The sequence below is a fragment of the Silene latifolia genome, chromosome 9 (assembly GCF_048544455.1).
Source record: "Silene latifolia isolate original U9 population chromosome 9, ASM4854445v1, whole genome shotgun sequence".
In the NCBI taxonomy this organism is placed as follows: Eukaryota; Viridiplantae; Streptophyta; class Magnoliopsida; order Caryophyllales; family Caryophyllaceae; genus Silene; species Silene latifolia.
This window is the reverse complement of record NC_133534.1, coordinates 48,495,377-48,556,959: the sequence shown is the minus strand read 5'-3', so window position 1 is coordinate 48,556,959 and position 61,583 is coordinate 48,495,377. Positions and strand designations below refer to the sequence as shown.

The 61,583-nt window shown below is 38.1% G+C and overlaps 1 long non-coding RNA gene and 1 other non-coding gene across 2 annotated transcripts; one reads left to right on the top strand and one right to left on the bottom strand.

Moving 5' to 3' along the window:
* Positions 1–12,027: 12,027 nt before the first annotated feature.
* LOC141602669 (uncharacterized) lies at positions 12,028–13,661 on the top strand. The gene is made up of 2 exons (XR_012524593.1): positions 12,028–12,337; positions 13,394–13,661. It is a non-coding gene; the product is annotated as an uncharacterized LOC141602669 (long non-coding RNA).
* Positions 13,662–49,950: 36,289 nt separating this feature from the next.
* LOC141603868 (small nucleolar RNA R71) lies at positions 49,951–50,057 on the bottom strand. Its single transcript, XR_012525710.1, has one exon. It is a non-coding gene; the product is annotated as a small nucleolar RNA R71 (small nucleolar RNA).
* Between the last annotated feature and the right edge of the window lie 11,526 nt (positions 50,058–61,583).

Below are 61,583 nucleotides of genomic sequence, written 5' to 3'. Positions count from 1 at the left end.
CTAGAAATCAAAATTCCTTTCATACCGCCAATTGCCCAAGGAACTCACACAGTAGTTTCATCTTTTAATAAACCTCCCAAACTCACTCACTGCCTATAAATACACCTCGCGACATGTCTCCACAAAGTTCACTATATATTACTCTTCTCAACCCCTTTAAACGAACTTTCACTACCTAAATCCATAACCCACACGACTCCTAACCATTTCCCTCCTTAACTCTTTACACATCTCAAGTCGCCACTATCCACATTCTTACTTTCAATCTTTTCATTCTCACGTTCATTATACTCACATCATCCCTTGTCTATATTCACTTATTTCTACATTACTCAACACACAATCATATCACTCATCCCGTCTCGCAAAACGTGCGCCTTGCCTCAATAAACTATACCAATCTTCCTTTTCTTTTTCCACCATCTATCATAATCACTCATAATTCATGTCCTCCCCACCGAACTCATACTCATCATAGTGCCACTCTTTACAACATAAGATTGGGTAACTTACGCTTCAGGACCAACACATACGTAAAACAATGCATAAAGAAGTAATACAACACCTTTGAATTAAACGTAATATGCAACGAATGTCAAAAGACAAACATACGACCAAATACGCATATGACCAGACATGCGACCCCACTCGATCGAGTACCCGAACCTACTCGATCGAGTTGAGGCTACTCGATCGAGTGCCCAACATGCTCGATCGAGTGCCCCGACTCGAACCCAAATAGACCTTCGATCTCGACTTACTCGACCGAGTAGCCCGGCTACTCGATCGAGTGACCCCATACTCGATCGAGTGCCCGAGGTACTCGATCGAGTGCCCGAAAACACGATTCTGGTCAAAATAACGACAAGTACCCACTCGATCGAATCAAACCCACTCGATCGAGTCATGCAGACTTCGTGAATACTACCCGCATGTTATCTCACATACCCTAACGTACTATGCATTCATTATTATTTCAACATTATGATTACAACTACGCATTCAAATCTGCGCGACTCCTCATACAATCAACAAAATAATCTACTTCGTGTTATTAAGTGCCACGTTATAAACAGCCATCATGCTTTTCATCCAATTCGTTATACAAAACACATATCATTGAACCTCTATTCTTCATGTTACTACTTACCAAAAGTCAAACATTACCATCTATCATGCTCATATAACATTCAACTTTCAATCATGTATTACTCGCATGTTTTAAATTTTCATAACTTTTCATAATACAAACCACACCCATACACTACAAATCCTATTTCCATGTTGCTAATACAACAACATTACAAATCCACTTCATCACACATCATCATATACGAACTACATTCTTTTTCTACCATATCATTCATCATTCTCTTATACTTTTTCAACGATTCCAACCAACATGTCAACCAACTATCATGCAACATACTTTCAACAAACCATATACAACACAATTAACATACACGTCACACATATACCCACGGACTCCACGTTCCCATACCATGTGACTGGCTTAAGTATCATGGGGCCAAGATTTTGAAGTGAGGGCGCCTACTCACCCAAAACCTAGCATCAGCCGGGGCTCCCATTACACATACACCAGGTTCATTTTATTAGACTCCCTATGTTCATTATGTTCATTTGTTACAGTTTCCAAGATCGTCGCTCGATACCATTTGTAACACCCCCATACTCCAAGTGCCTTACCAGGACCACTCAGGTATAAGGATACTACCATCTCGGTTGCCCGAGGTACTGAATATCATAAGACAATAAAGAAACGTACTTTTAAAGTAATTATAGATTAAGTGATTACATGTTCAAACCAAAACTAATAAAAGGAATTACAAGGTTCTCATACGGTCTACACTAAAACTATCAAAGCTACTAGACTTCGTCTAACACAAATGAAGACTTCTAACCGCCACGTGATGACTCATCCCAGCTATCCCATACGCGTCATATCACACTCCGCTCAATAATCGCTCACCACCCCGAATGGATCACCACGCTTTTAAAACATTTAAACGGGTCGACTAATCACACAATTCAATACATATATCAACAATAAGATAAACAGACAAATTTGAATCACACACACACACACACACACCACCAACTCCCATCGTCTCCATACTTGATCGTCCACCGGACCCGCCCGCGCTGGGGGGACCGCAGCCGTTCCCACCTAAGCCCCGCTCATCGTACGAGCGATAACCCTGTCCCATTAATGTGCACATCCCCTTTCGTGGCGGGTTCCACTAAGGGCGAAACTAGGGCGTGAGATCACTCCCGCAAGTGACCCCACTCAGCCGAGAACGCATCTCGAGAACCATCAACAAACACAACCACAATCACAATCACAATTACAATCATCACATCAATCAACTAACTACAAAGACATCACCAATATCCCATTATGGGACTAATACGAGTAGGAAATCCTACCGGATAGCACAACACGCAGACGGTATCTACAAATGCCTCAAAACGCCTCTTCTATGAACTCTCCTCCTACCATACAACACATAGATACTACTATTCAATTACTATTCATAAAAACCCCCAATTCCTAAATTGGGGTTTCACTAATCTTAACAAAACATTATATAAATTACATTAAAAGCTTACCCTCGACGCAAGGAATCCAACGACACAAACTACGATGCAAACCGACCGTCTGAACTCCGGGAATTGTCAAGAACGCGATTAGGAAGAAGACAAGTTGCTTTCTCTCTTAAACAGGTTTTAGGTTTTGTAAAAAGTGATTTAGAACAAAGACGAATTGGTTTAAATACCTTAATCGCGTAATTAACAAAACCCGAGAAAACTCCCCCGTAAAACCGGACACTCGATCGAGTACCCAAGGTACTCGATCGAGTACCCCCCTACTCGATCGAGTACCCCAGCTACTCGATCGAGTACCCAACAGGTCAGAAACTATTTTATTTCGCAACTTGCCCTTACTCGACAGAGTAAGGGCTACTCGATAGAGTACCCCAAGACTTATAAATACGGAGTATTACAATTTCAATGTCTTCAATTGCGAAATCGTAAAAAATGTTTATTTCAATGTTTTCAATTTATCCTTATTCCTAATTATGATTTGTGTAATTGGGAGTTTATCAATCTGATTGTAATTACGATGTAATTAGCAACGACAACGCCATTTTCGATGTTCAGAGCTTCGACCTTGATGAATCTATTCATTCTCTTTCCGATGATTCTTCATCGGATCATGATGATCAAGATGATGTTGTCGATGATACTGAAAATTTCACGAGTTAAATTCCGGCGATTTCTATTCGATTGTCACTGTTGCACCTCCCACAACGAAAGGATGATGCTATTGTTCAATTTCCACTTTCTTTCGCCTGAATGTGTGTACGAGCAATAACAGCTGCACAATTGGCGCCACTCGAAAGCAATGTATCTCTTTTTTTATGTCGATGTATCTCAAAGGAATTTTAATGTATCTAGTAAGTAATTTTGTGTATCTAGCCATTGTTTTAATGTATCTCACATAGATACACGAAATTAGTTATTAGGTACATTAAAATTGGGCTGAGATATATCAATAAATAAACCATATACACTAATTGGGATTTACTCAAACTTTGTATTGAATTAGTAAGATAAGGAAAAGCCATCGAGAATCCAGATAGACGCCAAATTCAATTCTTTCAGGAGTCATCGGCGCATAAGTGACGACCAGGGCAGATGCTGGCGCAACTCCGGCGAGCAATCTTTCCTAATTGAAAAAATCTCCTAAAAACAACCAAGCAATAAAATCGAGACACCAATCGCTCGACTTCCGGTGACACCGCAAACCTCGCTAGATGTGAAAACCGGACCAGAAATTATAGTAGGAGAAAGGAGAAGGGGGGAGTTTAACAACTGACAACCACCACAATCATCGTCGGCGACTTCGTCAAACATCCGACGGACAACCTCAACCTTAGACATGGATAAAAGACGGTAAATCTGAAAAGCAATTGCAGCACAGTTACTGTCAAAGGGGGCGAAGGATAGAGCCGCTTCTGGTGGTTGTTAGGTGGCCGGAAGCTGAGATCAATGGTGGTGATTGATACCTGTCGAAGTGAGTACCAAAAATAATATTTATAAATTCCGAACTACAACTAGCAAGCGGTAGTAAGGGTCGATCCGCAGGGAGGTAGGGAGATAATAGTTGCTATATATTTCAGTCTGTCGGGTAACAGTTGTGGGGGTTTTGATGTGAATAAATTCTAAAACTAATAACATAAACTAAATAAATAAATAAAAGTTGCAAAAGATGTAAACTATGATAAAAGAAATGCTAAGACGGTCGGTTCACTATAGCTGCGATGGCACATAATCCTAGGTAACTTCAAAATACGGTCGCGAAGGATGGGGAAAACAAGTCCTCTCGGTCCATGTTAAATAGTAGCTACCTCTCGGCCTATGCTACTATTCCCTAAGTCTCATTAATACTAACTCTCGTTCTTGATTAATGATTCCTAATGCAAACTAAATCACGTTATCTCTCGATCTTAGCAATTTAGTCGTTTTAATTCGTTAATTATTGTCCATTCCTATCTCTTAATCTATGGGATGGTCAAGTTTAAGCATCTATCAAGTCTCCTTTCGGTTTCATTGAAAGATAAAGCACTTAACGAAACAAACAAAGCAAAACCAGACGCGTAAACAGTCGATCGACCATGGGTACCGGTCGATCGACCATACCGTGAATCGAAATCGCCTATAATTTATGCCATCTACGCTATAGCTCCCCTACATCCTAGCAATGGTGATTTAGCTACTCATATTCATGCAAATAACAACAATGAAATTGGTAATTAAAACAATAAATGAAAGCATAATTGAACTAATTAAATTGGTAATTAAAACAATAAATGAAAGCATAATTGAACTATACTAGGGTTCAAGGGATCTAAACTAGCAATTTCTAAACTAATAAAATAGTAAGAACAAACTGAAATAAGGGAACAAGGATTACCGAAATTGGAACAAGCGAAGAATAAATCCGAAAGCAATGAGAACTTTATTGATAAATTGAATGTGAATGAAAACCTAAAGTAAAGTAATCTGAAAACTAGATGCCTGATACAAGAGAGTTGTGTTACGTTATATAGAAGAAGTAACGTAACCTAATTTCCTAAACTTAAGTACAATGGGCTTCTCGTTTTTTAATTCACGCATCAGCTCGTGGGGTGGTCGATCGACCACTTGTACCAGTCGATCGGCCAAGAGTGCTGTACAGAATTGCATTCTGACGATTCCTGCAGCGCGCACCGATCTTAAAATAGCTGCCATTTCTTCGTTACTTGGTCAAATCAGGCGTTTTACGCGGAGTTGGAAAGATAAGAGGATAAGCTTTCACCCCCAATTGGAATCACTCTGTTATCAGCTCTATAACTCGAGATATTGCCATATGAAGCAGGCTGCAAAATCGTGAAGTGCTTCTTTGCTTGTTAAACTCGTACGCACCCATGTTTTTGCTATCTTTAGGCCTTGAAACGCGCACCAAGCTCATTCCTCGAGTCAATACTTCATGTCAAATCCTATGCTAAATACTCCGGGGCAGATTTGGTCCATTTTCCGCCATATTCTTCACATTCCTACAAAATCACACGAAAAGGAAGAAATACACGAAATAAGGGAAATAGTAGCATAAACTACTTAATTGAGCTCTGAAATGCGTGTGAAATGAGGTGCAAAACATCATATATTAGACACGCATCAAACTTCCCCAAACCAAACCCTTGCTTGTCCCCAAGCAAGAACTAGACTCGATCTTAAAACCTAATGGAACGAGTTCAATCTCAGAGCGAAATGCAACAAGTAAAGCCTAAACCAATTTAATGCACAACTAACAATCAATTAGCATCGTAAATCATGCAAACGAGTTATGGAGTCGTTAAAAACTGCTAAACCGTCAACTATAGAGACTTATCAAATTGGACTCTCACGGGTCGCTCAAATCACTCAAATAAGCACAGGTGAATATATGTAAATATAGAAAGAAATAATTTTGTAACGACACTCACCTAACTACGACCTATAAGAACATGCCTGCAATCTAATATGAAAATAATCTCTACAACCGTACATATGCATTCCAACCAAACCAGTGACCATGACACATGCCGAGGTAAATATGGATATGTGAGGTAATGGGTAAGAGGAGGCAAAAATGAATTTGGATAAGAGGAGTTAAAGCCAAGCTAGTAACTACATGTCCAAATTACAACAACATCCAACTTCTTGCTCCAGATAAATCAATACAAAGCGGTGCTAATGAGTAACACTAATCTCACAATCTCCACAAAAAGTCAACTCCCCAAATGATAATAATAAAGCATAGGAGCAAAAATCGCCATTTGATAAAGACTTTGAATTATGCGATTTTGATTTTTTTCTTTTCTTTTCTTTTCTTCCTTCTTTTCATTTTTTTCTTTTTTCTTTTTTTTTCAATTCTATTTTCTCTTCCTTTCTTTCCTCCTTTCAACATTCCACCAACCTTCTCATACAGAGCAATATAACCAAGATGAAATAAACACATTCCCACAACTACCAATACTAGCTCGGATAGGGTAGGCTAAATAATGGTACGTAGCTTATGGGACGAAAAGGCAAATTTGGCTATGTGAGGCTTATGGGTAAAATGAGAAAAGAGGACCTCTACCACATGTGTCAACAAACCACAAACCGAATGCATACGGGTATTAAGCAGATTAAGTTCATATTTATGCATATTGATGTAACATGTCTTATAAGGAGTAACTACTCACATCCTAAAAAAAAACTGGTCATAAATGTCACCAGTTATAAGCTCTAAATCTCAGAATATAATGTAGTTTGCCAAAAATCTAAGTCAAGTCTCAAGTTCAGCAAGAAATTTAACGAAAACTCGTAGACTTATGCATATATGATTCTACTAATAACATGTCAATTAGCAAGGCTTAGGCATAAACAGCTGCAAATGCAATGTCATCATTGAAATACTACCGTTCCGACTCGACCTATGCTAAAATAAGCGTGAATTTTTTTGAAATTTTTGAAATTTTTCAATCAATTTTTTTTGAATTTTGATATATATATATGAAATGAAATAACAAATGCAAACTGAAATGCAATAAACGTGAAACAGAAATGCAATGGAACATATGAATGCAACGCAAAACCCTTCCCCAAACCAAATCACACAATGTCCCCATTGTGCAAAGTCATATAAGAAAATAAGCAAAGGAAATGGGAGTTGCGGAATTATAACTAAAATTGACATAGAAGAAGGACTCGAAAACTCACAAGACTTTAAGCGCAGCAAAAAGGAAACCTCCCCAAACCAGCGTGAGCTAGGAGGTTTCAGTAGCCAGCAGTGCTACCAACAAGTACCTGAAAAGACAAACAAAAGTGCCGCGCATAGTTTCCGAAAAAGCAATTTATGAAACGCAAAATTATGTGCACAATAAGGAAATGGAAGAAAACAGAAATAAATCGGAGAATAAAGTGGAGAAAAGACTCCCTCAACTCCGCAAATCGACCAAACGCAGCAGGGGAATGATCGAAAACAGGTACAGCAGCGGACAACGGTCGATCGACCACCTTACCCAGTCGATCGACCAAGATGACGGAAACAGAAGCTCCTGGAACTGTAGCACTCAGTCGATCGACTAAGATGGCCATTCGATTGACTGAAATAGCTGCTGTAACTTCCTGATTTCTTCGAATTAGCTTAATAAATTGAGCTAACAAGGTCTATAAGCCTGCAAATACACATAATAATGCGCCCAAAATTGCGCAAAACCCAAAGTAACAGTCTAAAGTTTATAAAAATCCTAAGCAAACCAAACTAAGCGAAGTTTCGCGCACACGAAAAACGATAAATAGTCTAAAAGCAATAAATTGTCTTAAAAAGGTCTAAGAAACGAATCAACGGAAACTGCGGAAAATCTCCGACCAAGGCTTCTGTCTACATGAAGTAGCTTCCGCAGTGCTCATCTCAGAAGCTGGACTCCACTCTACTCCGCCTGGAATACTCAACGGAACATCTCTAGCATCTTCCCAAGCATGGCCATCATCTTCTAGCTCCTCACACTCAAGGTCCGACTCCGAAATTTTGACTGGCTCCTTCTTCTTGGGCTCCTCATCTGGCTCCTCGTCAGTTGCATATCTCAGACATCCCAAACCGCCTCTCTGAACAATGGGCTCCTTCACAGCTGGAGCGATTAGCGGTTCTTTCTTCCCCAAACCGGTTCCTGCAACAGCCAAAACAGAAGAATCTTCCTCCGATTTGCTCCCATTCTGGGGCGGAGGTGTCATAACAGGAATAGGCACAGGTAATGAAGGAGGAGTTTCAGTAATTACAACATAAGACTTACGAGTAGAAATCGCATTACAAGTCACAAGACACATAGCATCTTTCTTCCTATAAGTCTGGGCAAAACTAATGGACTGCTTCCCCACCTTAAAGGTCAGTGTGCCTGAGCCAACATCAATAATTACACCAGCAGTGTGCAGAAAGGGTCTACCCAAAATGATAGGGATATGGGCATCCTCGGGCATGTCTAATACAATAAAGTCAACTGGGAAGAAGAATTTTCCTATTTGCACAGGAATATCTTCTAGGACTCCTACGGGCTGGACCGCAGAACGATCAGCCATTTGCACTGTCATATTAGTGACCGCAAATCTAGTCAATCCTAATCTCCTAGCAAGACTCAAAGCCATGACACTAATACTAGCCCCTAAATCACATAATGCCTTCTCAATTGAGAAGGTACCAATATTACAAGGGTCTGAAAAGCTACCCGGGTCAGCTAACTTGTGTGGAGCAATGTGAGTCAAATAAGAGCTAGATTCTTCAGTTAAATTAACAGACTCGACCATATCAAGTGTCCGCTTCTTATTTAAAAGCTGCTTCATGAATTTCATATAAGCGGGAACTTGATTAACCAAGTCAAGAAAAGGTACTTGCACATTGAGACTATGAATGACATTTTTAAATTTTTCAAAGTATACCTCATCCTTCGTTGGTACCAAATTTCTCTCGGATATGGGGCTGTCAGAAGTAGCTTAGCCCTCTCCTCTAGGTCTCTCATACCGGCATCGGTGGACTTAGGCTGAAAATCCACTACTTTATCCTTGTTATAGCTCGAACCTTCTTCAGTCCGTCTCATGAATGAACCATTGACCGTCGTAGGGTCATACTTTGGAATCGGAACGGACCCATCAACATCTGGATCTTGCCCCGATAGTTTCGAAGCTGTCGTACCCCGAAACAAGAAGTCCCTCCTGGCATTGGAGGATGGAATGGTTCGTCATCAACTGCTTCCTCAGTCGATCGACCATGTTGGTCAGTCGATCGACTAGTTTCAACAGTACCAGAAGCTATGTCATTTCGCGGACTGGTCGATCGACTGAGTGATGTGGTCGATCGACCGTGATTACTGCTGATCGTCTTTTTCTCGCCCTTTTTCTTCTTCCCTTTTTCAAAGACTTTCTCGGGTCCATCGAGAGCAGACCCGCTCCTCGGCGTCATTGCATGTACGGTCTCAATACGCTGATTCGAGAGTGGAATTGACTCGATATCTCACCGCATTCTTGTCTAATGTAGCAATTTGAGATTTCTACTCCATGATTGAGACCTCATTTGCCGCATTACTTTTCTCGTACCTCTACCATAAGCAAACAGCACTAGACTTATCAACTCGCAACTTCATTATTTGACTCTTGCTGTGACGGAGTGGATGGTGGTGGGGCTTCATAAGGAGGCACATATGGTTGATGCAGTGAAGTAGGATCGTATTTATACGAATTGTCGAGCTGAAGTTGATGAAAATCAAACATCTTCTCCTTAGGGTTCCTGCATGTCTCAGTTGTGTGTCCCGCTCCGCCGCATCTCCCACAAAATGGCACCTACTGCTCCTGAGAATGGAACATGGGTGCACCCTTCTGAAGTACTGTAGATAGGACCTGTAGGACCTAACAAAACAACACTAGAGGAAATGGTAAGAACTGCCTCAAGGTGCTCGATCTTCCCTTGAGGCGAAACACGTACTAAAATAAAAAACAACTAAAACTAGCGTGCCTCCCGAACGGCGCCAAAATTTGATACCTGTCGAAGTGAGTACCAAAAATAATATTTATAAATTCCGAACTATAACTAGCAAGCGGTAGTAAGGGTCGATCCGCAGGGAGGTAGGGAGATAATAGTTGCTATATATTTCAGTCTGTCGGGTAACAGTTGTGGGGGTTTTGATGTGAATAAATTCTAAAACTAATAACATAAACTAAATAAATAAATAAAAGTTGCAAAAGATGTAAACTATGATAAAAGAAATGCTAAGACGGTCGGTTCACTATAGCTGCGATGGCACATAATCCTAGGTAACTTCAAAATACGGTCGCGGAGGATGGGGAAAACAAGTCCTCTCGGTCCATGTTAAATAGTAGCTACCTCTCGGCCTATGCTACTACTCCCTAAGTCTCATTAATACTAACTCTCGTTCTTGATTAATGATTCCTAATGCAAACTAAATCACGTTATCTCTCGATCTTAGCAATTTAGTCATTTTAATTCGTTAATTATTGTCCATTCCTATCTCTTGATCTATGGGATGGTCAAGTTTAAGCATCTATCAAGTCTCCTTTCGGTCTCATTGAAAGATAAAGCACTTAACGAAACAAACAAAGCAAAACCAGACACGTAACCAGTCGATCGACCATGGGTATCGGTCGATCGACCATACCATGAATCGAAATCGCCTATAATTTATGCCATATACGCTATAGCTCCCCTACATCCTAGCAATGGTGATTTAGCTACTCATATTCATGCAAATAACAACCATGAAATTGGTAATTAAAACAATAAGTGAAAGCATAATTGAACTAATTAAATTGGTAATTAAAACAATAAATGAAAGCATAATTGAACTATACTAGGGTTCAAGGGATCTAAACTAGCAATTTCTAAACTAATAAAATAGTAAGAACAAACTGAAATAAGGGAACAAGGATTACCGAAATTGGAACAAGCGAAGAATAAATCCGAAAGCAATGAGAACTTTATTGATAAATTGAATGTGAATGAAAACCTAAAGTAAAGTAATCTGAAAACTAGATGCCTGATACAAGAGAGTTGTGTTACGTTATATAGAAGAAGTAACGTAACCTAATTTCCTAAACTTAAGTACAATGGGCTTCTCGTCTTTTAATTCACGCATCAGCTCGTGGGGTGGTCGATCGACCACTTGTACCAGTCGATCGGCCAAGAGTGCTGTACAGAATTGCAATCTGACGATTCCTGCAGCGCGCACCGATATTAAAACAGCTGCCATTTCTTCGTTACTTGGTAAAATCAGGCGTTCTACACGGCGTTAGAAAGATAAGAGGATAAGCTTTCACCTCCAATTGGAATCACTCGATTATCAGCTTTAGAACTCGAGATATTTCCATCTGAAGCAGGCTGCAAAATCGTGAAGTGCTTCTTTGCTTGTTAAACTCGTACGCACCCATGTTTTTGCTATCTTTAGGCCTTGAAACGCGCACCAAGCTCATTCCTCGAGTCAATACTTCATGTTAAATCCTATGCTAAACACTCCGGGGCAGATTTGGTTCATTTTCCGCCATATTCTTCACATTCCTACAAAATCACACGAAAAGGAAGAAATACACGAAACAAGGGAAATAGTAGCATAAACTACTTAATTGAGCTCTGAAATGCGTGTGAAATGAGGTGCAAAACATCATATATTAGACACGCATCAGTGATGATCGTGGATCATGATGAAGGAAAAGGATGTTATAAAAAGATAAAGATGGGGGAGATAAAACGTAAGGCTGGGATTGGTTTTAGTCATTTACACGTGAGCTAGTCAATTTAGTTTATATAATTAGTACGTTCTCACCGAGTGATCGTTCTCACCGGATCCTAAATCTATATAGAGTGAGCATCCGGTGAGCCCAGCTTCTTAGATGAGTCCGTCCCGTGAATAAGGACCATTAGATCAACATGATCCAAGGGCTCTCGTTCAGCCACGTCGCCCCAAATAGTTTGATACAATTATAAAAAGCAAAGATGCTGGTCATCCAAGTCTCATAAATCAAAAATTTTCTCTCTCTAACAACTTACTCACTCTCTCTCTCTTTAAACATTAACTGAAGGAAACAAATCAGACGTTCGTCAGATCTTTGAGCAACTTTCTCTTATCAGAAGAAAAAACCCCCAAAAGCAACCAAAATTTTCTATAAATCTTCAAAAACATCAACTCAAGATCTTCAAGTTGTTCAATCGCGAATCTAATACTTCTGTTTCAAAAATAATAAAGAGGTATAAATCGATTATCTTTATGCGAATTTTTTAGAACTTTTTTTGTTATGTTTAATGTTATCACATAATTTCAAATTTAATTTGTAAGTTGTTATTGTCGATTTTGAATTATATGATGAAGAAAATGTTAAATTTGATAGTTGTTGGTTTAGATCTACGGTTAATATTTTACTCGAACTCAGAAATTGATTTTTCGCCAAAAAATTAGGTTTAATTTGATTGTTGTTGTTCTAGATCTAGAATTATATAAATAAACTGTCAATTGATTGTATGTTCGTTTTTTCTAACTTAGAAATTGAGAAATTAATTCTCGTTTCATATTATTATTGTTGTTGTTAATGTCGATTTTATGTGTTCCAACTGTTTGTGCGAAAAAATTAGGGTTAAGACATGATAAAATTTCGGAATAATGTTCGTTTTATTTTGTACTTGTTAAATTGCGATTTATTAAATTAACTTTCGTAAAATACTCGACACCTATTACTGTAACATTGTTACTGTAACACTATTACTGTAACACTGTTACTGTAACATTGTCACTCTAACATTTTTACTGTAACATTATTACTGTATGCCATGATTTATTTATTATTGAGAAATCGTTCGTTACTGTTGAATTGAACTTGAAATATTGTTACAACATTGTATATTTGATATTGTGTGATTTAATCCAATTAAATTTGTTGGTATAACATTATCATATTCACAAGAGATATTGATCACTAATGATGGAATCGGCACATGTTATTGTAATATTGTAACTGTAATCATTGTTACTGTAGCATTGTTACTGTAGCATTGTTACTGTAACGATGTTACTGTAATATTGTTACTGCATGACATAATATAGATGGTATCGAGGAATGGTCATTATTTATTGAACTGAACTTGAAATATTGTTAAAACATTGTATATTTACTGTTGTGTGATTTAACTCAATTAAATTTGATGATATAAACATTATACTCACAGATATTGTTGATTACTAATGATGGACCACCGACATTTGCAAATGTTTTTATTATAATTGATGCAATGCTTTGTTTTGAATGTCAGGAAATTTGAAGAATAGGGTTTGAGAAATCAAGTTATACAAAAAAAACTACCATAAAGATGATATATACAAAGAAGAGTAAGAGACTCACAAATAAGTCATGAAGATAGGTGTGAAGAAATGTGTGACTATGATGTATACTTGTTGTAGGCTTTTCACATTGTTGTGATGTGGTATTGTAAAACATTTTAGTATATCAGGATCAGTTGGACTAATGATATTAACTTGCCTTTTATTATTGTAATAATTAAAGTTTTTTGATCGTTTTAACATTGTATCCATGTTACTTTGATGAATGAATGATGTTACAAAGAACACAATTATCGTATCATTGTTACTTTATTGAATAATTGACGTTACAGTAATACCATCACTTTAAAAACGTCAAAAAAAAGACTTTTATCATTACATTTTAGAATTATTTTATACACCGTCTTATATAATAACCGAACTAATATATAATTATAACATTGTTACAATGTTAGTTTAATGAATCAATGTTTTTACAAAGAACACTCAACAATAATATTGATCCTAAATTGATGAACTAAATGTAACGTAGATGTTACAGTAACACTGTGTTACTCTGATGAATGACTGATGTTACTGTAACACTATTACTGTGACGTGACAGAATAAGGATTGATTATTGTATCGAAATTATTAGGAAGAGCACACAAAGTTCTTTAACAAATAACTAAAGCAACAAAGTGGTGTTGACCATACGATAAACAACATTAAACTATATGGTTTGTTTGAAAAGTTGACAATACATCTTAAAGTAACTAAATAGGCTATATGGGATTCGAACCCATACCTTTGTACAAGTTTTGCACATTGCTCTCCCATTTGAGCTAATAGCCTTTAAACTAACTACTCAAACTTTCAACTGAAATGAATAACAATAAAGGTATCCTCCTCCTACAAGCTTAAACTTGGCAATGACATAATAATACCCATTGTTCATACGTAGCTAAACTCTTTTTCATATGGCATAAATGCAAACATTGAAGCAACAAATCACTTCTCTAATCGTAGTCGATAATAAATGATGACATTATAATGAAACAATTTCATCAAAAGAATGATTATAAAGAAATTATAAATACGCTTTCACTCACAATTACAATATTATATAGTAACACTGTTTCACAATTATTTCAAGTTCAGTTTTGTCATGCAGTTTTATTGTTACAGTAATGTTATTACAGTAACGAGATTCGATTATTTTACGAAAGCTAATTTAATCTCCACAGATACCCCAAATTTCATGAAAATAAATGCAGGTATGAATTTTACTATGTCATATCACTAATTTATTGACAAACACTAAGAACACATATAATAGACAGCAAATATTATAAACATGATGTTATAAAACGAAATAATTCATAAAATCGCGTATCATCACATAAATCAATCGCACTTTAACAAAGCACAAAAAAATGAAAAATTATTAGTTTAATCATGTCATAACCCTAACTTTTCCAGAAATAATATAAATACAAATATAATCGGCATTAATAGTATGAACAATCAACAATAATAATATGAACACATGCAAGAAGATGAACTGATCTGATAAATTGTCTATTCAATTAAAATACGAATTGCTGTAATTAAATAAGAATTTTGTTAACAACTAAAAGGTCTAGAAATAACCTGGACATCGGTTGAAGGTATGTCATCGAAATATGCGATTTTAATTGAAATATCTAAGATTGGAGATTGATTGAGTTGTTTAAATTATTGAACTGATTCAATCTTGTATTGATAGAATCATGAATTGCTTGAATTGATTATAACGACATTCAAAGGTGAACATCAATTTAAAAAACGAAATTCAATAATAAAATTGATTTGTTGCAATTAAATAGGAATTTCGAAAGTAAATAGAACTAACCTTGAAATCGATTGAAGTTTAGCGATCGAAATATGCGAAATTAAAGTCTAATTAAAGTGCACTGAATGATTGAATCTGAAATTGCAAAAAATTATAGATGAGTTGAACGCATGTGATTTCAGAATTGGGATAAATTTAGGGTTTAGAGAAGAAGTGATTATAGTGAGAGACAAGAGAGAGAAAGAGATATTCAGTTATGAGGGCCAAACATTGAAAATAATAGGTTTTTATATGCCAGTCAAGGATTAATCTCAGCCGTTGATTAGGAGTAGATTTAATGGATGAGATTAAAATGCTAGACTCACCTAAGATACCTAGACTCACTTGATGCAATTTCTATATATATATATATATATATATATATATATATATATATATATATATGGTCGAGATCCTAAATCTATATAATATATATATATATATATTGAGAACCACTCATATATTGAGAACCATGAGAACCTATAGAACCGCTGGATCATACACAAATCCTAACAATTTAAATTTGTCGTGAACATATAAAACTTTATAAACTCTCTAGTCTATATCATTACAAACCAAACATTTCTATCTCTTCTCCCTCTCTGCCTCCTCATTCCATAACCGCACATCACCAAATTCTCCGTCGCCGACCATCGCATATCCCCAGATTCTCCGTCGCCGACCACCGCACATCACCGGATTCTCCATTGCCGACCAGTGCGTTTCTCCTTCTTCACAGCCATCGAGCACCGTTGCACTCTTCCTTCACCACCATTGACAAAGGTAAGTTTCCTGTTTAAATTTATTCAATTTTGTAATTTGAAGATATCATTTCCGTGTTATAACAATAGCATGATGATTTTATGTAAAATTTATATGATTGATTCGATTTTTACCCAAATTGATGCAATTTTGAATTAGTTTGACTGGAATATAAGTAAATTAGGGTTCATAAACAGTACAATCCGGAATTACTTTGACTGTAATATCAGTAAATTGCTTCGATTGAAATAGCAGCAGAGTAGGCTTTTGTGTATCATTGTTTGTAATTGAGATTCAACACGACTGGTCCGTTTTTGAATAATTAGCTATTTTCAGCTTTTCCTCCGGCTCATCCTCCAGTCAATCCTACAGTTCATTCTCCGCCAAATGATTTGTTCTGCATTGGGGGGTTGTCTTTTGTTACTGATTTTTTGCTCTTTACTTCTTTGACAGATGTGTGTACATTTTATGTGTCCAGAGACCTTCTTCTGAAAATTCAAAGATACTTTATGATCGGTATATTTATGGTCTGCAAGAAAGCATTACTTCACTGGTAATATTTGATTGTAGAACATTTGTTTTTTGTTTTCTTATTCGTTAAAACTAAAGTATTTGCCACATAAGATTTTGCTGGCTTTGTTTGATAATCATTTTCAGTCAGTTTTACACTGTAGGACTTTGTTCCAGTAGCTTAGTTGAAAACTCATAGCACACTACTTGTGTTTTCAATGATATATCATTTCCTTCGCATGTAATTTTACATGCAGTCAACCAACAACACTTGCTTGCTACACGTAGCAGGACCCACAAATAGCCGTCTATGTAACTCGAGGAACATGTGTTGGTATAGTTTTCTTTCAGCTAGTTTTTATATCCTAGTGCCATCAACTTGACTAGTGAAATGCCTGGAGTTCCGCTTTTCAGCTGATTGCATCTTTCCCTCCAATTTTGCATTCTGTGAGGTCGAGAAGTATATGGCTACTTGCTGTATGAGGAATATGTGGAAGTTATGGGAGTCCAATTTATAGGAAATGTGTTGCTCAACTGGAATAATAACCATTAGACCTGCTTTTAATTTACAAACTTTTAGGAGTAAGTTATCTAGGCAAGTTTGGGCAGACTCTTCTTAAGCTTAGTGGAAGAAAAAATTCAAGTGCTCAGCGCTCCCGTCTCAAAAGTAGACTATAGTAGCATGTTCAAATCTTATTTGTGAAGGTGGTATGAAAAGATCTATAACCAGCTCATAGCCTAACAACATTTCTGAGAACATCTGCTTCAAGTACTCAACTCTCCCTTCTCAAAAGTAGTTTATTTTTTATATCATATTCGAAAGCCAACTAGCTCATCTGGTAGAGCATTGTGCTATGCACAAAATGTGGATTTGACTCCCATATTGGCTATGAAATACACCATTCTTTCTTTTACTGAAAAATTATGTATGTAATTGGTAATACTATTTCAAGTATGGCATGTATGATAATAGTTTTGGTACATATGCTATTCTGTGAAATGCTTGTATGCTTGTCTTAAACTTCTAATCGCTGCGAAGCTAATAAAGCTATTACACTCGCTCATCATTCTCTTTATTGCTTGCTTCTCGCTTGAGTCTGATCATGGTTTGCATGTCATTGCCCGAATATGATTATGGCCTCCTTAATCATAGTTGTATTGTAGTGCTTGCATCATGAGTTCATGACACGTTCCTATCATGAGATTTTGCGATTTAATAGGCTATATGGGACTCGAACCCATACCTTTGTGCAAAATTTGCACATTGCTCTACCATTGAGCTAATAGCCTTTAAAGTACGCTAAACAAATACAAGTACAAAATAACTGAAATAAGTACACTGAAATGTTTCTCACATATTAGTATGATATGTAATAGATACACTAAAATGCCTTTTAGTTACATAAAAAGGCAGGGAAATACATTAAATCTCCTCCGCATTTCCCTTATTTCGTGTACATAGAACCTTATTTCATGCACATAAAACCTTATTTCATGCACATATAATCTTATTTCATGCCCATATAAAATTAACGCGTCCTTAGCAACAGTAACTAGTATCATAATATAACCAACTGATGCAACTGAAGAACTTTTTAATGCACATAGAACCTTATTTCATGCACATAGAACCTTATTTCATGCACATATAATCTTATTTCATGCCCATATAAAATTAACGCGTCCTTAGCCAACAGTAACTAGTATCATAATATAACAAACCTGATGCAACTGAAGAACTTTTTAATGCACATAGAACCTTATTTCATGCACATATAATCTTATTTCATGCCCATATAAAATTAACGCGTCCTTAGCCAACAGTAACTAGTATCATAATATAACAAACCTGATGCAACTGAAGAACTTTTTAATGCATATAGAAGCTTATTTCATGCACATAGAACCTTATTTCATGCACATATAATCTTATTTTCATGCCCATACAAACCTGATGCAACTGAAGAACTTTTTAATGCACACAGAACCTTATTTCATGCACATAGAACTTTATTTTATTCACATTTAACACATATTTCATGCACATAGAACATTATTTCATGCATTTACACAGTTGTTTAATGCACATATATTATTTTTCATGCATCTACAAGGCTACTTCAAGCATGCATCGATAAGGCTATTACACTCAAAAATCTTGCCATTCTTTTTGGACGGGAAAAGGTTTAGAGTTGGATTAGGGTAGTATTAGCTTAATCTTACCCTAAACCCTTTTACGGAAAAGAAATTCGAACGCCTCAAGACCAAAAGACACCCTCTTATAAATTACAAGTGTAAAATCCAAAATGTAATCCACTATGATTGGATCTAAATTTTCATCTAAATAAACTTAGTTGACAACATATTACTCTAACTCATCTAAGTAATTAATGTAACTTTCTCTTATTTTACATTTATAGCTCATAATGTAATTAGTAGACACAATAACTTCTAACTAGATTTAGAAATCTTATACTCTTCCATGCAAATTCAAGAACATAAACAAATTCAAAGTAATAATTGGAATCAAAGTGGTAATCATCAAATTGATCAGACAAGACCAGTAAGTTATTTGCGAGAATGCGCCAAGATCACGAAATAGGCAATGTTGTATAGCCTAAGTGGGCTGTTTTCGCCCTCCTAATGGGTAAAGGCTCCCAGTTACAATAATGCTGCTACTTAACTGAAAAGGTTACAATATGCTCAATTCACCTTCACAAAACTATAGAAGATAACAATGCATTGATATAGATCACACAGTTTAAAAGAAAGACAAAAAAACGAGGAGGAAAAGAAAAGAGGGATCTATCCAGCCAATCACAAGATTTATTTGGATAGACCTTACAGAAAAGTGTCCTACATCAGCAAATAATGTTTCAGTCCCTCCAACATTCAAATAGTTGTCATTAATAAGCTCAACAAACAGTCGAACATGATTGAATATTCGGAATTGACCTGATCAAAACAGGATCATATCCCAATTGATACAACCAAATAAAAAAGTTGAACCCACAACCACCTAACACGAAATAGCTGGACTTATAAGTAATCCAGCCTGAAAATGGAACAACAGACTCAAACATGACGTGAAATGACCCATCCTGATCAAATTAGACTGTTTTTCGAGTCTAGTTTAGTGTAGACACAGTTAGAAGAATAAGGAAGGATAACTTGTGGTGATATAAAGGACAGCGCCACCAAAGGAGATCCAAGCATCCTTTCCATTTCTTCTAAAGTACTAAATGGTAAGCCATGGATTAACCGCCTCAATAATGATAGGATTACATTTATTGAAATTGTAGAGACCAATTCCGGCATTCATTAGAACCAAACAGTCACAATTGGCGCGAAACTGTATCCCACTTTATCTTAACCACTGCTCATTAATCAATCGAAAATTGATTCTAACCCTTGGTAATGGACAGTTATTCCTGCATAATTTAGAATGGACTAGTATCAATTGGTCAATCCTCAACCAATCAAAAATCAAATTGAAAGGCAACTCCTACAATGACATATTATAAACATAATTTGAGCATTAATCGGTATTGTAAACCACACAACCAACTATTCTTGCATAATTTAGAATGGACAAAAGTGAAATGAAGCATTATCGAATGTTGAAGACGAAAAGCAAAAACTACATGAGAAATTAGGGTTAGATTATTGCTGAACTCTAACTAAACTGAAATTCCACATAGGTTGAAGCATAAGACTACAAATCTAAGAGTTCTTCATATAAACAATCAATTAACTTAATTAGGGAAATTACTCGAAGTTAGGGGGTAATAGCTATAGATAAATTGATGAATATCAAGGAAAATTACATGATAAACAAATTGAAGTGAATCGCCATGAATTTGAGAAGTGTATTACCGTAATTTGTAGGAATGAAACTCAGTAATGGCGGTTGAATCGAATTAGATGAACGGAAATATGATTTGGTTAACGATAATCGGAGAGGACGATCGGAAAGGACGCCAGAGAGGACGATGGTCGAAGAGAGAGAAGGAGAGATGAGTGAGAAAGTGAAAACGTGAAAATGAATGAGATTGAAGGGCTTGGGATTACGCGTAGGTTTCAAACAAAATAAAGTCTAATGTCGTATGTATTATTATTATTATTATTATTATTATTATTATTATTATTATTATTATTATTATTATTATTATTATTATTATTATTATTATTATTATTATTATTATTATTATTATTATTATTATTATTATTATTATTATTAGTGGTTCTCATTAATTATATATATATATATATATATATATATATATATATATATATATATATATATATATATATATATATATATATATATATATATATATATATATATATTTACTCAAAAGACTACATAAACCATTTAATTTTATTAATCCATAAAATATTATATTATTATTAATTATAGTTAAAATGGTAAAATTAAACAAAGGCTACCTAAACCATTTAATTTTTTTCTAAATGACATTTTATAATACATTACTTCGTACGATATTACTATAACTATATCTATACAATATTGTTAAAAGGCTTCTAAGAGCATTACATTTAATTTCATGTGGCATACTCATTAAATTTTATTCTATGTTTCATTTTCATAATTTTTAAATCTGTATTGATTAATAAATTTACTTAAATTTCTTACAAAAGTGACATCATATATTTTGTAACATATAAGTTAAAGTAAATCAAAGTAAAAGACTTTTAAAAGCATTAAATTTAATTCCATGTGGCATAATCATTAAATTTCAATCTATGTTGCATTTTTATAATTTTTAAATTTGTATTGATTATTAAATTTACAAAAAATTCTCACAAAAGTGTCATCATATATTTTGTAACATATAAGTTAAAATAAATAAAAGGATATTATCATTATTCTTAAATTAATTGTATACATTAAATATTTCTTGAGTTAAAAAAATTTCAAAAGTGATGTGATTTATACAAATTCAGTTACAAATTTCATAATTGTAACATATAAGCTAAACCAAATCGAAGGATATTAGCATTATTCTTAAATTAATTTTATACATTAAATATTTCATTAATTTTATACAAATTCACAAATAAAATTTAACATTTTAATTAAAGTTTTTGTAATAAAACCTGTTAATGAATTGATTAAAAGTTCTTTATACTTGTTTTTCTAATTTATAAATTCGATTAAGTGTTTGTTGGAAGTGTTGTTTTTTTTTATAAATTGTTATACTTTACTTTCCTAAAATTAAAACCTTTTTAATTAAAAATAAAAATAATTTTGTAGTTTAATAACATTCCTAAAAGTAAAAGTATGACATTTTACTTCAATTACTATTTAAAAACAAGGCAATTGAAAAACTATGACATTTTTCACATTAGTCCAATTTACTTATTATGTGAAAAACTATTCACGCGTCTAAAAACAAGGCAATTGAACACCCACAATTTTCATTAACCTTTTTCCTAATTAATTTACCTCTTAAGGTCCTCATAATCAATTATCTTATTTATTAATACTCATAACTCACAAAATAAATGAAAAGGAATATGAAAAATGAGAATCAATGGTTGTATAATCTTATTTAATAATACTCATAACTCACAAAATAAATGAAAAGTAAAATGAAAAGTTTAAAGCTAATGGTTGTATAATTTATATAAAACTAATAGTTTCCATTCACTAATCCTCCGTTTAATATTCATTGATCATAAATTTTCAAATTACATACTATATTTCATTGTTGAATATTATATTTGATTATGGTGAGTATGAACGTATGGTATATAAAAATGAATTAACATCTCTTATATGAAATTGTTATTGTTGTTGTTTTGTAGTATGATAAAGTATTTTAATTTTTTATGTTATTCGTTCTTATGAATCGTTTGCTTTATATTGGAATTTATACTTTTCATCTGATTAATTTAAATGGCCTACATGTGAGAATATTTCGATTCTTTTGTTAAATCTTCGTCATGTTGATTTTTTCTCTTTGATCAATAAAACATGTGTATCAACTCTACAGCATCATCAAAGGCACGTGAATGTAGATATGGTAGAGCCCCAATGCAAGTAGTTTGAAGAAAGAAGATAATCAAAAGGCACAAGACTAAGGCGAAAAGTAAAGATAAAACTTAAGGTATAAACTAATAAATCATTGATGTATCGTTTTATTAGTGGTAGACAAAGACCAAAAAATGTACTTTGTGTCAAATGACAATGAGTTGTAAAGTTTGTATAACAGATTTTGGATAACTATTTTGTTCATATTAGGGTAATTTTTTTTCACTTTCTCATATTTAACTTCATAGATCAAACTATTTATGTTTCAAACACAATGTGTAATTATTGTCTTGTACAACTATACTACTATATCTTGATTTGTGCAAAAATTTGTTGTACATTTAGTTTAATTAGAAATTATTATTCACTTTTGAGTATTAAGAAGCACATCTAAATTTTAGTAAGAAAACTTATATTTATCCCGTGCATTGCACATATAACAAAACGAATATACAATCAAAAGGCTACCTAAATCATTTAATTTTAATTCACATGACATTTTTATAATCCATTCATTCATAAATTATTATTCTTATTATTACTATTATTATTACTATTTTTTTTACTATTATTATTATTATTATTATTAATATTATTACAATTATTACAATTATTATTATTATTATTATTATTATTATTATTATTATTATTATTATTATTATTATTATTATTATTATTATTATTATTATTATTATTATTATTATTATTATTATTATTATTATTATTATTATTATTATTATTATTATTATTATTATTATTATTATTATTATTATTATTTATACAATAACATAAGAATGATATTTTGAGCAATTCCTTAAGTATCACGTGACATCATCTTACTCTAACTAAGTGAACATTTAAGAACCTTTATAAATTTTCTAACATAAATATGCACTAAATTTTTCATAACCACTAATGTAACTAAAAAGACAAAAAAAATAAAAAAGATAAATATGCACTAAATTTTTCATAACTACATGAGTAATGATTTTGGTAACTATAAAGACAAAATATAAAAATTGGTTAAATAAATGACTATGTAAGAACCTTAAAAAACTCTCTAAGAAAATATGCATTAAATTGTTCATTACTCCATTATTGTTAATGATCTTGGCAACTAAAAAGACAAAAAATAAAAATTGGTTAAATTAACTCGTTAAAATGATGTTTACATCAACTCATTATAATTCATTAAAGTTTAATTTCAATAACTCTCATTATCATTAGCACTAGGTGGGTTTATTTAGATCAACTATAACCGATAACTCAAGAGATATATCAATAAACGTCATATAATCCAAGATTATAAATAAGACCACAAAACGGCGGGGGGACTTCCATTCACCAATAATTTTTTATTTGCATACTTTTGTTTAGTCTTTTACACACTATTTAATTGGATTCTAATTTATTTTTGTTTATTTTCAGAGTTACTTACCAAGGATCTAAACGTGAAATGTCGAGCCGTCGAGGTATAAACAATTAATATTTTATTCTTTTTTACTTTTATTTCACATATACCAAGTATTTTTGTTTCGCTTAAGTAAGTTTAATTTAGTGGTTACAATGCTCGAATATTAAAATAGAATACTAACTTAGGGGTTGTCATTAAGACAAATCAACCCATCATACAAATTTAGGAGTTTTGGTGTCATTCCTCATTACATAGTTTTGACTCATATCACAAAATTTCAAAATACCCTAATTATAATATACTCCAAGTAAAAAAGAAAGTACAGAAAAAGCCGAAAAACACTTTCACGAACAATACACCAAAAACAAAACAATAAAAAAAAAGTCAAACCCGTGATTTTCACGGGTCACAAAACTAGTATTTAGTTTATATATAAAACTCATAGTTAATGATGCTTAAATATGCTTAATTTCACATTATTAGACTAAATAATACTCCCTTCTATTTCATTTGTTGTTCCTTTATCTTTTTAGCTTAGAATTAAGGGAAAAAAATTGGACCACACAATACACATGACCCCACATGTAGTTGATTTTTTTTGCACACAAAATTGTCCAAAAAAGAAAAGAGGAAACAAACTGAAATTGGATGGAAAAGGAAAGGGGAACAACAAATGACATAAGAGGGAGTATATATTTCTTCATTTTATAAATATAGTATTAATAATGTGCTTTATAAAGTTTATTTAAGATGCCGACTAAGACGAGTGCGGAAAATTGCACCGTAATTTTCTATTGAACCGAAAAAATAGACGTCTAGACTGGCCTAGTCCGATCTTGGACCCGAATTTTTGATTCTGATCCGTCTCTTTTTCCCATTCTAATTCTGTTCTGATCTTGACCGTTGTGCAGCCCTACGCCCCTACATATATGTAACGTTAAGCGAGTGTTTGTTTTGCGCGTGGCAATAAATTTGGAATCAAGAATGATACTCCTACTTGGGTGGTATATTAGAATGAGGTTGGAAGTTGATTCCTCATGCTTTGTGTTTGTTTCAATTCTGAGTAATATGTTGTTGTAAATCAATTAAAGCTAAAAAACTTCAAAATACAATATTTTAAATAATAATTTTTAATATTATAAAATCATATAAATAATAATTTAATAGAAGTAAATATATAAACAGATTCATTTTTTTGTGACTAGGGGACTCGCAGCCACTAACTTTGGTGCACACAGGATAAACTCCCCAATTATATGTGACAGCTTGCAAACCACGTATACGAGATAAACCGCAAGATTCATTTACAATATGTGAAGTAGTTTTTTTACCAGTTTTTATTATTCAAATTTGATACCCATCGATATCAACATTAGACACCCCCCTCTCCCTATTGGTTATGAAAAACTCATACCTTATGGGTTTGAGACATGAGTATAAAACCTTTATTTATTGTCAAACAAACACTTGATATAGATTAGACTCATTCCAAACTCATTACCTCATAAGTCATACTTATATTAGGTAAACCAAGAACCCTCTAATAGGGAATTTGCAATAAAAATCTAGTTACCTAATGGAAATGATTCATACGGAATGGTCTTAGCTAGACTCGGTAAACGGCTTAGTCGATTCAGATTAGTTTGAATTACGTTCGTCATATACTTTCTCCGATTCTTTGTAATTGCCCTCATTTCCTTTTAGGCATGTTTTTCTTAACAAAATTCACCATACTTTATTGGTAAGACCCACCTCCCACTCACAACCTTAATCTTTGTGCAAAAAACAACAAATGGGGCATTTCGAAAGAATCGGAGGGAGTATTCTTGTTATATTGGGTTATGAAGGGTCGTCATTTTGTGTCTTCTTCAAGTCTGTTGATACGGTCTTCTTTGGGTCATTCGATATGATCATTTTCGGGTTGAGCCATTTCGGGTAAGAGTCGTAAATTCGTGATTCGAGTCATATTGGGGTTCTATAGTTTGGGTCAATTACGAGTCTCAAATTAGCCTTTCTGGGTTAAATTATTCGGATCAAGTTGACTTTGCCATGTCTAATATTACTCTAAATAAAATTTAATATTTTTTTTCAAAATAATGTTGGAAAATAAAGAAATAAATAAGAAGTTATTTTACATATAATTTATCATATTACAATTTATCTCTTTATTTTAAAAAAAAATATGTTCTCTATCACATTGCTCAACGTGGTGGTTTGAGGAACTCGGGGAGAACCTTATCTCTCTATAGACTAAGGCTATGAGAGATTCTTTTCTCGTGTTTAAGGTTTTCCTCGTCCACGTCGTTCTTTAGTCGCGTCTGCCATTTATACCACCTCGGATGTTTCTGTTTCCGACAGTACCTCTAGCCCGGTTTCGTGATTTCTACTTCTTTTTCGCTGTTATATTTTCTTAGAAAGTGCTTAGCTTTCCCATGTACTTAATTTCAGCTTTTCCAAATTCTCTTTTATCAACTTCAGTAAAGCGCGAATACATCTTTTCACGTACTTTTTTCAGCTCTTTCAACCTTCTAATCTTTCTCTATTTGCCCAGGTCTGCTTTATTGGTGACTACTAATAACGGTTTCCTCATTAAGAGTGGAAAATAAGGTCTTTCAAGTATTTTAAAATAAGAGAATGTTCACCTTTTGTGATCATTGAATATATTCTCTTATTTTTATCAGTCAAAGAGCGATCCCTTTTTGTGAACATTTTGTATGTCAATATTAGGCTAACAACTATGAAAGAATGAAAAGAGTAAGTATTTTGTGTTTTCAAAATTTGGTGTTCAAGACTTCAAGCATGTTTGAGAAGATATCATTTTTCCAAAGAGATATATAGCCTTTTGTTGGTTTGACATGACCAAAATCTCAAGGACCAGCTTATCTCCTCACAGACCCGATTGTGTCAAAGAGAACAATTAGTAGCCCTTTATTTCCAACTTATAAATCATTCTCTCTTGTTAATGACTCGAGGTCTAATTCTATTATACTTCAAAAGTATTGGTCTTCGGAACTGTGGGTTCTTGAAACATTTGTCAAGTTATTTTGGCCTAGGATGGTCCAGCTAATGCTCACTTTCTCAGCTCACTTCACTTAAAGTGGGTAGATGTATGCCTTTTTTATCCACATCCTTGTCGCCCAAGCACAAATATGATACTACTTCGATCTAACAAGTGGAAAATCGTGGTCTCACCTGATACAAGTAATATCACCTCTCTCTCATTGTTTTCAATACGTACAATAGATTTCGTTTGTTAGCAGAAAATCATCCCTTTCTAAAATAATCTCCAAGGTGGTATCTCGGAGCTTTCGTTAAGACATCTTTAAAATGTGTCATTGTATCTCCCCTAATTCATAGAAATCTGTTAATTTGTCACAAGTTTATTCTAAACGGAAGTTTTGAGCACTCGATACTCTTATGGATGAGGAGAATGCAGTGTACAATCATCTTCCCCCAATAATACCTCCCTTGTATAGAGTCTAGCAATGGTGCTATAATTTTTGGGATTTTAGTGGGACAAGTAATTTTGCAAACAAATTATTCTAGCTAAAGCAAACTCTTCCTTTTGTGGTTACACTAGAAGTTAACCAGTCAAAAACAATAGTGTAAATCGAGAGTCTATGGGGTAGTTTTGTGGGATGATGACTAATGTTAGCATCATATCATAGAATATGAGCGAGATTGGACAAGGCAAAAAGTCAAAGTAGACTCTGAAGTTAATCGAATATTACAACTCAAGAACCATCCAGGTCATTTATTGTACCTTAAACATGTGTTCAAGAGCTCGCCAGCTATAAGACAAAGTTATACCTAGATCAATAAAGCCATGGCTTGCGAAGAAGTAACCAAGTGAACCTTCAATGAAGAACTTATGAACCACTTGTTGAACTGCCTATAAACCAATTATGAACCACTTATGAACCTCTACTTTCATGACTGCAATCTAATTTTAGTGTAGTCACGTCAAACCTCAATTGCGTTCAAGAGATCACCATCGTCCTGGAGTCAAATAGAATGGCAGTTGAATATTCTTTTGGAAATTTTGCCTACGTACCCACACAAAGTGAAATCAAACTGATGTCGTAGTTCTGAATTCGATGCCTTGACCCGAGTCAAATAGAATAATTGGCTTATTCATATAAACCCTCAACTGTGTTTAAAAGCTCAACAGCTTCATCATTAAGGGCTTAATTTAACCACTTTAAGCCGCAACCATATTTGAATTGGCTTAATCATATCAAGCTTCATTTGTATTTAAGAGCCCGTCAAATTCTTATGAGGGGCTTAACCACTTTAAGCCACCAACGTGTCTATGTTTAAGAGGTTATCAGCGTCCTCAAAGGAATTAACCATATTTGTTGCATTTGTGTCAACATTGGCTTACTCATGTCGAGCCGCAATCGTGTCTATGTTTAAAAGCTCATCAACGTCATCATTAGGTCTTTGTCAATCCACACTGAAGAGTTTATGGATTATAAGTACCTAAGAGGGGGAGGGGGTGAATTAGGTACTGTTTTAAAAAATTTAACTAAACTTAATTGATTTAAGTTAGTCAAACGAAATGATATCTCAAGTATCTAACAAACACCCCTTTTAAATGAAAGTTAAAAGGCGTATTGTTGACCTGACTAGAGGAACAGTGAGACAGACTGTTACTAGTTGGCTTTGCAAATGTTGTAAGCAACAAACCAAACCGACAGTATCGCAGACTGTTGTGTTTAAGAACAATGAATGAATTTAACTAAAAATTTCAACTTAATCTTTATTGTTTTAAAGTAAGTTGATTGACAATATAAATGTTAAATGGATACATCAAATAAATTGAATGATTAAGAGGGTATCACGATTGCCAAAGTAAATTGTTGAAATCAGGAAGCGACAGTTGTTCTGACTGTTACTTGTTTGTCTTAGCAAGTGAAGTAAAAGCTACAGACCAGAAGTAACAGTATTCAGGACTGTTGCTAGCTAAAACGTGAATGAATAACAAACAAAATAAATTGCAGCGGAATTAAAAGCGAAGAGAAAAACAACACAACGATTTTGAATTGGTTCGGCCGACACTCTAAAGGCCTACGTCCAATCTTCTTTTATTGATAAGTGAAGTAATCTACTCCGACCACTTTAAAACACTAACAACAAAAGGACCAACAATCTACTCCGGTTGCGACACAAGTTCTAAAACTACTCCATCTATGAACTAAAAGACCAATAACCTACTCCGGTTGCGACACGAGTTCTAAGACTACTCCGTCTATGAACTCGACACTCTAACTAGAATGTTTACAAGACCAAGTTTCCTCAAACTGATTCTTTAAAAGAATTGAGAAGGACAACTTATTGGTACAAACGATTCTAGATGAGAGAGTACAATTCTGTGAAGTAACAGTGATTTCGACTGACTCACTTGAAGACTTAGAAAAATTTTTGCAAAGAAACTTTTGAGTTCTTAAAAACTAATTTTGCAAAAATACTTTTGATTTCTCTGAAAAGTCTTACTTTCAAAGTGAAGAGAAGGGTTCCTTTTATAGAGGAAGCACACAAGAGGAGGCAAGCTAGGGTTTGTGAGTCAAAGCATTTGAAAAGAAACAAAGACTTTAGTTTTCCCAAACTAGCACCAAAGTGGCTTGTTTTAAAGGATAAAAAAGGAGAAAAGAGAGTTTGTAACTATCCTTAAAAAGCTCTTGTGTTTTCAGAAACTTAACATGTGAACCAAGCAAAACAGGACAACCCTTGAAAGACCATTTTGGAAAGAAATAAGTTTTGCTGTCATAAAGTAAGGGAAAGTCTTTTTGCTAATTTGGAGAAAGCCTTTTAGGATATTCAAAGCATATTCTTTTCAAAGACCACTCTTCAATATTTCAAGTTTAAAACTTCTTTTAAAGCTGATGAATAAAAGCCCATTTTAATAAGAGTGAAATATTCACGATGAAACACTTGCTTCAAGTGTGACGGGTCAAACGTGACTGTCAGGCACACTGTTACCCATTATAAGTAATGGTATGCTTGACTGTTACCATTACATGTATTCTACCCTTTCATCTTTATATAGGTTGACAAAACGACTCTAAATCTTGGGTAACAAATTATCAACCATTCTTGACTTTGACATTGATTAATTATTGCTTGAAGAGGTTGTATTATTCCTGAAATGGTACACTTAGAAACACGATTAAATTGGGCATGTCATCATCAACAAATATGTCCTAACAAATTCCCCCTTTGATGATGACAAGCCCCATAAAATTAATGTTCCCATTGAGTTCCCCCTTAAGTGGTCAGTCCAAGATAAATCATGAGGGTAGAAATAAGAGCAATGTAGACTTGAGAAACACACAAAGCCTAGAACAAGATTACTAACATATATAGTCCACCACATATCAAGAGTTTAATCAATAAGCAAGTAAAAAGAACATAAATTTTCCCTTTTCCCCCTCTTGACATCATCAAAAAGGTAAGAGGCTACCCTCGGACACAGAATAGTCATGCATGAGACGTCACATGAAAGACAATCATAGTTGCATCATAATAACAAGGTCAACAAAAAGGAAAGGTTTAAACATGAGTTCAAACACAAAGTTCAACAAGGCTAAACCATAGTTTAATGAGTACGCCACCGAATGATAATGAGAGAGGGGCAAGAGGTGTAAGGCAAAAGACAAGTTTGATTATGGGAAAATTTAGGGTGCGGAAGTTTAGTCATCGTTTTTGAAGATAATAAAGAGGATTTCAAAATGGTTGAGGTTTGGACAATGAAGGTCAGAGTCACAGTCATCTCTACTGTTGCATTGGACTTTGTATATTGAAACCACCAAGGTATGCACCAAATAAGTTCTCAACATGTGATGAAGGAACATCAACTTCTCATATTTTCCTTAGTACACAACATGTGATGAGGGAACATCAACTTCTTATATGTTGCTCTCATTTCTTGGAAATTCTTAACAAATTTAATCTTTACCCTTGAGCATAGCAACAGTTGCATACACTGTTGCTGTCCTTTCTATTTTGACCTTTGAGCATAGCAACAGTCGCATACACTGTTGCTTTCCTTTCTACTTTCCCCAATTTTTCGCCTTACTACTTTCTTCAAGAAATTCACCTTCAATGCTTCTATATGTTTTCCAATAATTACAATAATCACTTTGAAGTTCCCCATTTTTTTTTTATCATTCTCCATTTTTCCAACCAACTTCTTAATCATCTCTTGATGCATATGTAGAACATGTAGTTGTTTGGTTCTTTGTTTCACATGGACCTTTGCAACATAAGTGAATTGAATGTGAATGGGTGAGGTCTTTGGGTATTGAAAATGAAGGATTTTGAGCAATTTGAAGAGTATAAGAGACATCCATTTGAAGGTGGTTGAAAGGGTTGGTATTCGGATTGATTTGAGAGGGGAGGTGTCCTCATTCAATAGGATATGTACCATTAAACACAAGACTAGACATGCTGTTGAGTGACTATTAAGTACAAACATGGTTTATCAATTATGGACATAATATTGATGAATAAACTAGAATAAAAGATAGCAAACCTGTTCTAGTCAATCATATGAGGGATTAATTAAATTCACACAAAGACTACATGCAATTAATTAAACCAATTTGTAACCTAAGTGTAGATACCTCATTTCTGCACCTCCCGCAAACCACCCGGTGATGATTGGGCCACATGTTTGGTACGCGGAACGATTTGTGACAGTTCATAAGTTTATCGTCAAGTGATCGCTCAAACATTTATGTCTACCTCTTAATTGTCATCTACGTGCCGATACGGTCGTTTTGACAGTAATTAGAGTACATTTGGAGTCCGGGCCTAAAACTGTCTTCATTTTCTGATAACCGTAAAATGCCGAGTCAGAATGTTCTAGAATGTTCCGAATATTTCTATTCCATATTTTATAAATCTTTTAGTCTTTGGTAAACAATTTCCCGTAATATTCACACAAAATATTAAGGAAAACCAAATTATTCCGCTATTCCATAAACTAAACACGGAAATCTTTCTTCCGCAGGAGGAAACCACTTGGGAAAGGACGCAGCAGGTGCTGCGCCTCTTCCAAGAGACGCAGTGTCTGCTGCGCCTCTTCCCAAGTCCTTTTCTGCGTATTGTTCGTATCTTTTTCATATCTTTTCGAGATTCACTTCCAAAGTTTCTCCGAAAACCCTATTTCCTCTGTGTGATTAGTATAAATAGAGACCTTCGGTCTCACATATTTCTCACGCGAGTGTCCGCCCTTCTCTTCTCCCTTTGCATTCTAGACCACGTTCTTACTTTTTGGCGTCTACGTGCTTGAACTTTCGACCCCGTAAACTCGGATCTTTCTAAGTACCAGCCTCGTTTTGCATGACCGACCAATTTGACCAACTACACCATAATCAACTTTAATCAATCTTAATCGTTTTCCTCTTACGAGGGCACTTTCGTTACATTCGAGTCGAGCATCACTAATCGTAAACTTAGTTCATCTCGTTTCGTCAAACATGTAAGTCTGAGGGTGTAAATCTCTCTTTTATTTATTGTTCTTTATTATTGTAATCATATTGTAAGGTTTATGTCGAAAATACAATTAAAACCGATTTCTAAAACCCTTTGTTTAAACCCATTTTACGGATTAATAGGAGACAGACGTCGAGAAGGGACGCAGCAACTGCTGCACCTCTTGGAAGGGACGCAGCACTTGCTGCGCCTCTTCCTGAGGTTGCCGCCGTTCCTGCTTCTCTTCTTCTTCCTTCGTCCTCTGTTGGTTTCGTCTTTTTATTTTCTCTTGTCTTTGTTTGTTCTTATTTCGTTCACATGATAGTTATCAATATTGTTCATCATCTTCAACATATAATTCATCATTAATTCCCGACTTAAATCCCTTATAACCAATATTTGCGGGTTTTCGTCATTAAAGTCAAACTGGGTTGTAGAAATTCGATTCATTCATATTGAGTTTCTGGAATTCGATCTTTGGTATATTTCCACCTGTTTATTATCATGTTCATCATTAGTTCATCATTAATTCATCATATTTAACCTAATTAATTAGTTAGTTTCTTAATTTGTTAATTATTAATCTCATTAACCTTGTAAGTAATTCGTCCTATTTTGTTTGTTCCATGTTTATCGCTTTCATGACCGTCAATCATATGTAAATAACCTGCTAATCATTTCCATCCGAGTAAATAATATAATCAATCATTAAATTCACCAATTAACATTAACGACTTGCAATTCCGGCTTCACAGCCAGAACTGAGCCAAGGAACAGACGCAGCGACTGCTGCGCCTCTTCCAGAAGGCGCAGCTCTGCTGCGCCTGTTCCTGATTGATTTCTGCCTCTGAACTCCCGTGTTGCCTTGACCTACTTTTAGCTTACGTATTAATCTACTATTACTCGTATTATCACCTAATAACCGGTTCGTTTATTCATTTATTCTTTCTTTTCTAAAACCATCAGTTTTAAATGTATTTTCGACATAAATCATAAATCCGATGTAATTATTGTAATTTTCTTTATTGTATTATTATTGTATTTCTTTATTATTGCTTGTATGTTTTCACATGTAATCGATTTAAATCTCTACTTCAACCCACTTGTATGATTAATTACGTGTTAACCGACTTAGTCTAATTCTTCACATGTTAGGATTAATTTAATGGATGTTGCATTGCATGCATATAATCGACAATATATCAAGTATAGACGATTTTCCCTAATCATTATTAGAGGCCGCTATCGAGGCAGGCGGGATTAGGTGTTCGATCAAAAGAGCTTCCTAATACGTACCCTCACCCCTTACTCCAGATCTCTGTGAACATCCGTGTTCATTGGCATCCAGGAGAGTCATTCTAGACATAGAATGCTAAGGGTAACGAGTGCTTAGTGTTCATGTCATTACTTTGTGTCTTGACATGGCACGAGGTATTCGAACGATTTCCAATTTTCCACAATAAATTGGTGGCGACTCCACAAATGCAAACGCTTGTTCCCAAGCGCCCCCGTGGGCCCATGTCCACAGTTTGGCGACTCCGCTGGGGATAATACACTTACGTGTAGCTAAAAGGGTGAAACTTGAAGAAGGTTAGGGAATAGTTTGTACAAGACAATTGTCGGTTTTCATAACTCGGTCTTCCTAGATCGTTTATTCGGCCTTCCTAGGCCCAACCCAACCCATTCGACCAATCGTCCCGTCTAAACGGTCCTAATTCTTATTTGGGCCTAAGGATGGATAGCGATTGACGTCATCCATACCATGGTACTTACTCTTGTTTGTATCAAGGACTTTCACTACTTGAGGAAATGGACTAGGAATCGGCCTTACTCTTGTTTGGTACGAGCCTCTCCACAGACTTCGGGTTTGATTGTTTGGTATGGCAACCCACCCTTTAAACCAAAACCCATTTAAATGCACTCAACATCCCGTTATAATGCTTGTATATTGTTTGTACCATACGTGATCACCCTTTCCTAAACAAAACCATGACGATTTTTGTAAATTCAAAATCCTTCTTTAAAATGTAAAATTTCGAAAAATTGGGCCTAACATTAGCGCAAAACAAGGCGAAACTCTGTCCAATTGTCAAGTCAAAATTCGGGCCTCAAAACCCATTTCAAAGCCTCACTTCGAGTCCACTCCTACAACTACAGTAAAGGTGACTAGGACCAACATTTTTCAAACTTTGTCATTTCCTCAAAGCTCACTGACACAAGTGGCACACTCCCACTTCACGAGTCAAAACACTTCTTTTCGAGTAAGTGTGATAGAGTGGTCGATCGTGTTTTGATTCGTCGTCGATCTCTTATTCAGTTTCCAAGATGCCTGAAACAAGCGACGCGAACTTCAACCAACTCCAGAATGGTAATGATCAAATCCTAGCCGCGCTAGCTCGTATCCAAGTTACTCAAGACCAAGTGTATGATCGCCTTGACACCATTGAGGGCTGAATATATGCTGTGGAAACGAGGATGCCTCCTCGAGAAAGTGAGATCGCCGATGACTTCGTGAACGACTTCGGGGATGAAAACCCTCCCATGGGTATGACTGCAGCTGAGAAACGACTCCAATACTTAGAGGAGCAATTGATGTATCTCAAAGGGGATGACATTTATAGGGAAAATAATCGCAAATATGAGGCTGTGAGTTCCAAGTTGCCAACCAACTTCAACATGACGGATATCCCGAAATTCAAGGGGCATGAAAACCCTTTGAACCATATCCGTGCCTTTAAGGATTACATGTCTATCAAAGGCATTAAACCCGAGATGTTATTAAGGATCTTTTTTTCATCTCTTGACACCATCCCAAAATAATGGTTCTATTCGCTAGAGCATAAGAAAATCGCTACTTAGGACGATGCCGCAATCGAGTTTGCTAAACAATATGCGGATAATGCTGAAATCCAAGTCAACATGCGCACTTTAGAGGTTCTTACCCAAAATGACAAAGAAGGTTTCACCGATTTCCTAAGTCGGTGGAGGAAGACTAGTACTCAAATTGTTGAACGCCCGGATGAGGCTACCCTTGTGGAGAAATTCGTGGACAACCTACAGCCCATCTACGCAAATCATTTAAGGCATCAAAACATTAAGACTTTCAAAGATTTGACTGTACTAGGGACAAGGATCGAAGATGACATTCGTAAAGGGCTTTTGTGCAAAAGGATAGGTCGTGGATATCAAGGCTCAACAAGTCGTTCTTACGGCTTTACTAGCAAGACTGATGAAGTTAACCTCCTTGAGCCATCTAAAAAGAGTACCCCTCCAAGGAAATTCACAAATCTAGGGGACACGTATTCCAACGCTCTGAAAAGATTGATGAAACTTGGGAAACTTCAACCCATAGGTCCTACACCCGAACCAGAAAAGAAATCCAAGTTCTGGGATGAGAATTCGTACTGCGAATACCATAGAGGTAAGGGACATGATACAGAAAAATGCTACAAATTGAAAAATGTACTTCAAGATATGATTGAAGACGGTCGCCTACCAATACCACCTGGAGGTAAGCCTAACAACACTCAGAATCCTCTTGGAGTTCTGATGATCACAAGTGACGAATCTATCTTAGATTGCTCACATCTTATTTCCCCAAAAGAAGAGGTGATCAACGGGATATGGACGGATAACGAGGAGGATGTCTACCTCCAGGATCTTCCCTTAATCAAGAGCGCCGAAAGCATCACGGATGAGATCATTACCACACTGGATACAGAAATCAACACCAATCAGCAGAAAGGATGGAGAAAATCGATCAAATGGACAAACAATCAAGGAAGACTCTTCAAGCTCACTACTGGAGTAGGAGAGATGTTCAAAGGAGAACCAGAAGACGATGAATTCGAGTCAGAGTCAGAGTCGGAGTCTAGAGAAGTTCCTAGAGAGTCTCCTCCTGTCGTCATTCCCACTCCCCTTGTTTCTCCTAGCCTAGTGTCTAATAGCAACAGTAGTTCGGGAAATGTCCCAACCGCTATCCCTTTACCGCCACTGACCACAGATCAGATGGCTTCTTTGTTTCAACTTTTCTCAAATCTTAGTATGAATAAATCAAGTTCTGCTTACTCTTCGTGTTATCTTGAATGCAATTCTGTTTACGATGATAATGAGAATGACCCAGACCCTGACTCAATCGAAATACCTCCCTACATAGCCAAAGAAATAATACAAGAGGGGGAAGGGGGACCAGTGATAGAAGATAATGAACCCATCAATGTAGGGACTGAACTAGAACCCCAAGAACTTAGGATAGGGACAACCCTGAGCCCCACCGAAAGGGCCAATTTCATAGACCTCCTACACGAGTTCAAAGACGTGTTTTCTTGGTCCTACAAAGATATGCCAGGGATCGACAGGGACATTGCAGAGCATAGAATCCCAATAAAACCAGGTTTCAAACCCGTAAAACAGAAGCTTCGTCGAATGAGGACAGAATGGGCTCTCAAGATCAAAGAAGAAGTCGATAAAAAAATTCAAAGCTGGGTACTCAGACTGGGTAGCTAACATAGTACCCGTACCCAAAAAGGATGGGAGAATCCGTGTTTGTGTTGACTTTAGAGACTTAAACAAAGCAAGCCCTAAGGATGACTTTCCTCTACCATATATCGACATTTTAGTGGACAATACGGCGGATCATGCGTTACTATCCTTCATGGACGGATACACCAAATATAACCAAATCAAGATGGCCTTAGATGACATACATAAGACTGCCTTCGTCACTCAATGGGGAACCTACTGCCACACGGTTATGCCGTTTGGGTTAATCAACGCCGGAGCTACATACCAACGCACCGCAACTACGCTCTTACATGACATGATGCATAAAGAAGTTGAGGTATACGTAGACGACATGATTGTCAAGTCCAAGGAAAGAGAGGGACATATCGCGAACCTTCGCAAATTCTTCTCGAGGCTACGGAAGTACAACATGAGGCTCAATCCTCAGAAATGCGCATTCGGAGTGACATCTGGCAAACTCCTGGGATACGTGGTTAGCCAACAAGGTATAGAAATAGACCCTTCAAAGATCAAAGCTTTAATCGAAATGCCGCAACCTCAAACAGAGAAAGAAGTTAGGGGATTCCTAGGCAAGGTGCAATATATAAGTCGATTCATATCGAAACTCACCATGATCTGCGAACCCATATTCAAGAAGTTAAAGAAAACAGATCACACCATGTGGGATGATGACTGTCAGAAGGCTTTCGACCGAATCATGGAAATACTAGCCAAACCGCCAGTGCTCATGCCACCCCAGCGAGATCAACCTCTTGGTTTATATCTCACGGTAACTGAAACGGCCATGGGCGCCATGTTAGCTCAAACTGTAGGAAAAGAAGAAAGAGCCATCTACTACCTTAGTAAGAAGTTATTGGAGTACGAGTACAAATACACGCCACTCGAGAAGACATGCCTTGCTCTTGTGTGGGCAACGAAGAAGCTACGCCATTACATGCTTAGCTACTCCGTCAAAATATTCTCCAAAATGGATCCTGTCAAATACCTCTTCGAGAAACCCGTTCTCAATGGACGTCTAACGAGATGGACTTTGATGCTCTCTGAGTTCGATCTCAAATATGTACCTTTGAAAGTCATAAAAGGGCGCGCCGTTGCCGAATTCTTCGCAGAAAATCCCATCAATGACACACAAACGATAAACACCTGGTCATTTCCGGATGAGGATATACTCCAAACAGATGTAGACTCCTGGGACCTCTATTTTGATGGAGCATCGAACTTAAGAGAATTTGGAATAGGAGTGTTGCTCATTTCTCCTGAAGGCGAGCATACACCAATCTTTGTCAAACTCGACTTCGAGGTGACAAATAACGCTGCAGAATACGAAGCCTGTCTTATTGGATTGCAAGCGGCAGTAAGTTTAGGCATCAAGAACCTTCGAGTACATGGGGATTCATCTTTTATCATCAATCAAATTACGGGGTCTTGGATAAATCCGAAGCGAAATCTTGGCGCCTTATCAAGCCAGGATAGAGCAAGTAGCCCAATTCTTCGATCAAGTAACCTACTTACATCTACCTCGAGAAGAAAATCAATTTGCGGATGCTCTTGCAAAACTCGCATCTTTGATTAACATGCCAGATAGTATGGTAGAAATTCCTTTATGCATCAAACGACGATCAGAGCCAGCTTATGTGCACCAAATCAACGATGAAGAGGAAATTACAGAAGAGCCTTGGTTCCAAGCAATCCTAAACTTCAAACTCAACGGCACCTATCCACAAGATATGGACAAAAGGGGACAACGCGCTATCCATTTGCTAGCTTCCCAATACGTCCTCATGCAAGGAGAGTTATACAAAAGAACACCTCTTGGTGTCATCCTACGTTGTCTTGATCATTCACAGGCACGTAAAGTGATGAAAAAAGTCCATCATGGAGAATGTGGCCCTCACATGAGTGGACCCATGATGGCAAAGAAAATCACACGTTTAGGATATTATTGGACCACGATGGAATCTGATTGCATCAAATATGTTAGACATTGCCATAATTGTCAAATCTTTGGTAATGTGCAACATGTTCCTCCCTCATTGCTTTACACCATGACATCTCCCTGGCCATTTTCTGCTTGGGGAATTGACATCATCGGTAAGATCACTCCAGCCGGAACAGGAGGTCACTGTTTCATCCTAGTAGCAATCGATTATTTCACCAAATGGGTAGAAGCGGCTTCCTACACCAGTCTCACGGCCAAGAATGTGGCAAAGTTCATATAAACCAATATCATCTGTCGATATGGTTGCACACATGAGATCATCAGTGACAATGGGTCACATTTCCAAGCTAAGACTGAACAATTGCTAGCCAAGTACAAAATCAAGCATCACCACTCCTCGCCATATAGACCACAAACCAATGGCGCGGTGGAGGCGGCAAACAAAAACTTTGTCACAATCCTCAAGTAAATGATTGACAACTATAGAGATTGGCCAAGCAAGATACCCTTTGCCTTATGGGGATACCGTACATCCGTTAGGACGCCCACTGGGGCTACTCCTTTCTATTTGACCTACGGCATGGAAGCCGTACAACCAGTCGAGCTAGAAATACCATCCTTGCGTATTTTACTCGAAAGTCAAATCCTAGAAGCCGAGTGGAAGAGGGATAGATATGAAGAACTCATCCTCCTAGATGAACGAAGGTTACGTGCATTACATAATGTGCAAACATACCAGACACGTATCAAACGAGCCTTCAACAAAAGGGTTAGGCCAAGGAACATCAAAGAAGGAGACTTGGTCCTTAAATCAATTAGGGATCTTTTACTTGTCGATTGGGCCGAGCCATTCCTAGTCAAATCCATGCTTCCAGGGGATGCGGTTAGGATCACAGACCTAGACGGGAATGAATTTGCCAACCCAACAAACCTTGACCAATTAAAACGTTATTATTCCTAGAATAGGAGCAAAAACGCGCCTCGCGTGACCTCACGTGTCGCTCTTGTGGCACGAAATAAACGGCCCCTGGCCAAGTTGAATCAAGCTAATGTCATCTTGTTCTTGCATTTTGACAAGTTGTCATTCTCATATCATCAAATAAACCAAAATTCATTCGCGGAGTAAGTAAAGCACATGCTTATTTTCTAAAAGTTTATTACAAGCTCTTGCTTAGAACAATTATTCTTTTACATTTACTCGAACTACGCGCAAGGGTTTGATTTCATTTTTTTAATGAATACGTAGGCAATCCTTCACGGGATACAACCCACTTAATCACTTTAAATGTAAATAGAAGGACATTTGCAAATGCATTTGAAATTCGACAGGAATAATGAAAAGAAAATCACAACGGTTTCATAACCAATCAACCTCTTTTATTTCATTCCTAATAATAGTACATTACATAATAAAAATAAATAGGCTAGGATTCTAAAAACCCCCTTCTTATTACAATAATAATAAAGACTTAGGCTACTCTTCCATTTTCCCTTTGCCTTTGTCCTTCTTATCATACTTCTTGTCACGACCTCGAGCCGAACGCTCTTGCGCCACTTCCGACCTAATCACCAATGGTCTCTCTCGTGGTATTGCTTTGCCATTCTTGTCAACCACCATCTCGACGGCAGGAGAAGTCTTCGTTTTATTCGAAGGATGAACAACTCGAAACCCGGCTTCTTCCTCTCCCTCAGTCAGATGCTTCTCCTTCTCCTTTTCCACTTCGCGAACCTTGTAGTCAACAGGTTCACGCTTCCTCAGTCTCTCGCGCTCCTCCGGAGTAGTATCTTTCCTCCACCGCATATAGGAATCTGACATCTATAGAGCACTGACAGAAGAATTCAAGAACCAAATGTTCCTCTGAGCCCATTTGATGGCCCATTCTCTTCGATTCTCAGTAGTACGCGCCACGGCAGCCTGCGGAACAGTGTCAAGCTTCGGGATCCTCTGCTTCAATCCAACCTGCGTCATCAACCTCTCCGGAAAAATGCATATCATAAACTCCAAACCGGGAATGCGAACAGATCGGGTAGGATCCAGGGAAGATACTCCAGTGACAGATTTAAGATGCCACCATGGTACGATCCATCTAATTAAGGGGCCATCTTCACTTTTCAATTTCTTTTCCCAGTAATTGCACACTCGAGTGAAGTCCACCATGTAAAGCCTGGTCCTCATTGCAATCGAACGAGCATGATAAGCAGGAGCATAAGCTGGGGGCTCGATCAATCGAAGACGCTCCATAAGCCAGACCTACCAAAAGCGGGTATTAGAAGCAAAAAAAAAAAACCGAAAAAAAAAACGAAAAAAGAGAACAAAAGAAAAGAAAGAAGAAGAAAGAAAAAGTTTCTTTTACATGCAAAATAATGGGACTTCCCAAGTAAGGTAGGTCACGATTGGCTTTCCTGTTATCCAAGCCTAATAGGATCTCTCCTAAACACAGACAAGCTGGACTCCTGCGCAGCTCCATTTGCTCAATCAGGCTCAAAAGACGAGGGTCGCCCCTCATGTCCTCATCGACATGCCCTTGAAGGACATACACATGTAATAGGCAAAATTCGAATGCCCTTCGCCTTGCAACATAAGAGACAGTAGGATCAGCCCTATTGATGAAGCGATCAATGAAATCCAACATTCGCACTCCTTTAGAAGTCACGAGACGGTCAACATCAACTCTGGCCAATCCAAGCAAGTCTCTAAACTTATTCTTATACCCTTGAGGAGTGGAGGGAATAGCAGGCAAATATTCCGGATCCCAACCACCAATCGCAGCAATCTCCTCGGGAAACGGGCAAATGTCGCCTCCAGGAAAGGCAAATACATGATAATTCGGGTCCCAGTAGTCAAGACAAGCATCTAGGAACGATTTGACTACCTTTATCAATTTCAAGCTCAAAAGTGCTCCAAAATTATAAGCACCCATGTTATGCTTCTCTACACTAGAGAACTCATTTGCCCATTCTTTTAGACGAATCTCAAGAGTATTCATGATGTAGGCTTATTTTGGGAGTTTTGTGTAATAAGACGAAGAAGGACGTAAGAATTGTGTGAATAAAACATCCCTCGACGTCTCTATTTATACTAAAAGCTGTTTCCTAAAATCCGTCAGAACGGAAGCAATGGGAAACAGGCGCAGCAGGTGCTGCGCCTCTTCGAGGGGACGCGGCTCTTGCTGTGCCTCTTCCTCAGCTCTTTTTCTGTGATTTTCCGCATTGGATCTTTCCTAAATTCCTCAACGAATAATTTCATATTCATACGGGTTATTATTTTAGTAAATGCGTCAGGTTACCATATTTCGTGTTAACTAATTTCGCGGGCACGCATCTCGAAACGATATCGACATTTTCGTCATTTTAGCACACTTGTACATTTCTCTTTACTTTTTCTTTTGGGGAATCATTTCACTCTCCATTTCAAACTTATATGTTTTTATTTTTTCTTTTTTTAGGGGATAACCCTCCCTACCGTCCGGTCATTTCCGACCAAATCTTTGCATTTTCATTTCCGACCAAATTTTTGCATTTTCATTCCCGACCATATTTTTGCATTTTCATTGCTGGTCATATTTTTGCATTTTTGAGTCATTGTTTTGCGCTGATTTAGGCCATGTGTACAAATATATGTTCTATGAGGTCTCTGTGTGAATTTCGGCAGCATGACGGCGTAAACCGTCATCTACCAAACCCGTTCAAAACTAACCTGCAGGTACAAACAAAGCAACCCAGCAGCAAAGGCACCCAGGCCATCATATATACAACAAAAGGAGATACGTGCACCAAACTGGGGGATCGAGCCCCAAAACAAAATCCAAGTGTCCAAAAATGGGTCCTAAAAATGTATAAATGTACAAAATACAACCAAAAAACAAGAAGCAACGCGGAAGTTACTGCTGGTCGCCGTCGAGCTCAGCAACTCTCGCCTCGAGAGCAGCAACCTCGGCGTCGCGGACCTCAAGCTCCCTTAGCAGGCGAGCCGTCTCCTCTCGGGACTGGGCAAGCTCTCGCACCAGCTCGCGCTCCCTCTGCAAACAACAAATTGGCTCATGTCAATCATCTCAAATATAAAGGAAGATTAGAAAATTCAAAAATAAACTAAATGGAAGGTTCATACCTGACGTCCTTGGCCACCAGCAAGTGCCTCGATGACAGTAGCTCGTAGCCGGTTGGCTACCCTCCACAAAGCCACGAACCGGGATGGCGCGACCTGCATTTCAAAAGGAAAATGTTTAGCAATTGGACAAGCTTGAGCAAATGTGTTCTTACACGGAAACTACACGAGTTAGAAGACTCACCCTCCGAATGAGATGCTGCCACTCGTCCAGGCCAGCATGTCTCACCGCCACGTCAAAGTCACGCAGCTCGGAGATCGTCGTCACCACCGTCGTGTCGGTGTACTCAAGAGTCTCGGGGTACTCAGGGGGCTCGATGCCCGCCGCCTCGACCTCCTACAAGATAAAATGATTTCCGTTAACTGATGATCTTTCATCACATGCTCAAACAATAAAAAATGAAAGAGGGTAAAGCACTCACCACAACCGGCCAGTACGCCAACCTCTCGTAGAGGAACGCCGAGTAGTCCTCACCAGGAAGAAGGAGGGCGTCGCCGCTGACGCCAGCCAAGTCAGCCTCCCTCTCAGCCTCAGATGGCTCCCTAAACATCGTCCGAGGAGGATCGATGGGAACCGTCAAGACGTCCCGAGAGCACTGCCGAGTCAGGCGCTCGCCCAAGTACCACACAAGACCCATCGACGTCCTCAGCAGCAGCCGGCTCAAGCTCCTAGGTCGAAGGACCTCAGCCACAAAAGGAGGCGCTCCAGCATACTCCGCCCAAGGCCTGGGCACCCACTGGGGACAAGACAAACAAGGAATCATTCTTATGATCGGTTAAGAAGTAATGAAGAAGCAAAACGAATACAAGTGAGATGCTCACGCTGTCCAGCTGAAGAGCGTTCACGTCCCGCCGGTAGACACCGTGAGAGGAACGCTTGCTCCTCGTCCGACACATCACCCAATCCCTCACGACGGGATAGGCCTTCTCCAGCGGCTCCGTCCTCTTTTATGTCCTCATGATAAACAGGACATGTACGCCTCCAATGCCCAGTCTTGTGGTAATGATGGCATTCCATGTTTTCGGTCTTGCTCTTTGTCGTGCCTGATGAGTTGCTTGCCTTACCAGGCCCACTCTTACCTGATCCCGACTTCTTAAACTTCGGTTTACCTACCGCTAGGTCTGCCTGAGCTTTGCCCTTACCCTTGCCCTTGTTTGACACAACGAGAACATCCTGTTTCAAGCTCCCACTGAACTTCATGTCCTTCTCGGTCTGTACGAGAAGGGAGTGTAGTTCATGAGGACTTTTCTTCAAATCATTCATATAGTAATTCGCTCTAAAGAGCGCAAAACCATCGTGGAGTGAGTGAAGCATGCGGTCAATCACGATGTTCTCGCTGATTTTACAATCAAGCGCCTCCAGTCTCTCGACATTCTCAATCATGCTGAGAATGTGTGGGCTAATCGGTTGGCCCTTCTAGAGTCTCGCATCAAAGAAGCGAGTGGTATGCTCATAGGTCACGATTCTCGGTGCTTTCGAGAATTCCTTGGTGAGCATGGTGAAAATCTTGTTTGCACCTTGGGCTATGAAGCGTTTCTGCAAATTGGATTCCATTGCAAAAATGAGTACGTTTTTAATCGCACCCGCTTCCATGACGAAATCGTTATACTTGGCGATCTCGTTAGCTCCAGCCGTGGGACCTGGGTTTGACGGGATGGGCTCTATCAGAAATTTGAGCTTCCCGTCGGCTGCGGCAGCATTCCGTAATGCCGCCTCCCAGTCCGCGAAGTTTGATCCATCATTCTTCAGTCGAGTTGACTGATTCATCCGATTCATGAAGATCCGAAGCCGGGACTCACGGTCCAATGTGGCACTTGGCATTGGGTCGTCAGCACGGCCAGCCATTTTGTTATTAGCAGTTTAAGTGATCGTGATCTACACTGAAAAAGAAAGGAAAAACAAAACGAAATAAGCAACTCATCGAGGTGATTTAAGTCTATTAAAATTCATTTTAATCGTGTAGACTCATTGCACTTGCATAATTGATCTCCCTCAAGAATAATACAAGTGATCCCAAGACTCAATTTCCGTAAATTGATAAGCCAACTGTTTAGCTAGTTCTTCCGTAAGAACTCTTGGTCGATAGATTTCCGTAAATCCTATCTATAGTCCACCATAATCACAGGATCGTACGAGTGACCATAGTGTTGAGATAAAATAAGTCAATCAGTTCCAACTTATCCGACGTAGAGGGGGTCATATTATGCCTACCGACGAAGAAGGGATTCATTGGAGTTCGACCTATAAAGACTGTTCTCAATTTTTGTTTATACGAGGAAGATCCCATCAACTTAGTTTTAATTCATTTTAAGTGAACGAAAAACTAGCATTGCGTGAATGAATTGACTTAGGTGATGGCTTAATTAAAACGTGTGATATCTGTATATCAAAGAAAACTAACGCGTGACCTCTATATGAGTCAGTTTTCATGCAATTATTAAGTGGTTTGGTTTTTAGGCGGAATATGATGCAATCTATCGTTACGATAAAATAAATAAAAGAATGCAAAACGTAAATAAAAATTCCTAGTGTGGCCTATCATAGTAAAAAGAACATAATACAACTTTGGAATCCACCGTTGGACCCGAGAAGCTTGTCTTGATGTTCCATCTTTTTCATGCAGCGGGAGTGAGCATCCGGTCTCCATCTTTGGTCTTCTCAAAATTACAATTAAAATTTACAAAATATAAACCTATTTACATTCTAAATAAAAACTGTAATAAAGGAAAAAACAAAATGGAGATGCGAGATCTCAAAATACAACCAAGACCGTGTTCCATCATTACGGTAACACGTTCTACTAAGGCCACACTAAGTTACAACCGTTTGTAAAAATAAATAAATACGTAATGTAAGCATTCAAAACATTCAAAATAACGATAAATAAAATGCATCAACTAAATAAAATTTATTCGTGACATAATTCCGTAATTATGTTAAATTTATCCAAACCATCAAAGACAATTAAAATTATGTGACAAAACCGCTTTAATCAACTTAATTTTAATTCATTACAATCCGTTACTTTAAATCGCTTTAAAATAACTAAATGGTACGTGAGTGAACCGTTTCACTATCAAGCGAATGCATAAAATCCGTATTATGCACATGTTAAGGCCAAAAAAAAAAACTCAATTTTTTTTTTCTTCACGTCTGACCGTGAACAGTACCCCAAAAAAATTTTTTTTTTTTTTATTTTGAAGCTGATTGCCGAGAGCTCAAAGGCAAAAAAAAATAATTTCCAGCGGTACAAAAAACGAGAGCCTCAACAAACAAAAACAAGATCGATTTGTTAAAACCCAATTGCAATTTGAACATAATAAAACAAAATTACAATTGACAGGATCTTAACATATTGTAATGAATATCGATTACAAGAACAATATGCAAAGAACAAATCGAAAACAAAACAAAACAAAAGATCGTCTGATCCAGCATGAATTGTGTGGCACGCAATTCTAGGCAAAAAAAAAAATAGAAAACAGGCCGAGAAAAAACAATGGCCGCATGGTTTCAAAAAAAATGCCGAGACCAAAAAAATTTGTGCCGCACGAAATTTTATGCAAACAAAATTATCGATTCAAATTCGTTTGATGAAAATCACATAGAAAAATTTACGTGGCCTCGCTCTGATACCACTTGTGGGGTAATATCCGTATAATACCCTTAAAATTTAGGACTATAACGCAAATTTTATATGTGATAATTGTCATAAAACAAAATTACAAGAGAAAAACGATAAAGCATAAGAATTAACCTCGGGTCCTTTGAAATGCGGCCTAAGATAGAAATCAACGTAGATTTCCTCCTAATCGTTGCACCCAAGACCGTCTGAGACTATGCCCTTGTGCTAGAATGTATTCTCTAATTGCCTTGCAATATTGAGAGAATTATTGTGAGTTTTGCTAGATGTGAGATCTAGGTTTCAGAGGAAATTTTTCCAAAACCCTAGTTTTGTGTGCAAAATGAATTGTCTAGGTCAAAAATGAGAGGAGCTCTCATTTTGTTCCCCTTGCTCGGTCCGTGGGTTTGATTAGGGAGGGAGTGGGCTTTCCACTTCCTCCTTATTAAACTCGTGATCCGACTTGAATTGCTGAAACGTATATGACGCGGTTTTATTATAAATCGTCATCGGTTATCGGTTATTAAAATATCAACTAGTAACATGACTCAGTCGATATATTAATACTTGTCCGACAAAGACAATATTGTATAATTAACTCAATATACATTAATTAAATATAATTCGTTTATATTCAATTTACGAATTAACTGCTTAATTTGTCTTAGCCATTATTATTTAACCCTTATTAAATAATTATCTCAACATCGTGTTTGACTAATTACTAGTCAATAACTCCGACTAACTGGTTAGTCATATTAGGCATCAACATGACTGTATTTTCATACCGTCACATCTCTCAAACGTATCCTATAGGTGTGACTTTTAGGGACCAGTTGATCACCGCCATCTGTATGACAATAACGTCAAACTTATCTAGCAAGCCAACCGTTATTGATAAACGTGGACCAACTGATATTAATACAAAAGTATACCCTTTGATTCTTTTAGAGATTTAAATGTTATTGCACTAACTGTAGAGGACACTAGCCCCAACACTCAGCCACGAAAGGAGGAGCGCCAGCGTACTCCTCCCAAGGCCCGGGCACTGATGCGTGTCATTTATATGATGTTTTACACCTCATTTTACACGCATTTCAGAGCTCAATTATGTAGTTTATGCTACTATTTGCCCCATTTCGTCTACTTTCGTATTTTCATGTAATATTGCAGATTATTGCGGAAATGAGTGGATATTGAGCTAAATCCGTCCCCGAGTACCTTGCATTGCATTTGACATGAAGTATTTACACAAGGAACGAACTTGGTGCGCGTTTCGAGGCCTGAAAGACAACTTTACGAAGAATTTGGAGCCAAGTACCAGTTATAGTGGTCGGTCGAATGACCTATATGGTCGATCGACCAGACCACGACTTACAGAAGCTACTGTTCAGCGATGACCAGTCGGTCGACCGGTCCCAGTGGTCGATCGACCAAACCGCTAGTCTGACGCGAGTTAAAAGATCGAGGAATTAGAAGCCCATTGTATATTAGGTTTCAGGAATAAGTGTTACATATATTCCTATATAACGTAGCTTTAGTTTGGAGAAGAGGGATCGAGTTTTATTCAGTTTTGAGTTTATTATTGATAATTAGGGTTCTTAAGATTATTGTTCTTTCATTAATAAAGTTTTTTTTGCAATCGGTTTTTGATCTCTCCTTTACAATTCCTTTACACGATACTCTTCTGTTCCTATATTCAATTTTATTGCTTTCATTCGTAATATAGAATTGCTAGGTTAGATCTCCTGAAGCCAAATTATTGTTTTATGTTAATTGTTCGTTTTATTAATCTAAGCATGAATTCGAATGTTTTAATTGTTAAGTTTATTGTTGTTATTATTTCCAGTATGAGTAGCTAAACCCCTTGTGCTAGGATGTAGGGAATCTGTAGCGTAGGCGGCACTAGAATAGTATAACCTAGATCGCGACATGGTCGATCGACTGGGTTCCCTGGTCGATCGACTGGCCACGTGAGTTTTACCCTCGTTTTAATTAATGTAATTGCTATGTTTGACGAATCGAGTGCACGCGACTAGTTGAATGTTTAGGAATTGAGCGACCCAATAAAGATCGAAAGATAGGGAAGGGAGATAGCCTACCTAATTAAGACGACTAAATTAATAAGATCGAGAGATAAATTAATTTAGCCTTTTTAGTCACTTTTCAGGACGAAAGTTAGCATTAGTGATATTAGGGACCTGTAGCGAGATCGAAAGATGCTACCTGTTGAGAATGGACCGAGAGGACTTCTTATTTTCCCGTCTCACGTGTTTGTTTTAGACCTACCTAGTATACTGCCGCCGAAACTATGGTGAACCGAACATCTTAGCACCCTTTTAATTTTTGATTTCATCCGTTTATTTAGTTTATTGCCTTTAGTTATAGATCAACTCAAATTAAATCCCCCTCACACTGTTACTTTAAGACTAAAATTAGACAACTTTTAATTGCATCGCCTCTCTGTGGTTCGACCCTGATTGCCACTAGCTATAGTAGTAGTTTGGACTATAAATATTATCTTTGGTGCACACAACGACAGACATCAAATTTTGGCGCCGTTGCCGGGAAGGCAATTGTTTAAAATTATTAGTTGTTTTATTTTTAGTCTTTTTCTTAGTTTAAGGGACATCTGTTCCTTAAACTATTCTCATATTCTACTTGTAGTTTCTTCTTATGCACAGGTCACAGGGTGGTGAATTACTACCGTTCAATCCTGAGATTGAGAAGACTTTGCGTGAGTTGAGACGATCATCTAGGGTATTGCCGACAGAGGAAGAGCTGAGTACTCTGTCTAGTTACTACGAGAACGCTCTATTTGAGGAAGATCCACCTTCATCTCCCGTTTCCACTTCTTCAGCTGAGACCGTCACATCTCCAGACATGGTTGAGAAAGCGAGTATAGCCAGTCACTCTGAGCCGACATCTGAGAATCTCTATAAGGGATTCGCATTACCAGGGACGGATATGAAATTCGAGCCGAAGCCGTCCTATATCAACTTTGTTGAGAGAAACCAATTCGGGGGAGCTGCTAATGAAGATGCAGCTAAACATATGGAGACATTCATCGATTATTGCTGTTCCATACCCCCACCAACCGGTGTGACCCAGGATCAGGTGAAGGAGACTATGTTCATATTCTCTCTTCGTGATGCTGCGAGGGAGTGGTACCGAGACCTGGATCGAGTTGCCAACGAGATCACTGATTGGAAGTCGCTTGCCCTGGCATTCTACAAGAAATATTTTTCTGCCTCGAAGACGAATTCCATTAGAGCTTAGATCACGAGCTTTAAACAGGGTCCTGATGAGAATTTCCATGAGGCGTGGGTCCGTTTCAAGAAGCTAGTGCAAACTATTCCGCACCATGGGTTCGAGAAATGGAGTCTATGCAATCAATTTTATAATGGGCTCTATGACGATCAGATGGCTATCCTGGATGCGGCAGCTAATGGCAGATTCCATGAGAATGTGGGAGAGACTAAGGGGTGGAAAATTATTGATGATTTGGCCACCCATAAAGCTGAGTATGGAAATTCCAGGGGAAATCAAAGGAGGAGTGCTGAATCCCCTTCTCGTAGTCATTAGAGGCTCTTATGGCGAGATTTGATAAGTACGAATTGGGAGGAGCTTCAAAAAGAGGGATCTACCATGTGAATGCTGTTTCAGACGGTCCTTTCGTCTGCAAGAGATGTGGAGGAGAAGGACATGTTTCAGACAACTGCAACATTCCCTATGAGACTTGTGCTGTCTTTCAACATTATAGGCAGACAAATACTTACTTTGAGCCGAATGTCCATCCGAACTTGAGGTGGAGTAGCCAAAACGTCCTAAATCTGACTCCACCTCCACAGCAGCAGCAGAATTATGTGCCCCCACATAAGCAGCATCAGCCATATCAAAAGCCTCCGTATGTTCCTCAACAGCAGCAGCAGTCCCAAGGCCCCGAATTTGCCGAATTGAAAAATTTGTTGCAGAAAGAGTCTCAAGCTAGAGAGGCCGGGATGAAGATGTTGGAGAGCCAAATTGCTCAATTGGCTAGCAAGAGTGCAACTCAAGCTCCGGGGCATTTACCGTCGCAGACGGATCAAAAGGAGACCCTTAATGCCATTGTTTTGAGGAGTGGGTCTACCCTTGATGGGCCCGCTATGTTTGAGGAAGACACTGAAAAAGATGAGGCGGAACCAAGTAAGAAGAAAGCTGTAACGAATAATAGCAAGAAAAAGACGATCAACAGGTATGTCGGTCGATCGACTGACATACCCAGTCGACCGACCAGTCCGCGAAAAGATACAACTACTGTTCCTGTAGAAGTCAGTCGATCGACCGACAACGCTGCTGATGGTGAGTCTTTTCGTCCTCCAATGCCTAATAACTTGAGGGACCACTTGTTTCGGGGTACGACGATTTCGAAAATATTGGGGCAAGACCCAGATGCTGATGGGTCAGTCCTGGTTCCGAAATATGATCCGATGACGATTAATGGTTCATTTTTGAGACGGTCTGAAGAAGGGTCAAGCTACAACAAAGAGAAGGTAGTGGATTTTCAGCCTAAATCCACCGATGCCGGTGTGAGAGACCTAGAGGAGAGGGCTAAGTTACTTCATGCAGCCCCTTATCCAGAGAGATTAGTGCCAATGAAGGAACATGTATCATTTAACAAATTTGAAAATGTTATTCGTAGCTTAAATGTGCAAGTTCCTTTTCTTGAGTTAGTTAATCAAGTGCCTGCTTACATGAAATTTATGAAGCAACTTTTGTCTAAAAAGAAGTCACTTGAAACTGTGCATTATGTCGCGCTAACTGAGGAGTCATGTTCTTATTTGACCCATACTGCACCCCACAAGCTAGAAGACCCAGGTAGCTTTTCAGTCCCATGTAGTATTGGCACCTTTTATATTGAGAAGGCCTTGTGTGACCTAGGAGCCAGTATTAGTGTAATGCCTTTGAGTCTTGCTAGAAAGCTGAAATTGACTAGGTTTGCAGTTACCAACATGACAGTACAGATGGCTGATCGCTCTGTGATCCAGCCTATAGGAGTCTTAGAGGACATTCCTGTGCAAATAGGAAAGTTCTTTTTCCCTGTTGACTTCGTTGTACTAGATATGCCCGAGGATGCCCACATTCCTATCATAATGGGTAGACCATTTCTGCACACTGCTGGTGCAGTTATAGATGTTGGCTCAGGGACTTTGACCTTCAAAGTAGGGAAACACTCCATTGTCTTTACCCAGACAGCTAAGAAGAAAGACCCCATGTGGCCAGTAACTTGTAATACGGTTTCTGAAAAGAAATCATACTTTGTGCTTTCTGACATGCCTGTCTCTATGCATGTTTCTGCTATAACACCTCTGCCCCAGATTGGGAGCAAATTGGAGGAAGATTCTTCTGTTTGGGATATTGTAGGAGCTGGTTTAGGGAAGGAAGAGCCGCATGTTGCTCCAGCTGTGAAGGAGCCAATCGTTCAAAGAGGCGGTCTAGGATGTCTTAGCTATGGCACTGATGAGGAGCCAGTCAAAGTGAGAGAGTCCGACTTGGATTTTGATGAGCCAGAAGAGGTCATTGCTTGGGAAGATGTTAAAGTTGTTGATCCGTTGAGTTTTGCGGATGTTGGAGTTGAGAAGAGTGCAGCTGAGGAGATGAGCACTGTAGAGGCTACTTCTTGTAGCCAGAAGCCGAGCAAGTGGGCTATTTCGTGGCCGTTCTTGATCAATTACTAGTTGATCAAATGCTTTATAAACCATTAATTTTATTGCTTTTTAAGACTATTTACCGTTTTTCGTGTGCGCGAGACTTCGCATTTTAATAAGTTTGCTTAGGAGTTTATACACTTTAGACCGTTACTTTGGATTTTGCGCAATTTTGGGCACGTTATTGTGTATATTTGCAGGTTTATAGACTATGTTGGCTCAATTTATTGAGCTAATTCGAAGAAATCAGAACTTACAGCAGGTATTGCAGTCGATCGATCCGCGATGGTCGATCGATCGAGCGCTCTGATTCCAGGAGCTTCGTTTCTGTTCACCTTGGTCGATCGATCGGTGATGTGGTCGATCGACCATGTTCGCTTTCTTTGCACTGTTTTCGATCACTCCCCTGCTGTGTTTGGTCGCTTAGCGGAAGTAGAGGGAGTCTTTTCTCCACTTTATTCTCCGTTTCGTTTCTGTTTTCTTCCATTTCTTTATTTTACACATAATGTTGCGTTTCATAAATTGTTTTCTCGGATTTACGCGTGGTATTTTATGTCTTTTCAGGTACTTATTGGTAGCACTGCTGGCTACTGAAACCTCCTAGCTCACGCTGGTTTGGGGAGGTGTCCTTTTGCTGCGCTTAAAATCTTGTGAGTTTCCGAGTCAATTTCATGTCTTATTTAGTTAATTTATCGCAAAAATCCCATTTCCCTTTTATTTCACTATATGATTTTGCACAATGGGGACATTGTGTGATTTGGTTTGGGGAAGGGTTTTGCGTCGCATTCATTCTATTTTGCATTCACGTTTACTGCATCTTATGTCTTGCACTGTTATTTAATTTCTCATACGTACAAAATTCAAAAAAAATTCAAAAATTTCATAAAATTTCAGAAAATTCACGTTTATTTTAGCATTTAGGTCGAGTCGGAACGGTAGTATTTCAATGATGACATTGCATTTTCAATCTGTTTGTGCCTAAGCCTTGCTAATTGACATGTTATTAGTAGAATCATATATGCATAGTCTACGAGTTTTCGTTAATTTATTCACTGAATCTTGAGACTTGACTTTGATTTTTGGCAAACTACATCATTTTCTGAGTTTTAGAGCCTATAACTGGTGACATTCATGACCAGTTTATCTAGGATTGTGAGTAGTACTCCTTATGAGACATGTTACATAAATGTGCATAAATATGAACTTAATCTGCTTAATACCTGTATGCATTCGGGTCCGTGGTTTGTTGACACATGTAGAAGAGGTTCCTTTTTTTTTTCATTTTGCCCATAAGCTTCACACTGCCAAAAATAGCCTTTTTGTCCCGTTACTACATCCTACATTTAGTCTGCCCTTGTCAAGCTAGTAGTTTATGTTCTTGGGATTGTCACCTTGTTTTTAGTAGTTAATGCTCTTTTTGAGATGTTGTTGGGAAAATGAAGAAGGAAGGAAAGGAAGAAGAAAAAAAATAGAATTGAAAAGCAAGAAAAGAAGAAAGAGAAACGCATGTGTACTGTAGAGGACGGTCGATCGACTGGACTCATTGGTCGATCGACTGAAGCCCGAGAAAAGAAAATTCGCATAATTCAAAGTCTTTATTAAATGGCGATTTTTGCTCCCATGTTGCATTCATATCTTATGGGAAGTTTATTATATCGGAGATTGTGAGATTTGTGCTTGCTATTAGCACCGTTCGATTGAATTTTTGAGCAAGAAGTTGGATGTTGTTATAATTTGGTTCCCTTAGTTACTAGCTTGGCTTTTAACTCTGTTTTTATCCAAATTCGTCTTAGCCTCTTCCTGCCCATAGCCTCACATATCCATTTTTACCTCGGCATGTGTCATGGTCATTTGTTTGGTTGGAATGCATATGTACGGTTGTAGAGATTATCTTCATATTAGATTGCAGGCATGTTCTTATAGGTCGTAGTTAGGTGAGAGTCACTACAAAATGAATTCTTTCTATCTTTACATTATTCACCTGTGCTTATGTGTGATATGAGCGACCCGTGAGAGTCCGATTTGATAAGTCTCTACAGTTGACGGTTCAGCAGGTTTTTAACGACTTCATAACTCGTTTGCATGATTCATATTGCTAATTGATTGTTAATTGTTGCATTAAATTGGTTTAGGCTATTCAATTTGCATTTCGTCTGAGATTGTACTCGTTCCATTAGGTCTTTAGATCGAGTCTAGTTCTTGCTTGGGGACAAGCAAGGGTTTGGTTTGGGGAAGTTTGATGCGTGTCATTTATATGATGTTTTACACCTCATTTTACACGCATTTCAGAGCTCAATTATGTAGTTTATGCTACTATTTGCCCCATTTCGTCTACTTTTGTATTTTCATGTAATATTGCAGATTATTGCGGAAATGAGTGGATATTGAGCTAAATCCGTTCCCGAGTACCTTGCATTGCATTTGACATGAAGTATTTACACAAGGAACGAACTTGGTGCGCGTTTCGAGGCCTGAAAGACAACTTTACGAAGAATTTGGAGCCAAGTACCGGTTATAGTGGTCGGTCGACTGACCTATATGGTCGATCGACCAGACCACGACTTACAGAAGCTACTGTTCAGCGATGACCAGTCGGTCGACCGGTCCCAGTGGTCGATCGACCAAACCGCTAGTCTGACGCGAGTTAAAAGATCGAGGAATTAGAAGCCCATTGTATATTAGGTTTCAGAAATAAGTGTTACATATATTCCTATATAACGTAGCTTTAGTTTGGAGAAGAGGGATCGAGTTTTATTCAGTTTTGAGTTTATCATTGATAATTAGGGTTCTTGATCTCTCCTTTACAATTCCTTTACACGGTACTCTTCTGTTCCTATATTCAGTTTTATTGCTTTCATTCGTAATATAGAATTGCTAGGTTAGATCTCCCGAAGCCAAATTATTGTTTTATGTTAATTGTTCGTTTTATTAATTTAAGCATGAATTCAAATGTTTTAAGTGATAAGTTTATTGTTGTTATTATTTCCAGTATGAGTAGCTAAACCCCTTGTGCTAGGATGTAGGGAATCTGTAGCGTAGGTGGCACTAGAATAGTATGACCTAGATCGCGACATGGTCGATCGACTGGGTTCCCTGGTCGATCAACTGGCCACGTTAGTTTTACCCTCATTTTAATTAATTTAATTGCTATGTTTGACGAATCGAGTGCACGCGACTAGTTGAATGTTTAGGAATTGAGCGACCCAATAAAGATCGAAAGATAGGGAAGGGACATAGCCTACCTAATTAAGACGACTAAATTAATAAGATCGAGAGATAAGTTAATTTAGCCTTTTTAGTCACTTTTCAGGACGAAAGTTAGCATTAGTGATATTAGGGACCTGTAGCGAGATCGAAAGATGCTACCTGTTGAGAATGGACCGAGAGGACTTCTTATTTTCCCGTCTCACGTGTTTGTTTTAGACCTACTTAGTATACTGCCGCCGAAACTATGGTGAACCGACCATCTTAGCACCCTTTTAATTTTTGATTTCATCTGTTTATTTAGTTTATTGCCTTTAGTTATAGATCAACTCAAATCAAATCCCCCTCACACTGTTACTTTAAGACTAAAATTAGACAACTTTTAATTGCATCGCCTCTCTATGGTTCGACCCTGACTGCCACTAGCTATAGGACTATAAATATTATTTTTGGTGCACACAACGACAGGCATCAGGCACCCACTAGAAAAACAAACGAAGGGTCATTCTTATGATCAGTTCTAAAAGTAGGAGAAAGAAACACAGACAAATGTAAGGTGAAATACTCACGTCGTCCATCTGAAGAGCGTTCACCTCCCGCCGACAGACGTCGTGGAAGGAACGCTGACTCCTCGTGCGACACATCACCCAATCCCTCACAACGGGATCGGCCTTCTCCACCGGCTTCGTCCTCTTGGGCGCGAGGCCCGAAAAGTAGGAGTACACCCACGCCTGTAAAACAAGATCATCAACAACGATCTTTCGTGATTTGATAAGAAAAAGGAATGATCTTTCGTGAAATGAAGTGAAGGTTCATACCTCCAACAAGAAATCCGGGGTCGATGAAGCGGGGAGAAGTCCCCTTCTCCATCAACTCCGGATGAACCATGGCCCTCATGAAGCGGATGAGGACCGCAAAACCAGCAGTGACCCAGTCCCAGCGCCTTAGGAAGCTCAGGTCAGAAAGAAAGGGAAGAAGCTTCGTCGAAAGCCTCTCTCCCTTGTCTCCGAGGTAAATCAAAGACAAGAACCACCAGAGCCACAAGAGGACTCTCTGCTCTGCAATACAAGGAGGAGGAGCCGTCTCCCTCCCCTCGATCACCACCAACGCCGGGGTCTTCCCCGCGAAGTAGTCTCAAACGTAAGAACTAGGCACTAAGCCAGGTACCGCAGCCGCCTTCGGCGCCAAGTTCCAGCCGATCAGCCTCCTAGCCTCCGCCGAGTCAACCCTCATGGCTGTCTCCGGCCACTCCACCACCTCGATCCCACACCTGCACCGTAAATCATGCCGTAGTCCTCCAATGTGACCCCCACCTCACCAAAAGGCATATGAAATGTGGAGGTCGTGTCCCAAAACCGGTCCAAGAAAGCTCGGATGAGACTGAGGTTAGCCCGAAGCTTCCTCCTCGCAATATCCCTCCAAGCCTGCACCAAGGCGCCGAACGCTCCCCGATCGATCATGGCTCGCTCCTTAGCTGACAACCTCTCATAGCACCCCATCGCCGTCGTGTAGCCCGAGAACGACCTGATGTTCCCGGCCTCCTATTTTTATTTGAAACAAAAGCTATCTTTAGCTCAAATGAAGAAGAAAAGGAGTGACAAACAGAAATGAAAGAAGATGAATGAAGAGTGATGAATTCTATTTACCAAGCTCTTCACCGTCCTGTAGGACAGGTGACCCTCCGCAGCCCAAAGCAGGTGCCTGCTGTACTAGGTCTCAGCCCACGCAGGTGCTCCCCTCAGCTAGCGACCACCTCGTCCAATGTTTGTGGGTTAATATCCGTATACTACCCTTTAAATGCAGGACTATAACGTAAATTTAAACATGCAATTTATAGTCATAAAACGAAAAACATAATGAAATGATTAATGTATAGAAATCAACCTCGGGTCCTTTGATGCACGGCGTAAAGAACAGAACTCAAACCAGATTCCCTCCTAATTGTTGCACCCAAGACCTTGTCCGAGATATGCCCTTGTGCTAGATGGTGTTCTCCGATTGCTTTGCAATATTGGGAGAACTGATGTGTGTTTTTCTTTCGAGATGAGAGATCTCAGGTTTTTCAGAGGAGAATGCTCTTCCAAACCCTAATTTTGTTTCAAATGATGATTCGGTCAGAAGGGAGGAGAAGCTCTCCCTTTTGATCCCTCTCACTCGGCAAACCGAGACCCACACAAGGGAAGTGGGCTTCCACTTCCTCTTGGTTTTAACTTGTGGTCCGGTTCATTAAATTCCAAATGTATATGACGCGGTTTGATTATAAATCACTTTATCGGTTATCGGAAATTAAGGCATCGGCTAATAATACGGGTTAGTCAATTATTAATACGTGTCCGACAAAACAGTATTGTATAATTTATTCAATATACATTAATTAAATATAAAACGCTTATATTTAATTTTACGAATTAACTGGTTAATTCGCCTTAGCTCATGATATTTAATCCGTATTAAATATAATATCTCAACATCACATTTTGACTAATTACTAGTCAAATAACTCGACTAACTCGGTTAGTCAATTTTGGCATCTACATGACAGTATTTTCATACCGTCACGTCTCTCAAACGTATCCTATAGGTGTGACTTTTAGGGACCAGTTGATCACCGCCATCTGTATGACAATAACGTCAAACTTATCTAGCAAGCCAACCGTTATTGATAAACGTGGATCAACTGATAATAATACCAAAGTAGCCCTTTGATCCTTTTAGAGGTTTATAAGTCCTTGCACTAATCAAGTTAAGGACACCAACCCCAACAAGCTCCCACTTGTCCGTACAAGTGTATGTGCAATGACGTTATCCGCACTAACTGGAGGACACAAGCTCCAACAAACTCCCACTTGTCCGTACAAGTGTATGTGCGATAATCGATTCTCATATTCATTTAAAATTCCTCCCACTCAATGTAAAACAATTTGCAGATCTGGATCCACAAAGGTCGTATTTTACAATTGATCTGTATCTAGAGTGGTTTCCCCGACTAGAGAGTAACTTAACTGATAAAACGAATCCGTATCCGAGCATGGCCATGCATTTCGATTCTGACTCCTCGAGTGGCCCCGAGAAATATCTAGTACCTGATAAAGGCTGAATATTTCCTTCAACTCGACTCCTTCCGATCTAAGCACAGCATGAAATGACCCAGAAACAATCTACTTGGCCCCCTGTTACGGATGACCGTGAGAAAGAAACCAAAGTCACCCAAAATCTGCCTTAGTCTCAAGAGACAGTCGATAGTCAAAAGAATCGACTCTTAGGATCACCATGGAAGTCCTATCCACGACCGGGCAGCGAATGTTATAAAACATTTAGGACTCCACGTCGATGTCACAATGGTGTCCTACGAAATATCCGTATAAATCGCCTCTGTGATTGGTCAGTCAACTGGTTGACTTATGGCTCTTTGAACCCACCATCAACCAACGTCACAAAATAATTGCCAGAGTTATCAGCTCATGTGGGCAATTAAGGACAAAAAAATATAATGTTTGTTCAGTTCACTTTGTGGTGTTCAAAAATTGTCGTACAATTCCAAATGAAAAACAAAATATATATATAAAATATCAAAACGATGATGTCGTATAGAGTACAAAGGAGAATGAATCTAATCCATAAAAGAGTACTACAACTCAGGAACACGTTTGATTCCCATGGAATTAACATGCCCTTCATGCTTATCTTGTCGTAATGCTTTAGTGAGAGGATCTCGCTATGTTATCATCTCAGTAGCAATCTTTTCTATCACTACTTCCTTTTGCTCCACGTAATCTCGGATTAGATGAGCTTTCCGTTGTACATGTCTAGACTTGTTGCTAGACTTTGGCTCCTTAGCTTGGAAGATGGCATCACTATTGTCGCAATAGATGGTGATCGGGTCATTCGAACTAGGCACTACAGATAGTCCATGTAAGAATTGACGCATCCATATCGCTTCCTTTGTTGCTTCAGACGCGGCATAGTACTCGGACTCGGTCGTAGAATCTGCTGTAATGTTTGTTTCGAACTCTTCCAGGTGATCAGCGCCATTAAGAGTAAAAACGAATCCAGATTGAGATTTCGAGTCATCTCGATCCGTTTGGAAGCTAGCATCTGAAGAACCGGTTGCGCATAGCTTTTGAGAGCCTCCATAAGTCAATGCCCAATCTTTATTCCTCCGGAGGTACTTAAGAATGTTCTTGACACCAACCAATGTGGTTCACCTGGTTCTTTGTTGGAATCGACTTGTCATACTCAATGCATATGCCACGTCCGGACGTGTGCATATCATGGCATACATGATTGATCCTATAGCCGAAGCATAAGGAATCCGTGGCATGCGCTCTTTCTCTTCCGTGTCTCTGGTGCACGAGACTTGCTCAAATGCACCCCTGGAGCCATCGGAAGGAACCCCTTCTTGGAGTTGGTCATGCTTTGAATCTCTCTAGGACTTTGTCTATGTAAGACTCTGATCGAGAGATAACATCCGTCGTGATCTATCTCGATAGATACGGATGCCTAGAATTCTTTGTGCCTCTCCCAGATCTTTCATCCGGAAATGGTTTTTCAACCATACTTTCACCGAAGTTAAGAGAGGTATGTCATTCCCAATCGGGAGTATGTCGTCAACATACAATATTAGGAAGACAATCTTGCTCCCACTCGACTTGATATATAGACATGGTTCCTCGACCGATCGAGTAAATCCATTCTCTTTTATCACTTGGTCGAAGCGATGATTCCAACTCCGAGATGCTTGCTTAAGTCCATAAATGGAACGCTTAAGTTTGCATACTTTCTTAGGATGTACTGGATCGATGAAACCTTCGGGTTGTACCATGTACAACTCTTCCTCCAAAAAGCCGTTTAGGAAGGCGGTTTTCACGTCCATTTGCCAAATTTCATAGTCATGAAAAGCGGCAATCGCTAAGATAATCCGAATGGAACGCAAAGATAACTACGGGTGCAAAAATCTCATCGTAGTGCAAACCTGGCACTTGGGTGAAACCTTTAGCAACTAGTCGTGCTTTGTAGATGTCTTGTTGACCTTCCACAGAATGCTTTATCTTGTAAAGCCATTTGCATTGAAGGGGACGAACCTTAGCAGGTAAGTCAACAAGATCCCACACGTTGTTCTCATACATGGAGTCCATCTCGGATTGCATGGCCTCAAGCCATAGCTTTGAGTCAGAACTAGTCATGGCACCTTTATAGGTTGCGGGTTCACTACTCGTTAAGAGTAGAATGTCATCTATATCATGTTCCTCGACCATACCAATGTATCTGTCCGGAGGAATAGAGACTCTTCCCGACCTCCTAGGTTCCTCAGGAATATTCACCGCAGCCGGGATTGAAGGAATAGGTTCCTCCAATAGTTGCTCGGTACTTGGTTCTGGAATCTCCGACAGGTCGAAGGTTCTATCACTCTTTGCATTCTCGAGAAATTCCTTCTCTAAGAATGTCGCACTAGCCGCAACAAAAACGCGTTGTTCGGTTGGCGAATAGAAGTAATGACCAAGTGTTCCTTTAGGATAACCTATAAAGTATGTCTTGACCGATCGCGGGCCGAGCTTATCCTCGTGTCTCCACTTGACATAAGCCTCGCAGCCCCAAACCCGTATAAAGGACAAGTTAGGGACTGTTCCTTCCATAGTTCATATGGAGTCTTGTCAACAGACTTTAGACGGACTTGGTTAAGTATTAGAGCGGTGACATAAGAGCATAACCCCATAATGAATCGAATCGTAAAACCGTGTGACTCATCATGGATCGAACCATATCAAGTAGTGTTCGATTTCTCCGTTCGGAAACACCATTCAACCGAGGTGTTCCGGTGGAGTTAACGTAGGGCAATCCCACAATCCTTTAGGTGTTGATCAAACTCGTGAGAAAGATACTCGCCACCACGATCCGAACGCAGTGTTTTTATCTTTCTACCCAATAGGTTCTGTACCCTATTTTGGTATTCCTTGAATTTCTCAAAGGATTCACTTTTGTGCTTCATTAAGTAGACATAGCCATATC